This window comes from Rattus rattus, chromosome 5 (assembly GCF_011064425.1).
Source record: "Rattus rattus isolate New Zealand chromosome 5, Rrattus_CSIRO_v1, whole genome shotgun sequence".
NCBI classification, from domain to species: Eukaryota; Metazoa; Chordata; class Mammalia; order Rodentia; family Muridae; genus Rattus; species Rattus rattus.
Window position 1 is genome coordinate 82,532,677 of NC_046158.1, and position 55,129 is coordinate 82,587,805.

Here is a 55,129-nt window from a genome sequence, read left to right on the forward strand (position 1 = left end):
ATGTGACAATGAGACCAAATGGTATAACAATGTAATAAATTGAGTATTGAGCAAAAAATTCAAACCATCAGTTTAAGGAGACTCGGCCTAAATGGTAATACTGATGTTGGGTAATCATTTATTCAAACTTCTCTGGGGGGGATGCACTTTTATATGAGGCCTCTACAAATCTGAGACATGGACTATTTTGGTTGTTTAAAGCTAAGTGTGTAAAGAAACTGCCTGTAGTAGCTTCAGAGTTCCAAAGATTTCAGAAGCTAGGATTGAGTTAAGTTAATGGATTATACACCAGTAAAAGGATAAAGGAGAATCAAAGAATCCATTTTGGAGCTTTATCAGACTAAAAACCGTTTCTTGACATTCCAGAAGTAGAAGAGACACCAAAGGCAAGCAGAATTTGAAGAAGTTTTTAGAATTCTAGACTTCATCCAACAGATTCCTAATGCTTATTGAATCCCAGGAAGGATTGAGGGTGGGGGAAAACTATGCCTAGACAGGAGAACAAAAGTTAACAGCAACCAAAAGCCCTCAGAAGTGAATGCAGAATGTCTGTGACCTTCAGATGGATGGCAGTTAGCTTTACAACTTAAAGCAACCGAGGAAGCAAGAACACAGTGGAACTGCCTCTTCAGCTTGCTGAAAGAAAACACCTGGCCGCTTAATTCAAATGACTAGATGGAGTGTAAATATATATTTCCATGGTTTATAAAATACTGTTAAAAATGTCTTTTTGAACATTCTTAATAGTATATCTCACAAGTGCTAGGATTAACAGATGAGTAACATCATAACCATTTTATATGATGCTGGGGATTGAACCCAGGCTTTTGGACATGCTAGACTTGGACTTTACTGAGACACATTCTCTGTCTTTTTTTTTTTTAATCTTTGCTGTTCTTAAGTTACATAGATATGTCAGGAGGTATATGTGCCCATAAGTACAGGTACCTGCAGAGTACAGAAAAGGGTATCATAGTCCTTGGAACAGGGGTTAAAGACTGTGGGTGCTGGGAACAGAACACTAATCCTCTACAAGAACATTATGTGCTCGTAACTGCTGAACCATCTCTTCAGCCCCTTGACTTTAATTTTTCCTTTTTAAATGTTTATGTGTCTGTATATGCCATGTGTTTGAGTGGCTGTAGTGGGCAAAGATTGCCTAATCTAGAGCCATATATGTCTGTGCTGAGAATTGAACTTAAATCCTCTGCAAACAAGTACTCTTTTTTTTTTTTTTTTTTGTTTCTTTTTTTTCAGAGCTGGGGATCGAACCCAGGGCCTTGCGCTTCCTAGGCAAGCGCTCTACCACTGAGCTAAATCCCCAACCCCCAAACAAGTACTCTTAAAAAAAAAAAAAAAGATTTATTTATGGGATCCCATTACAGATGGTTGTGAGCCACCATGTGGTTGCTGGGCATTGAACTCAGGACCTATGGAAGAACAGTCATTGTTCTTAACCACTGAGCCATCTCTCCAGCCCCAAACAAGTACTCTTTACTGAACCATCTCCCCAGTCCAACTTCTTGTGTTGTATTTTTAATAAAAGATAGTTTGTGTAAATATGAGGCTTTTTAACATTTATTTAAGTGTATGTGTATGTACATGCATGCTGTGTCTGGAGATCAAAGGGTAACAGACTTGGGGACAAGCATCCTTACTGATGTAGCTATCTTACTGACCCTTGTAAACTTTGATTGGTTTAATCCAAGCGTTTGATTTGTGGCATCAATCAAGTAGAGACTTTGCATCAGGCATCCAAAGACTGTAAATATAGGCATATGTCACTATTCCTATATCAATTCCAATAGATGTGTAGAGGCTGAGCATAATCTTTCCTTTAAATAAATATCATTAGGATCTGGAGAAATATCTAAGGAGTTAAAGTGTTTGTTATGTAAGCATGAGGACATGAGTTTGGATCCCCCAAATCCATCTAATGCCAGAAATAGTGGCATGTACCTGTCTAATCTCAGCCCTGCCAAGGTGAGATGGGAGGTGGACCCAAAGAAAATTCTCAGAAGTGTAGGTTAGCTAATCTGATTAAACAGTGACAAGCAAAATGCCCTATCTCAAGATTGAAGGTAAAAGACTGGCACCAGCAGTTGCCCACTGACCTCTACACCATGATGTGTGCACCTGCATATGTACATGAACACACTAACATGTATAACTCTATAAGGTGAACAATTTTGTACTTCGAGTTTCAGTATGTGTAATATGTGTTTTCTTTTGTGCATTTTAAATGTTTTTGTAATTGTTTTTAGAACTGATTGGCAGTATATTTAGTATATTAACATTAAAAAAACTAAGCATGATGATTATACCTGTAATCTAACTACTTGGCAGGCTGGCTGGAAGAGCCTTCAAGTCCTGCTTGGGCCACAAAGCAAGTTCAAGGTCAGGCTGTACAATTTACCTTACTGTGTATCAAAATAAAGACAAAGGGTTGAGGGATGTACTTCAGTGATAGACACAAGTTCAATCTCAAGTACCACAACAATAGAAAGCCAAAAAAGGCATTCATCTCCTGAAGAACATCTTTAGAACACATGTCAATAAGCATCAAAGATCCTGGAGGTACAAAGCCTTTCTTCAGTAACATTGTTCAGTTCCTCAAGAAATTTAAGATGTCTAATGTGTTTATGTGCATGCTCTCTTTATTTTCACCTTAATAGATGACTTTCATTTTGTATTTTTAGTCTGCATTCATATCTGTATCACGTGTGAACTGTCCATCAGCTCTCCTAAAACTAGAGTTAACATCAGTTGCCTTGCCATGTGGCTGTTGGGAGTTAAACCCAGATCATCTGGAAAAGCAACCAGTGCTCTTAACCTCCTATGTTTTAAAACGTTGAAGTGTTTCCCCACTTGTTTTATTGCAGATTTTACTGCAGTGAATAATTACATATATGTCACCTCTAGTTGTATGAATATAGATTAAATTTCCAGAAGTGTGGGGCTGGAGCAATGGATCAATTGTTAAGAACGCTTGGCTGCACTTGCAGAGACCGTGAGTTTGATACCCAACATTCACATGGTGGCTCATAACCCTCTCTAACCATATTTCTAAAAGGTTTGACATCCTCTTCTGGCCTCAGGCATGTACTGCTTCAAGAGCACACTCACCTAGGAAAATGCTTCAGGCTGCAGTGGTACCATGCTTCAATACAGTGGTACAAACACATTTGAACAAAACATACACAATTTTTTAAAAAATTCCTAGAAATAGAAATGCTCTATCAAAGACTCTAGAAGATTTGTTAGAAATTTCTCTAGTCCAAATGGTCCTCCATTCAGGCTGTTAAAGTTTAAAATTATAACTCTACTGATAATCTTTGAAAGCACTCAGTTTAAGTAATTTTTTTTTAAAGATTTATTTATTTCACGTATGTGAGTACACTGTTGCTATCTTCAGACACACCAGGTCCCATTATAGATGGTTGTGAGCCATCATGTGGTTGCTGGGACCTGAACTCAGGACCTCTGGAAGAGCAGTCAGTGCTCTTAACCGCTGAGCTATCTCTCCAGCCCCCAGTTTAAGTAATTTTTAAACGGTGTGTTATTACACCTTTTAACTTTAGAGTAATAAAAAATTATTTCACGTAATGAAATTGTCAAAATAAATCTGGTAAATTAAAGGTCATTTCAGGGAAGTTTTTATTTGCATTTTCTCTTGGCAAGAAGGTTGAGCGTATTTTTGTATGTTCAGAGTCCTTTCAATTTCCTTCTCTGATAGCCAGTTTATCTTAGTTCATTTGGTTATCTTTTCTCCCACATTTGCACAAACATTGGGTAAGTCAAAGGAAACTTTCAACTGTAATACAACTTACTATTAGAGAGTCTGAGTTTTTTGGAGGTGGAGGGAGCAGAGGGTTCAAATGGTCTCTGCAATTCAAGGTGGCCTACAGCTGCCTGAATGGGCAGAGGGTGGCCGTAGACTCCTGGTATTCATGCCTGCTTCTGCTACCCAGGTTCTGCCTCTGCAGGCGTATACTGCCACGCTTTGCTTAGACGTTCAAATGCTTCTGGCAGTGTTCAGATCATCAGTGTGTCACCATATGTATTGCCTTTGCTTGACTTTCTAATTTAGTGTGGGAGTGATCAATATAGTTTAAGATAAAGGACTTAATATTCCTTTTGTTTTAGTGTACTTATTGACATAAGTTTTTCAGCTAGATGTTTTATACTTTTTTGTTAGTCAAACCTCTAAAAGTCTTACATTTATTATTTTTTTAATTATTACTATTATTTGTGTGCGCACACACCGACTACACATGTGGAGAGTTTGGGGGTTGTAGGTCAACTTTATGGAGTCAGTTCTCTCCTACCCATAAGTTGATGAAGGAATCCAGTTTGTTGTCAGGCTTGTGTGGCAGGTGCTCTATCTGCTGAGCCATCCTACCACCTTATAATCGTTTTATTATTACCTTTAAGACTTTTGTATTTTTACAATTCAGCACCAGACATGAGAAGATGTTGGAGTCCTTGTGGAGCTCAGTTTTAAAGGGCATGTCTGCTGGTTGTCTATAAAGTGTATGTGCAGGGTAGTTCTCCAGAGCCACTGTGCACTTCTGTCGGGTCTGTCCTTCCTGAGTCTTCATTCAAAAGTCATAACTGCTTTTGTTTGTTTGTTTGTTTGTTTGTTTGATACTGGCCAGAGCCTAAATATGCTTTTCCTAAAAACTTTGGACTTCCTTCTCTTTGGGGAAGCCTCTTTCCTCTTGTCATGTGGTTCTTATCAGCCGTGCCGCTGACTTCCATGCTTAACTGAAATGGCATTGACTTTTCTTCCTTTTTCCTCCTCCACAGTTGCCAAGATTTATAGCTATTTGCCTTGGGTTTTTAAATCTGGAATGAAGTTGTTCTTGACTTCCTCTTCCCCTCCCAAAAAAAAAGTTTGTAAGAGAAGCTTTGACTTATTTCTTGTGAGACCTGGGTCATTTTATGGAAATGATCAACATTAAAATCATGATGAAGTCTTTCAGTAATGACCTTTTGAAATAACTATTATATATAAAAATTATATTCTGCTTACTAACATTAAACATTTGAATTCTAGTTTTTCTATTGGTCATCAAATACTAAGTAATAGAATCTGGTTTTCCAAAAATATAACCCACCTTATTCAATGAAAATCTTACCTATACAATATTTGTCTCTCGATTTTATACTTTATATACATTTTGTGTGACAGGCCTCCTTCTATCTTGTACCTGCCTCACCTGTGACATCATCCCACAGGACAGTGGAGTGTAGGGAGGGGGACAAAGCAGTGGTTTTGTACCTATTCCTCTGTCCTCATCAGGTCTAGGTAGTAACTGAGGAATAGCTTGCTAGTACTCAATTCAACACTATGTAAATTATTTTCCTATTATTTTTATTATATCTGATGGTAATTTGATCATCAGATCAATTTTGAATTCACAAAGAAAAAAGTTTTTAGAAATTGGATTTTTTTTCCATTTTTTTTCTTTTTTGTAAGGAAATTTGTCATATTCCACTTTCAGTTTCTAATTTCTCCTTTTTATTTATGCCTATTAAAAAGATGTTTCTAGGGGTTGGGGATTTAGCTCAGTGGTAGAGCGCTTGCCTAGGAAGCACAAGGCCCTGGGTTCGGTCCCCAGCTCCGAAAAAAAAAAAAAAAAAAAAAAGATGTTTCTAGAACTAAAAACTGTTTCAGAAGAATGAATGAGAAATGGAATTTATTTTTATGATATGTAAAATCTAAATCATGGACACCTACTAAATTTAAGACTCCATTATTTGAGCCTGTAGTATGGCTTAACAGGTAAAAAAATACCTTCCACTAACCCTGACAACTGAGTTCAATCCTTGGGGTCCACATGGTGAAAGAAAATAACTGATACCTGCAAGTTATCTTCTAACTTCTGTACATTAACATGTGGCATGTCTACATGCATGCACAAATTGAAATTGAAATGAATTTTTAAAGCTACTGTCTTGGGCTGGAGAGATGGCTCAGCGGTTAAGAGCACCTGACTGCTCTTCCAGAGGTCATGAGTTCAATTCCCAGCAACCACATGGTGGCTCACAACCATCTGTAAAGAGATCCGATGCCCTCTTCTGGTGTGTCTGAAGACAGCTACAGTGTACTTAAATATAATAAATGAATAAATCTTTAAAAAAAAAAAGCTACTGTCTTAAGGATTAAAGATCTTACAATGAACTTTATACATTTTACATTTCTGATGTACTTAAGACAGTAGTTTATAGGGTAGGCATGCTGACATATGCTTCTTTTTAAATTATTTATTTTTGTTTTTGTGCATTGATGTTTTTCCTGCTTGTATGTCTGTGTGAGGGTATCAAACCACTTGGAACTGGATTACAGACAGTTGTGAGCTGCCATGTGGGTGTTGGGAGTTGAACTCTTGTCCTCTAGAAGAATAGCCACTGCTCTTAACCACTCAGCCATCTTTCCAGCCCTGTGGCCTATGCTTTTAATCCTAGTAGAGGCTGCCATATGTTGGTGAGTTCAGTCCCTGCCAGAAAACAGAACAAGACAGTTTATTTTATAAGTAATTTGACCATAATGCATACATATGGGTATTTGTATGTATGAGTATGCAGACAGCCGATACAGTTTTAACTATATTTAGTACTGTCATACTCTTTTGTGGGTGCTACAAGAAAACTCAAGGAATCTTAAAGAGGTTTGTGTATGGGTATGTGTGCAGGTCAAAAGATAACGTTCAGGAGTTCTTTCCATCCACTTTGTTGAGTCAGTGCTATGCATGTCAGGCTAGCTGGCCTACTGCCTTCACGTGGATTCTCCTGTGTCTACCTCCGCTATCTCTGTTCTAATGCTGGAATTACAAATGTGCCGCTGGTTTGTATGTGAATCCAGGTTTAAACTTGTATTGCTAGGCTTTCATGTTCAGGGCTTTTACCTGCTGAGTCATTTCCCTGGTACTCATGGTATTTTGATAATTACATTGAGCTGTGTGTGTACATGTTTGATCCTAGCACTCGGGAACTCTGTGAGTTGAAGGCCAGTCAGACCTACAAAATGAGACTGGAAATCAGAAGGAAAAAGAATTATCTTGAGTGATTTTTTTCTGATGAGTGAGCAGAATAATCCCTGGATGAGTTAATGGAGGTCATCACAGTCTTTCATTCACACTTAGTACTGAAGCTTTGTATATGGATAAATAATTGTAGACTAATTTTAAAAGGCAAACATGAGACTCTCCTTCCAGGGATCAATTCTATAGTTCATTAAAAAAGCAAAAGGAAGACAAAAGGAAAAGCTGAACCTGTTCTGTTTGTTAAAAGGAAAACTGTACCTATCTGTCATCTGTTATCTGTCTACCTACTGCTTTCCTTTTTAAAACAAGGATTTATTGTCTATCACAGGCCGTATTAAGTAAAATTTATCATCCAGGTCTGGGCCACTGCTTAGTTACCTTTTACCATTAGCCTAATCACTATAACTCTAGGTCTATAAAATCTTAAAACTTTTTAAAGTATTATTATTAATATTAGGATGGAGAGATGGCTAAGTGGTTAGAGCACTTGTTGCTCTTGCAGAGGATCAGTGGTCAGTTCCTAGCACCTATGGTGGCTCACAACCATCCATTGCCCCAGTTCTGGGGCATCCAACAATCTGCACATATATGTATGCAGACAAAATATTCGTATGTGTATATACCTGTATGCATGCATCCACAGAGGCAAGAAGAAGATGTTAGATTTTCCCCATAGCTGGAATTAAATGCATTTTTGAGCCACCTAATATGGGTGCTGGGATTTGAACTCAGGTCCTGGAAGAACAGCAAATTCAGCTCTTAAATGCTGAATCAGTCCCTGTAACCCACTTCTTACTGCCTTTTTTTTTTTTTTTTTTTTTTTTTTTTTTTTTTTTGGCAGCTTGTAGTTTTCCCAAGGCAGAGTATTTTTCTGGTGCTGGGAACTGAGCATGGGGCCTCACGTGCTGGAGAAGTGCTGTATCACAGTTAAGCCCTAGACATGGTAGCATATTGTTGTTTATTTAAAAATTCACTTGTACTGTTCATACAGCCGTATGTTCCAGGTAAATGCTAATTAACCAGTTTTATATATTCATTATGTCCAGTGTTTTGCTTTATTAGAGACGCTGGATGTGGTAGAACATGCCTTTACTCAGCACTCAGGAAGCAGAGGCCAGCCTGGCCTGCGTAAGAGTTTCAGATCAGATGAGCAGTGGTGTACACCTTTAATCCCAGTTCTCAGAGGCCAGCCTGGTCTACAGAACAGCCAGCACTCCACAGAGAAACCCTATCTCAAAAAACAAAACAAAAGCCAGTCAGAACTACACAGTGAGACCAGAGGGGAGAGGGAGGAGGGAAAGAGAGAGGGGAGTGTTTAAGCCTACTTCACTATCAAAGATGGCTGGTGAGATCTTTCAATTTGAGCTATATTATGATTTTTTTAAAAGCTACTTTGGAATTTTTTAAAAAAGTAGCTAGTAAGTATTTTGGGTACAAGGAATGGTATTAAGTGTTTAACTTTGGTCAGAAGATGACTATGTTATTTGATGAGCATTTAAAGGTGTTTATAATTTAGTTAGTCCTATAATAAAATCAGAAAACTGCATATAGGATTAAGAGAATGGGTGTTGGAATAATCCAGCTGGTTGTTTACTTAGAGTACTCAAGGAGCAGTATTGATCTTTTTTAATGGAATATTTTAAATTGTGGATATACTGTTAAGTTTTTAAATAAGTGAAAGGTTTATTTCGTAGTTGAAGTTCTTTGGTGATAGCTAAGTTTTTTTTTTTTAAGATTTATTTATTTATGTATGTATGTATGTATGTGAGTACACTGTAACTGTCTTCAGACACACCAGAAGAAGTCATCAGATCCCATTACAGACGGTTGTGAGCCACCATATCATTGCTGGGAATTGAACTAAAAAGTAAATGCTGAAGGCTGACTCTGTTCAAAGGGTCGTGATTGGATTGGTGATAGCAAACTCCTCTGTTCTGTTAGCTTAAGTAAAGCTGAACCTAAGTGCTCAGTGATGGGTGCTGCTGATGCTTGCCCTCTGAGTTAGGGCAGAATTAGGTTGAGGCCCAAGTGTTGAGTTTCACAGTCTTGAGTGAAATCAGTATACTTGGCAGTTACTTTACTTTGTTAGCCTGGGTAAAAAATCTGAGCATTTAAAAGTAGGTTTACAGTGGGGATGTTTCTTTGCACAGAAAAATACCCATGATAGTTGAAGAGAACTGTTGGAAATCAGTTTGACCAAAACCAGCCTAATACTCTTGACTATTGTAAAATTTGTCTGGAAATAAAATATTAGAAACATATAAATTTGACAAAGAAATTGTCTCAGCCTTCCCAGGATACAGTTTGGTCTACAGTTCTGTTATATTCTGTTTGTGCTGTTGTCTCTTGCACTCTAATATATGCATAGACATCAGACTTAGTATGTTATTTATTTTTCAAACAGCCTCTTGAGTGCTTTGGCAGTTTTCTACTTAAAATTATATGGATATATTTCCATTCTTCATGGGGTTTTTGTTTGTTTTGCTATTTTGTGAAGGCTATCATGTTTTCCCGGCTAGTCTCAGTTTTCAAGTGATCCTCTTGCTTCAGCCTCTCAAGTAGCCGAGACTGCAACTGCAAGTGTGTATCAGCATATCTGGGTAGTTTACTTTTTACATTTTTTTTTTTTTTTTTTTTTTTTTTTTTTTTTCTTTTTTGCTTGCTTTTTTGAGACAGCATTTTGTGTAGTTTAGGCCGGCTTCACACTTGTTCCATAGCCAAAAATGACCCTGAACTTCTGATCTTCCTGCCTCTACTTTTCCAGAGTCTGTGAGTACATGTGTGTGCCACCATACCACGTGGTTTTTTAATTCACTGCAAGGTTGGACAAATAGCTAAGTAATGCCTGCAGCTCGTTTCATGTGGTGCAGGAAGTCACCCCAAGAACTTAGTGAAGGCTAGGCAAGCACCCTCCAAACTGAGGCACATGCTGACCCATCTCCATTTTCTACTGTAAATGTACATACCTGGTTTTTGTTTTCTTTAATTTTATGTGTATGGGTGTTTTGCCTGCATGAATGTCTGTGCACAGTGTATATGACTGGTACCCGTGGAATCCAGAAGAGGACATCAGATGCCCAGGGACTGCAGTTATAGACAGTTGTGAGCTGTCAAGTGGGTATTGGGGGTTAAAACTAGGTCCTCTGCAAGAACAGATACTTTTAACCACTGAGACATCTCTTCAGCTCCTGTATTTGTTTTAAAATATGTGTGGGAGGTAGGGTTTTGAGGCAGGATGATCATTAATTGAGGCTAGCCTGGGGTATATAGTGGGAACCTATGTCCAAAAAAACAAAAAAACCTCAGTCTTGGACAACTCTAAACATCCTTGTGCCTCATTTTCTTCCTTAAACTGGATCATTTTTTTCCCTAGGTTTTTATGAATTTTTTTTAGGAATTTGTGTGTGTGTGTGTGTGTGTGTGTGTGTGTGTGTGTGTGTGTGTGTGTGTGTGTGTTTCCATGTGGCACTTGTGCCACAGAATGCATGAGGAAATTGTAGGACAGCTTTCTGGAGTCAGCTCTCTCCCTCTACCACATCCCAGGGATTGAATTTAAGTGGGCCAGTTTACCAGCCACAGACCTGACTGTTTTTCTAACCGTGAGTTAATGCACATAAACTGGTTGAGTGCCTGGTAAATGCTGCAGGTGTTACCAGGATTTTGTTAACTTTAAGTCCTAAGAAGTTGAATTGCTTCAACTTTCAAATTGTAATCAGTAAGTAATGACCTTATTGCTAGATTCCCTTGTCTTTTGTGTACTCTCCTTCAAAAGGATGTGGCATTTCCCACCATCCACTAAATCTTTTTGTTTTATATTCTCTGACCACTTTGATATTACTTTTCTCCTCGATCTCTTCTTATCTTGGGTGCTCTTTATAGATCTTCCTTTCCTCTGTCTGGGAATAGAAAATTTAGAAAGAGTCCTGGGTAGGCTTGATGGCACTAGCACTAATCCCAGCACTTAGGAAGTTTAAGCTGGCAGAACTCTTGAGTTCAAGGCCAACCTGGTCTAGCCATGGCTACAAAGAAAAGACGCTGCTCCCCCCCCAAAAAAAAAAACCCAACAAAATTTTTTTCATGCTTTTTGTCATGTCTTTATTAAGTTAATGTTGTCTTATTTGAAAATGGTCTGTTTGCTGGCATGCATTTCTACCTCAGTTACAGTTACTTCATAATCTAATACAAAGTAAATTTTACTGTGCAGCAACTCTCAGCAGTTTTCTTCTGTGTTCCATAGAAAACTGTTTATTCTGTTTCCCTCTGTATTACTGGCCCAGGCCAGTATTCCCTGATATATAAATAATAGATACTCCTGTTACTAGTACTCATGGTACCAGAAATTATACAGTTTTCTCTCTGATCTGTAAACACCACCACCACTGTTCTGATGAACCATCTTTCCCCATTACATCATCACCTGCCAGAAAAATCACAATGACATCCAGGTGTTTTGTATCTCAATTTAACGCTGCTTGGCTCTTTTGCCCTCTCTGTTAAGTCTGCACTACAATTAGCCAGTCTGTTTTTCCAATATATATTCTTACTTACATAGATATTTTCACTCTTCTACAGAAAACCTGAGTCTCCCAAGTTGGCTTCTACAAACCCAGCTTCTCATGGTGGCCTGGATTCCATCTACTCATTGAAACCTTTACTTGTTACAAACTCTGCCCTTCATTCCCTTTCCCCTGAATTTTATAGGATACAGAACATATACAAAGTAATTTAAAGTTAAGTTCATTTCTGTATTGTTCTTAATATTGGTTTTATGTTTCTAATTAGGTTATAAGATCTTTAATAGATTTTGACTATAGTATCCCCATATCCACTTGGTAAATCCCAAGAACACATGATGAACACTTTGTTAGAGAAGTGTTGGGAATCAAGTCTAGAAGCTTGCACATGAAAAACATGTTCCTCCACTTGAGCTGCAGCTCCTAGTCCTCACAGACATTTTAGTTAGGAAAGTAAAGTGTCAAATAGTACTCAGTGATTTGTACAGATTACTCAAAGGGAAGTAAATTTAGGTATAATTTTATAAAAAAGAGAGTAGTTTGCATATACTTAATTATAATTCTCAAGGGTCTAAAATATCTGGTTATAATTTTAGTTCATACAATTACAGTGAAGTGCGTAAAGTATATGAGGCATCCACCAGTATAGCCAACCTATTACATCTTATTGCTGTGTATACCACTATATTATGCACTTTTATCTATAGCCTTTATCTTTTTATTTTTTATAGTGTTAGCACTCAACCACTGAGCCATACCATACCCTCAGCACCATTTATAGTTATAATTAATAGGAAAATTATCGCTTTCTTAAGAATAAAGTTATTATAGGAAAAATTAAGAAATATAGGTTGGCAAAACTTACAAATTGTCTTTTTCCTTCAGTTGCTAAATTGTGTTCACCAGAATTAAAATATAACTATGCGTCGAGTTTAGTCCAGCAGTGCTTGAAAATGAAGATGGAGCAGGAAAGGCCTGCCACATGGTGTGCGTGCAGTCACCTACTGGATGCAATGGGTTTATTTGTAGACACTCCTCTCTTGACAGCTTTACTGTAAAACTTGAGTGAGGCACAAAGGAAAAATGGTCCCAACCATTTAAGCAACTTGAATGGTCCCAACTTAAATGACTTGAAAACTTATTTGTACATATTTATTTATTTCGAGAAGGGTTTTGAAATATATTCTCTTGCTATAGCCTTGGCTGTCCTGCAACTTATTACTTTGTCAATCAGGCTGGCATAAGTGTGAGATCTTACTGCCTCTGCCTCCTGAGTGCTGAGATTGCAGGTGTATACCATCAGGCCTGGCCCATCTGTGGTCGTTTTTTTTTGCAAATTCCTTTTTTTAAAAAAAAAAAATTATTACACACACACACACACACACACCTACCTGCATGCCAGAAAAGGGCATTAGATCCCAGGATAGTTGGTTATGAGCCACCATGTGGTTGCTGGGATTTGAACTCAACCTCCGGAAAAGCAAACAGTGCTCTTAACTACTGAGTCATCCCTCCAGCCCCTGCACATTCCTTAAAACTATTTATATTTTGTAATCTTCAGAGATAATTTTCACTGTGTTATGGTATTAAAGAAAAAAATGGGGGGTTGGGGATTTAGCTCAGTGGTAGAGCGCTTGCCTAGCAAGCACAAGGCCCTGGGTTCGGTCCCCAGCTCTGAAAAAAAGAAAAAGAAAAAAATGTTCAAAATAGGAATTCATTTGTTTTGGGGTTTCATGATTAGACTTACAATTTTATTATTTTTTTTTTTTTAGAGATAAGTATTCTCTGTTTAGTCTTAGCTGTCCTAAAACTTACTTTGTAGCCCAGCCTCACTTTGATTTAAGAGATTGCCTGCCTCTTCCTCCCTAGTGCTAGGATTAAACAATTTTTCATAATTTGAAGTTGAGATCTTCACCCCTCAAACTCACATTAGTTTGACCATTAAGCGTAAGGATTGTACTTCAGAGTGGAAAAGATTCTGAGAGCAGGTTAGAAGTATAGATTGCAATTCCTTTCTTCATCACCATAAACAACTGCCATACGAGTTCCTGTCTGCTCAGTACTGTCCAAAATCAATCACCTTAGTGTGAGTGTGAGAGAGAGAGAGAGAGTGTGTGTGTGTGTGTGTGTGTGTGTGTGTGTGTATGGGTGTGTGAGTGTGAGAATCTGAGTGTGTGTGTGTATGGGTGTGTGAGAGTGTGTGTGAGTGTGTAAGAATCTGAGAGTGTGTTTGTGGTGTGAGTGTGTGTGTGTGTGTGTGTGACAAAAGTTGCTATGTAGCCACTTGAACTTTGTGATCTAATTCTGTATGTGTGTGTGTTTTTTGTTTTACATGAATGCAAGTTCCTATAGAGGCCAGAGGTGTTGGATCACCATCTATAAGGATAATTAAGTTATTTTACAGAAGGGTGTGAAGTAAACTAAGATTAATGAATGTGACTGAGAAGTTTAATTTTTTTTTTTTTAGAGGAGGTCTCACTGTATATCTAGCTGGGCTAGAACTTGCTATGTAGACCTGCCTCTGACTTCTCCCCCTCCTCAACACACCCCTAGATGCTGGGATCACAGTAGTATGCTGCTTTGCTTGAGACTAAGAATATTCAGAAATGTGATATTGTAGGTGGGGTATTTCTCACTACAAATTTATACTTTTTTGATTATTGGTGGGATTTTTTTTGCAGCACCTGGACCTTCCAGATGGTTTATAATTTCAGTCCTTAGAACAGCCTTTTGAAGTGGATATTACCATTCCCTATAGTGTAAATGGCAAAGCTGATGCTGGCAATGATTAAATAGTTGATACTGTATGATTATATTCTTTTCATTTTATTACAATGCAGATTTTATTTCTAAAGTAAGTTGAAAATAATTGCTCAATTATTTTGAAGAATTTTTTTAAGATTTATTTATGTATGTGAATACACTGTCACTGTCTTCAGACACAACAGAAGAGGGCATCAGATCCCATTACAAATGGTTATGAGCCACCATGTGGTTGCTGGGAATTGAACTCAGGACCTTGGGAAGAGCAGTCAGTGCTCTTAACCACTGAGCCATCTCTCCAGCCCTTGAAGAATATTTTTAAGGGGCTGGGGAGATGGCTCAGCAGTTAAGTACACTGGGTGTTTTCCAGATGACTTGAATTGTGTTCTCAGCATTCATGGGGTAACTTGCAGCCATGTATAACTCTAGCTCCGGGGGATTTGACACTTTCTTCTACCCTCTAAGGGCACTGCAGGCACATGGCGCACAGACATACATAACACCAAAGTACTTGTACACATACAAATTTCCTTAAAATTTTTTAATAATGAAATCATGATGGAAATTTGGCAGTTAGTAAAGTGCTCGCTTTGCAAGCATAATAAGAATCTAAGTTTAAAAGCAAGAGAAATGGCTCAGGGTTAAGAGCATATATTGGTTCTTGTGAGTTTGATTTCCAGCACCCCCATCAGGCAGCTGATAACTGCAATTCCAGTTTTAGGGAACCAACACCTCTCTGACTTCCTTGGTCACATAGACAGACACACATATTCATGTTTAAATACATGCTTCTGAGTTTAAATCCCCAGAGGCCACATAAAAATTGAGTATGTCATATCTGGAATCTTAAGCAGAGATAGGTAATGGATCCCTGGAGCTTATTGACAGCCAGCCTAGTCTAGTCAGCAAACTTCAGGAACAGTGAGAGAGTCTGCTTCACAAACAGGACAGAGGGTCAGTGAGAGTGTTTAGTGGGTAAAAGAGTGCTGTGCTCATGGAGCCTGATGATGGAAGTGATCCCTAGGCCCACATGGTGGAAGGAGAGGACAGACTCCCACAAGTCTGACCTCCAAGTGTGGTCTTTGGCACATGTGCATGCATACACACACACACACACACACACACACACATGCACACACACACACACCCCATATTTTTTTTTTAAAAAATTATTTATTTATTTATTTATTTATTTATTTATTTATTTATTTATTACACATCATACAGCTTTCTACCTGCATGTCTGTCTGAAGACCAGGAGAGGGCACCAGATCTCATTATAGATGGTTGTGAGTCACCATATGGTTGCTGGGAATTGAACTCAGGACCTCTGAGCCATCTCTCTAGCCCCACCATACACGCTCGTCTATACTAAAGAAATAATGAGATTATATCTGTTACAGTATTTTTATTACGGTTGGCTTACTAGAGGAGTTCTCAATATTCACTTGTTGATTAATGATTGACAGTGAACTTGTGCTAAGTGCCAGAAAATTAACTTTACATTTGTCTAAAGTATCTTTTTCTGCTGTATTTGTTGTGCTAATACCAATGAAAAATAATCAGCCTAGTGGTGGTGCACACCTCTAATCCTAGCACTTAGGAGGCAGAGGCAGGTAGAGAATTCAGCCTGGTCTACAGATGGAGGACCAGGAGAGCTAGGTTACCCAGAGAAACCTTGTTTCAGGAGGGAAAAAAGAAGACAGGATTTAAAAAAAAAAAAAAAAAAACCAAAAGAACGAAAGCATTCAGGAGGCAAGATAGTTGTGTAGGGGAAACAACAAATTATTTTGAGAAAGTGGATGCTTTATCACTAGGACAGACAGACAGACAGCTCTGAGAACTGCTTAGCAGCCTTTTGTCCAGTCCATGTTTTTTTTTTCATGGTCATAAAAAATCAAATTATTCTTGACCATTGTTTCATAAAGATGAATTATGTCACACATTACTAACACATGCTCATTTATCACGATCCTATGGAAGGCCTCCTTAAGTAGCTAGCGTAGCTAGTTCATTTTATATGAGTGCACAGTAATCCATGATGCCGGGTGTCATAATTGATTGTCCTGTTTACATTGTGGCATTTACTTAAGACTATTTATGTTTGCAATAAATAGCCTTCCTCAACTACTTTATATAACCTGCTGCTTTGGTTTCTTTGGGATGAATCCCAGGCATGGAATTGTTGAGTCTCTTTTCTTTGAACTGAGGTAGGGTTTCATGTGTCCCAAGCTGGCTTTAAACTTGCTATGTAGCCAAGGATAGCCTTAAATTTCTGATCCTCCTGCCTACAGTTCCCAAATGTTGAGGTGACAAGAATGAGCTGCCATATCTGATTTCTATGGTGCTGTGTATAGACCCAGGGCTGCGTACCACTAGGCAAACACTGTACCAACTGACTGGATCTTTTTATTGTTTTCTTTTTAACTTTAATGACTTTTACCAGCGGCTTTCCTTAAAGGGTGTCTCATGCTTTATCCACTAGTGTATAACTTTTCCTTGCTTGTTTTTGATAGAATTAATATCCTTTTTTCCCCTTTTCTGTTTTTTGTTTGACTTGTTGTTTTTGAGACAGGGTCTGTCTGTGTTGTCCTGGCACTCACTCTGTAGCTCAGACTGCTCTCCAGCTCAGACAGATACTTCTCTCTCTGCCTCCTGAGTGCTAGGATTGGAGGTGTGCACCACATTCCCTGCTCATTACCCTTTCAAAGTCTTACCATTCTGGTGAGTGTAGATTGATACATAAGGTCTTAGTTTGTCTTTCTCACTTTGAAATGTGTACATATTGCCGCATGCTTTTTAACTTTACCTCTGCTGGGAGTTGTATATTCATGTCCTTGGGTAGTTTCAACAATGAGTAATTTGATTTTTCTGACCAAATGTAAGAACTGTAAGTATTTTCATCTGCATGTAGGAAGCTGGTGACTTTCAACTCCACTCTCAGATGATTTGTATCGTGGCCTTGTGTTTATGGATGTTTCAGAGGGGTTTGCATGCGCTACAAGAAAAAGACCAAGAAGCTGACCCATACTGAGACTTTGAACCTGTTAATTGCTTTTCTATTCTTCCCCAGAGGAAAGTTACCACTAGCTTGCCTTTCTTCTTTCTTTTCTTCCTCCTCCCCTTCTTTTTCTTCTTCTCTAGGATTTCTTTATTTTTATTTTATGTCTCTGGGTGTTTTACCTTTGTGTATGTCTATGCATTACCTGGATACAGAGCCTAGATCCTTTGTAACTAGGGTTGTGAGCTGCCATGTAGATCCTGGGACAAGTACTCTGCAAGAGCAGCAGTGCCTTAACTGCAGCCCATACTGGCTTTTAAGAAACAACAAACCTGAACCAAATAGGCAGGCTGAGTCCATCCTACCACAGCATGTGTTCCTGGTTGCTTGGTAGAGGACTAGCAGCAGCCTGCTTGCTGTCTGTATCTACTCCTCACGGTCAGAGAGGAGTCGGCCTCTGCCAGCACAGCTCCATGAGTCACAGAACAACCAAAGTGTAGCAACCAGAAGAATGTAAACCAACATGGACACAATAGGCTCCCAACAAAGCAGCTTCTGTAGAAGGACAATTGGAAAATACATTATTGATTGATGCAAACCTGGTGCCAGAAACCGTTTGTGAGCCAAGTACAGCACAGTAGGTCAACGGAAGTAGGTCATATAAAGACTAATTGCTTGGAAATCTAGCAGACAAACTTTGAATAAAAAAGTAAAACTAGGGCTGGAGAGGTGGCTCAGTGGTTAAGAGCACTGACTGCTCTTCCAGAGGTCCTGAGTTCAATTCCCAGTAACCACAAATGGCTCTCAACCATTTGTAATGGAATCCAGTGCCCTCTTCTGGTGTGTCTGAAGACCACTACAGTGTACTTATGTAAATTAAATAAATAAATAAATCGTAAAAAAAAAAAAAGTAAAACTAACATTCTGAGCCTATAGTCAGAAGACCTTAGACGTACAACGAAAAACAAACACTGACAGATCATACATTAAAAGGAAGATGTATTGTTGTTTTGTTTGTATTGCTTTTGTTTTTCTTTTTTTAATGGATTTTGTTTGTCTTGGTTTTTTTAAGTAAAAAAGACATAAATTTACAGGTTCACAAACACCTTTGGGTTGGATTTAACAACCACTCTGTGAGATGTACCCATACTAGGCAAAGATCCTGAGACACGGTGGGTCATGGGCCTAAGGGGGAACGTACTACAATTATTCTGACAGTACGCAATAAAACGACTCCTAATGACATACTGTTACCCACATAGAGCACAGCATCACTTAGCCTTCATCAGAGAAGCTTCCTTTTACAGTAGATGAGATTAACAGAGAGCCATAATGGGACAGTGTGCAGAAAGAGAGATTTTGGAGCATTCAGCCCTGAATAGGATGTCTTTATTGTGTTTCTACCCTCAAAGCTCAGGGATGTAAGGGAAGGGGCAGAAAGGTTGTAAGAGCCAGAGGTGTGGATGATTTTAAGGGAGCATCATTTTCCAGACACAATGGGAAATATACATAGATCTCAGACTGATAGGGTGCACAGACCTGCCCAAGCACAACCTGACAAAATCCCAGCTCAGAGGAGGAGAAGTGGGCGCAAAGTCCACTCCCACACCAAAAAGCTGCTTGCAAATGATAGGTCCCGAGAGAGGGAGTGACAATGTAGGTGTGCCAGCCACATTCCAGGGCAGACCCCACACTCAGGAGTGCTTAGTTGGCTAATATAAACCAGGCTCTATAGTTTGCCATGGCTTTTTTCTTCTGTTTTGTTTTATTTTTTTCTCTTTTTTTAAGAGAGAGGGGAAAAATATGAGGTAGGGTGGTAGAAGGATATGGGAGGAGTCTGGGGGTGGAAAAGAATATGTTAAGTAGCTGGACGTGGTGCCCACCTCTTTAATCCCAGCCCCCTGAAAACAAGTGGATCTCTGAGTTCAAGGCTGGCCAGTCTACAGAAAATGTTCCAGGAAAGCTGGTGCTTCATAGTGAGACCCTGTCTCAAAAAATATATTTTAGGAGTCTCTTAAACAACCCTGACCTACAGCTCAAAAGAGGGTTTCTCATGTTGAGTGTTGAGGTTTATGTTAGATGGTCCAAGAGACTCCAAAACAGACTGTTGTTAAAGACAACATGCACTTCAGACAGAGGCCCCTGAGTTGGATCTATTCTGAAAGCCACTTCCCCGAGGACTAGCTTTCATGGTGTCAGAAGGTACCACGTAAGCTTCCAAAGGAGGGAAGCAACCAACACTCCTACTCAGCTATGTTGCCTATGAATCACAACAAAGACCAGCATGGCACATAGCCCTAAAGTGCAGTAGTGGCATGCCAAAACCTAGTAGTCCAGCACAGTCCCTAACTACAGTCTAAGGCTGTGTCCATGTAGCCACAGAAAAGTGTAGTCCTCACTGCTTATCAAGGAAAATTCTCTTTGCAACACAGACCAACAGAGAAAACTAGAGTCAATCACACATAAAGCCCACACCCAACTGGTAAATCAACACAACTGGACCTTAGGCTCAAGGGTTGTTGTGGGAAAAGGGATGGAATGATTGTGTCTCCTAGGAATGTCAGACGCTGCACCCATAAGGTCTCACCAACATGACTGCCTAAACATTAGCTTAATTAGGAGGCTACTAATAGAAATGCTGATGTGAATGGGAGCTCAGAAGGCCTCAGCCTGACACAGAGAACTATGGACAACTAAGGAATGCTAAGGAAAGCAGACAAGTAGTCTTCCTAAGGAAGAGTCACCAGTTGGCTATCCAGTATCAAATGGTCAGCCCTTAAAATACAAGTAACATCAAATAGACTGAGCAGCTGTGTTTATTTAAGAATATCCTTGGGGTTGGGGATTTAGCTCAGTGGTAGAGTGCTTGCCTAGGAAGCGCAAGGCCCTGGGTTCGGTCCCCAGCTCCGAAAAAAAGAACCAAAAAAAAAAAAGAATATCCTTATGTATGTAACAACAGTGAAAAAGAGCCATGAATTTGAAAACAAGGAAGGTTATATGAGAGGGTTTGGAGGTGTAGGAAAGGAAGAAATGATGTAATTATAATCTAATATATATTATATATACACACACACTTATATATGTGTGTATATGTATGTATATATACTGTATAAATTTCTCAAAAATAAATTTTAAAAAATTGCTAGTTTAAAGGGTATACTTAATTCTAAGCAAAAATTTCTGGCAGTTATAATAAGGTAATAAGTGATTGCTTTGGAAACCAGTTCTCCCCTGTTAGTGAAACTTCTGGATCACATGTGTGTACCATTATACCTGACTTATTTGTTATTTTGAAGGAAAGATTTATAGGGTTGATTAAAAAAATGGTCAAAAAATTAGTCAAAAATTCAGAAATAGTATGTTGATATTGTAAAAAGAGTAACGTTAATCCTATTTCCTATGTTTCTCTTCAGATTAAAGCTAAAATTATGACAAGGTTGAAAAGGTAAGTTCTTTTACTATATTTTGAAGTTTAAGAGTTTCTTTATGGGGGTTGGGGATTTAGCTCAGTAGTAGAGCACTTGCCTAGCAAGTGCAAGGCCCTGGGTTTGGTCTTCAGCTCCGAAAAAAAGTTTCTATATTACCAATATGATATATAAATATGGTAAAATGATATAAGTTGCTGAATCCAGGTAGTAGTTATATATTATAATAATATTTCACCTTTTTCAAAGCTTAAAAATTTGTTAGCTTTCAGGAAATATAAATTAAAACTACTTAGAAATTCTAATTTATTCTAGTCAAAATGGCTAAAACCAAGAAAAAGATGTCACTAAGTCCCGCTGAGATCCAGGAAAGGGAAGTGCTTCAACACCGTTAGTTGGGTATAAAGTCGTGCAGCCCTATGGAAATTAGCATGGGGGTTTCTCAAAAACTGAGCAGTGGGAGCTGGAACTGCTGACCACATGGTTAATCTCTGCCTTTCAACCCCATCACTGCATAAAAACCAGACTTGTAATGCACACCTATAACCCTAGCCTTTGGGAGGTGAAGACGGGAGATTGGGAAGTCATTTTTAGTACATAGTTATGTTAGGTCGAGGTCCTGCCTGAGAAATAAGCCGCAGCAGTGTATGGTAGCGTGTGCTTTTAATCCCAGCACAAGGGAGGCAGGGGTACCTGGGTCTGAGTTTGAGGTTAACCTGTTTTACATAGAGAGTCCCTGGACAACCAGAGATATGTAGTGAGACCCTGTTTCAAAAACAGATAAATAGCTATATGTGGCCCAGGTATACCAGACTTGGCTGTATATTCAAAGGATTCTAACTCCTACCATAGAGGTATTTATGCATCCATGTTTATTGCTATACTGTTCATAAGAGAAGAAATGGGCCAGCCTAGATGTCTATCAACCAATGAATTAAAAAAAAAAATCAGTATATATGCAGAGTGGAATCATTACATTTGCAGGAAAGTGAATGAAATTAGATACTAGATATCCTGTGTTAAGCAAAATAAACCAGACGTGTATGGAATACACTGGCCATGAGGGCAGAGGGAGCTATTGGGAGACAGGGAATGAGTAGGAGTGGAGGTGAGGAGAAGTAAGGGACAAGGTCAATAAGAGCAAAAAATGAACATGCCTCAATGAAATTTATTTCATATGCTAATTTAAACTAAGAAAACATTACAAAAGAAAAATAATTGTATTTGTTCACTTATATATTTACTTATGGTTCTGGGGAAATGAAAGGAAATGACTATATTTGTGAAATGCATGGGCATGATTTTGATTGTCTAAACTGAAAGGATTGTTATTTGTCTTTTCAAAATCTGCACCACATGCATGCCTGGTGCCCACAGAAGTAGACATCTGACCTGCTGGAACTGGTTTAATGGATGGTCGTGAGCTGCCTTATAGATGTTGGGAATCAAACTAAAGTCCTCAGGCAGTGCTCTTAACCACAGAGTCATCTCTCCATCCCTCTTATATGCCTTTTATTAATAATAAAATTAATTCCTGAAAAGTCTGACTTTATTTTAAATGCTGTTTCATTCATGCAAATATGAAATGTATTTATCTGGACGCTGATACTATTTTCTTATATTTAAAGCTATTTCAAAGATGCCTTATGAAGGTTTTGCACATTGATTTATGGAAGTGTTATCTTTCATACGTCAGAGAAACCAAGGGTAAACTGCCAAGTTACAAGTAAGTGAAATCATGGTATTAAGAATGCATATTGAGGGCTGGAGAGATGGCTCAGTGGTTAAGAGCACTGACTGCTCTTCCAGAGGTCCCAAGTTCAAATCCCAGCAACCACATGGTGGCTCACAACCATCTGTATGAGATCTGATGCCCTCTCCTGGTGTGTCTGAAGACAGCTACAGTGCACTTATATATAATAAATAAATAAATCTTTTTTTTTTTTATAAAAGAATGCATATTGAGCTAGGTGTAGTGGTGCCCACCTATAATCCTAGCACTGAGGAAACAGAGAGACCTCTGAGATTGAGGCCAGCCTACTCTACAGATTGAGTGCCAAGACAGCCAGGGCTACACAGAGAAACCCTGGGCTGTGGCTGGTATTGGTGCATGTGGTCTCTAGACACAATCATTTCCACATGTCTCACACCAGCTCTGTCTCTGAGCTACAGATAAGAAGAAACCTAAGTATTTGAAAAGTCAGAATTCTCCAAGAAATCAGGAAAAGTGGTTTAAATAAAGCCGCAGGCACTAATCTTACACTTGAGAACTGACTCAACCAAATTTTTCTATATTAAAACACTGTGTATTTACAACATGATAGTACTTTTTTGACAGGCTTGTCAAACTTTTTCGAGAAGCTTTTTAATGATTGTCTTAGCACATGCTCATCAATTATATGATACAGTGTCCACTTAGGATGTCTAAGACAGCTACTTGGTAGTGAACTCCGCACTGTGACATACCTATCTTCAGATACTCTCTCAGTGGATGTTCTCTGACATGTTTGATAGTAGTTTTAGGTTTTGATTAGCTTCTGATTTCTTTTCAAACAGGGTCTTGCTTTGTATCAGAGTAGTATGGGGTATATACTAGATATCCTAGGCTAGCCTTGAACTTACTATATAACCCAGAATGGCCTCTAACTCAGGGTAGTGATCCTGCCTCAGCTTCTTGGGATAACAGGTATGGGCCATAAACCTAACTAATAACAAATTTTTAAAATTATTTTTCATGTTCCTTTCAGAGAAAAAATGGCTCAAGCTTATGACTTTGCACTGGATAAAATTGGAATGGAAATTATGTCCTATCAGGTAGAGTTCAATTAAATATATACACAAGGGCTGGGTATATAGTTCAGTGGTAGTGTACTTACCCAGCATGCATGAGACTCTGGGTATACTCCTAAATATGAAAAAATATCAAAAAACATATTAACATTTTGTTTTATTTCTTAGATTTGGGTGGATTACATCAATTTCTTAAAAGGCGTGTAAGTATTGTCTTAATTTTTATTATATAAACAATTGATTTAGCTATAATACAATTAATGATACTTTCTATTTAACTTCAGGGAAGCTGTAGGATCTTATGCAGAAAATCAGAGAATAACTGCTGTCCGAAGAGTTTATCAACGAGGCTGTGTTAATCCAATGATCAACATTGAGCAACTCTGGAGAGACTACAACAAGTATGAAGAGGTAAAATAAGCCAGAGTTTACTACAGACTGGCCATTTTAATTATTATCTATTGTAAACGTAGGGAATCTAGCTTCTAGTGTCAAGTGCCTGAATATTAGTGTTGCCCAGTGTCTGTTGCTGCTACTGGCTTCTGTTTTGTTGCACCATGAATTAAACACTGAGCTTTATGCATATGAGGGAAATGACCTACTATTGAACTTTATATTCCTAAACATGTTGTTTTATATTTATTCCAATAAAGAATTTATTTTTTTTAAATAGTACTACAATAAACATTAATTTGCAAGTATATCAGTGGTATGTTGGCTTCAGTCCTTTGGATCACTACCCAAGAATTGTATAGCTGGATCATATAGTGGGTCTATATGTAGCTTTTTAAAGAAATCTGTGTTGACTTTTGAATTAATTTACATCCCCACCAGGAATTGTTCCTTTTGTCCACATTGTTGCCAGCTATCATTGTTTGCTTAATGACTGATTTGACTAGATAAGACAGAATCTCATGATTTCATGTCTATAAAAATTCCTGGGCTAGGAGCTAGAAAGATACCTACCTCAGCAGTAGAGAGCACTGGATACAGAGGACCCAGGTTCAATTCCCAGCACCCCACATTGTGACTCACAACCATCTGTAACTCCGGTTTCAGAGAATCCAGCTCTTCTTCATGGCTTCCATGGGCACCAGCCATGCACTGGTGCACAGGCATAGCTCAGGCAAAACAATAATACACATTTTTTTTAAAAAGAAGAAAGTAAAACAAACAAACAAACAAACCCTTGTCCAGTAAGACGGCTCAACAGGTAAAGGCATTCTCTGCCCTGCCTGATGGCCTGAGTTCAGTACTCAGCCCCCACATTGTAAAAGGAGAGGAGCCACTGCTGGAAGTTGTTCTCGTCCCCAGCATGTGCTACAGTATGTGCACCCACCCATCCATCCACACGAAGTAAAATAAAGTGTGTCCTATTAATAGGACTGGATCGCCCACTCACGATTGACAGAGCGGATTCTAATGTAGAGGTGAAGGGACACATGTAGCATTGTGATGTGTAGAAGTCACCGGACAACTGTGTGGAGTCAGTTTTCTCTACTTTTACCTGGGTTCTAGAGATGGATCATGAGCCACCAGGCGTTTGTGACAAGAGCGTTACCTACGAAGCCGTCTTGCATGCTCAGCTGCACGTGTGGCTCGGTGTAGTGTTTGTCTGGCTGCCGCATCCAGGAGGCTGTGGGCTCGATTTGCAAAACTGTAAAGAGATATTTTAAAGAAAAGAAAAAAAACAGTTAATAACAATATTTTTTCCTTAGGGTATCAATATTCATTTAGCTAAAAAGATGATCGAAGATCGAAGTAGAGACTACATGAATGCTAGACGTGTAGCAAAGGTATGAAATTCTATGGGCTACTTAATTTAATGTTTCTGAATTATTAAAATAATTAGCAAAGCTGTCCCATCTGATATTACTCTTGATGTTTTAAATCATTTGAGTCTTAATTAATGACAGCTAATTATAGCTAATTGATATTTGTCTGGGTTTATGATTTTTGGTTTTGATTCGTTTTATTGAGGACAGGATCTTTTTATGTAACAATGTCTGTCCTGGAACTCATAAAACAAACCAGAATGGCCTCACACTCATACAGATCAATTTGCCTGGCAAAATGATATAGTTAAATTGAAATAGTTATTTAAGTTATATTAAATGGCAAACTATTTGTTGGACTTGGAAAAAATTGTGTGTGTGTGTGTGTGTGTGTGTGTGTGTGTGTGTGTGTGTGTGTGTGTGTACTGGGCATTATCTAACCTAAGGATTCCCATACATTAGGAAAAGTTTTACTACTGAGTCACATCCCCAGTCCAAAAAGTATAGTCTTGCTATGTAGTGCTGACTGCCTTGATGTGGCCCAGGCTCCCCTTGAATTCACAATGTTCTTCCTGTGCCAGCAGCTTCCCAAGTGTTAGAATTATAGGCATGAGCCATGATGCTTGGCTAAAAATATTTTTCAAAACAGATTTGCATAGAATTATTGAAGTAGTTGATACTTTCCCTTCATCTTTGCTTATCTGAAAATTGTGTTACTTTGCAGTCAATGCACTTATAAAATGCCATAGCTCTGTGGGTCAGATTTTGTGCTGTATACATACCTTTCTATTCATTGGGGAAATAGCCCAATAATACAAAAGCTACTAGTTTCTGCCACGTTGTCAATAACAACGCTACCAAATCTCACTCATGCTATCTTCTACATCACCCTTCCTGCAGAGAGGCCCTCATACACTGCCTGCAGAGATAGTCTGTGAGTATTCTGTGTACCACTCCTAGGCGTCTGGATTTGTTTTGTGATATTCTATTATGCCTTTTCTTACTCTTGTGTTTTGTTTTGTTGTTTGTGGATGTTATTTGACTTCTGTTTCTCGAGACAGGGTCTCATATAGCCCAGGTTGGCCTTAAACCCACTGTGTATTTTAGGATAACCTTGAATTCTAAAATCACAATAACAAAGTGATATTAGGGGTAAGAGAGTAAACGTTTAAACAAAGTGTTTCCAGCCGATCAAGTAGCTCCCTTTATATCTGAGTTGGTCTAAGCTCATCAAAACTTTTCAATGCTTATTTAGGAATACGAGACAGTGATGAAAGGTTTGGACCGCAATGCCCCTTCAGTGCCCCCTCAGAATACTCCTCAAGAAGCTCAGCAAGTAGACATGTGGAAGAAGTACATCCAGTGGGAGAAGAGCAACCCCCTGCGTACCGAGGACCAGACCCTCATAACAAAACGAGGTAAGGCGAGTAGCCCTGGGGCCCCAGCTGCTGTGTCTGGGGCTGTTCAGTTCTAGCCTCCGGGATTAGCCCAGCGCTGCACTGCTCCTCCCACGCACTCTTGCCTGTTGCTCTGCAGGTCAGTGGCTTCCAGCTCACTGTAGACCCCAATGACCTCCAACTCATTAACCTCCCGTATTAGCTTCCTGGGTCACAGGAATGCACTACCACGAGGCTGGGGGTTGTTTTTTGTTGTTGTTGCTTTTGTTTGTTTGTTTTCTGAATTTTTTGTTTTTCTACTTGTGTTTTTTTTTTCATTCATAATCATTTCTATAGATCCATCTTCATGATCAGTTTCCCCTTATTTTATTATCTTCAATCTGATGTTAAAATAATCCAGCAAATTATTCATTTTATATACTGTACTTTTTAGTTCTATGAATTTCCAGGAAATTTTTATAATTTTAATTTCTCTATTGAGATTCATATGTCACAATGTGTGTTTGTTTTGTTTTGCTTTTTAATTTTAATTTTTAACTGTATGCGTGTATGTATGTTTAAATATATATATATGGATGTTTTAACTAAAGGAATGTCTTTGTATCACTTATAGGCCTGGTGTTCTAAGAGACCCAAAGAGGTCATTGAATCCTCTGGAATTGGAGTTACAGATAGTTATGAGCTGCTATGTGGGTGTTGAGAATCGAACCCAGGTTGTCTGCAAAAACAAGCGCTCTTACTCTCTGAGCCTTCTCTTCAGCCTCTATATGTGTCTTTAGATCCTTGAATAGGATTATTGCAATGGCTGTAGAGTTCTCATTGGATCATTCCTTCAGATAGTGGGCCATCATGAGATTGGTTTCCTTTGACTTTTAACTGTTGGTTACTTTTTCATGTTTTGTTACCCATATAATTTTTTTCTTTAAACATTTTATGAATGTTTGAATAATAGATTATAAAGACTAGATTCTGTTGTCTTCTTTGAAGAATACTGAGGGCTTTTTTTAAAGGAAGTTGAATTATCATCTGTTTGGACTTTGTATGATATGAACTTCACCTTTGCCCATGGCCCAGTCTCCTCTGACTCCTGCTTCATTCTGCAATGCGCTTTAATATTGGGGGGGGGTTGTTTGTTTGTTTGTTTCTGTTGTTTTTGCTGCTGTTATTGCTTTTGTTGTTGTGGCTTGGGTTTTTGGGGGCTTGCCTTCAGTTTTTTTTTTTTTTTTTTTTTTTTCGGGCCTTAGCGCTTGGGGACCGAACCCACTGAGCTAAATCCCCATTATGTTTTCTTACATAATATATGTATATGAAGACACATACATATAACACATGGGTGAAGATAGAGAAGTGCCAGGAATTTAGCTCAAAGCCGTATATGTATATATCTGCTAAGCTAAAGAGATGCTTTCTGTTTTCAGTTTATAATCTCAGAAGAGCTAGTCTTTTTGGTTTTTTCTGTTGTCATTGTTTTTGTTTTGCTTTATTTTTTATTTCTTGTTTTTCAAGACAGAGTTTCTCTTTTTTAACATCCCTAGCTGTCCTGAACTCACTTTGTAGTCAAGGCTGGCCTCAAACTCACCAAAATCCATCTACCTCTGCCTCCCAAGTGCTGGGATAAAAGGTGTACACCACCACCACCCACCCAGAGGTTAGTTTTATACAAATCACTGTTACTGCTGGATTGGCACCTCACTGAATTCTTCAACTTTGCAGGTTCACCTAATTAATGGCAGTACTGTTTCTTTGCCTACATCTATTTTGGAGGCTTGGAAATTAAAGCCAGAACCACCTGCACGCCAAACAAGAATTGTATCACCGAGTCACATTTTTGGCAACCTCTGCTGATTTGTATACACTCTTCCCTTTGTTGTTCCACTTCTCACTGACCAGCTTCTGCCCCTCTGGTCTTCAGATAACAGTCACTTAGTGAAGTCACTCAGGCTTGCTTTCTTCCTGTGTTTGTCTCCTATAGGGGTGTGTGTGTGTGTGTGTGTGTGTGTGTGTGTGTGTGTGTTGGTCAGAGGACTTTGATAATGGCTGTCCTCTGCGTAGACTATGTCCTTCTTAAATGTTGGAACCAACTATCCCTCATCGTTAAAGACCATGCCTGAGTCTAATGATGCAGCTGAGGTGCTTATGATGGTAATGTGTGTTTGTCTTCCCTAGTTATGTTTGCCTATGAACAGTGCCTACTTGTGCTGGGCCATCACCCTGATATCTGGTATGAAGCTGCCCAGTATCTGGAACAGTCGAGTAAGCTGCTCGCAGAAAAGGGGGTGCGTATCCCTCCCATTCCTCTTTCCTTTTGTGACTTTGATATAGCAGTAAGAGTAACTGACAAAATGTAACATCAATTTTAGTAATAAAGTGTAATATAGTCTATGCTTAAATACATACATGCGTAACATTAAATTCAGAGGGGAACTATTTGGGAGGTAGAAGGAGAGGCTAGACAAGGTTGGGTAGAGTATAAGGAAAGTACAGCGGTAGACATGGGTGAAAATACCATAATAAAACTCATTATTTTATATGCAAAATATATTAAAAAGTTTATATATAGGAAGTATATGTTGACAATCTAAGCTTGCCAGGTGCTGGCACTCGCCTTTAATCCCAGCCCTTGGGATGCTGAGGCCTGTGGATCTCTGAGTTCAAGGGCAATCTGCTCTAGAGTCAGTACCAAGATAATCAGGGCTACACAGAGAAACCCTGTCTGGAAAAAACAAAAAAGAAAAGGAAATATTTAAACTTATGTCAGGATGAACTTTAGTAACACTCATAATTCCTTAGAATTAAAATATGGCTTTTAAAACTGTGTCAGAGTGACTGTTGTTTGAAGCACTAAATGGTAACTGACTTAAGTATGGGAGCTGGAGTGCAGCTGGGCAGTAGAGGCCCTGGCTCAAGCCCTAGAGACTCCCCTCTGCCCAGCACACGGAGAGGTCCTTAACACCAGTGCGCATGTTTTCACAGTACGTGCGTCTTAGAGTGCACGCTGCCTCATCTTTACCCTTTCAGCTACTTATACCTTACTGAGGATCCTTTTCCTCCTAGGATATGAACAATGCCAAATTATTTAGTGATGAAGCTGCTAATATATATGAACGAGCCATCAGCACTTTATTAAAGAAGAACATGCTCCTTTACTTTGCATATGCAGATTACGAAGAGGTGAGACGAGTCAGCAGACTCTGTGTGTGTATCTGTGTGTGTGTGTGTGTCTGTGTGTGTGTGTCTGTCTGTCTGTCTGTCTCTGTCAGTGTCTGTGTGTATAGCCCTCACACTCACAGCTCTTCCTAAACCTGGTGAATACTCACATCTACTGCTTACAATTTTACTCCAGGACTAAAACTTTTTTCTGGTAGCGTCTTTGTTTTTGTAGCCAGAGATGGTAACGACAAACAGTTGTTAGTCCTCGAGTTCATATGAGTTTATGTGAAGTGTTGGTGCCATTGTATGTGCTGTGAACAGGGGTGCAGTCTTCAGGTTCCTTAAAGCTCAGCTTTGCTCGTGTTTGAGTATATACTATGTTCACTTCTCTGCCACTTTAGAGTCGCATGAAGTACGAGAAGGTTCACAGTATATATAACAGACTGCTGGCAATTGAGGACATTGACCCCACCTTGGTGAGTAACCTAACTCTTTCCCACCACCATTATCTGACCTACATAGCAAACATTTAATCGTTGCATACAAGAGTCTTTGTTCTGATGTCTTATTAGATCCTGGGGCCCTCTAAATAAAACACCGCTGGGCATTGTGGCTCACACGTGTAATCTCAGTGTTTGGGAAGTGGAGACAGAGAAGCAGGAGTTCAAGGTTATCTTTGAATATATAGTTATCGGAGTCCACAGAGGGAATTCCAGGTTCTGAACCGGCAAGGCTACACAAAAAAGCTTTATCTTATAAAATACAAAAAAGGATTAGTGGTGATTATTCTATGACCTTCTGATGATAATAAAAAGAAGAAAAAAATCACTGCATTATACCCTTTAGAACAATTTTGTGTTATGTAAATTATGTCACAATAAAAATTAGCACATAGGGGTTGGGGATTTAGCTCAGTGGTAGAGCGCTTGCCTAGGAAGCACAAGGCCCTGGGTTCGATCCCCAGCTCCGAAAAAAAAGAACCAAAAAAAAAAAAAAAAATTAGCACGTGTCCCTAACACCTAGGGAAAAGTAGCTTATAACTGTACTCTGTAGTTTCTTATACTAGAAACATTGGCATACAACTCAGTGCCTTGGTACTAGATACTGTGAAGAGTATATTCCAATTTATATAATACAAATATTTTATTTTCTCATAGGTATATATCCAATATATGAAATTTGCAAGGAGAGCAGAAGGTATCAAATCTGGAAGAATGATATTTAAAAAGGCAAGAGAGGATGCGAGAACCCGTCATCACGTCTATGTGACCGCAGCGCTCATGGAGTATTACTGCAGTAAGGTGAGCACTGCTTACATGAAGATGAGGTCATTGATCCCAGCACTGTAGGCAGAGGCAGGCACATGTTAGTGTGAATTCTCTGCCAGCGATTTACATAGTAAATCTCCTTACCCTCCCCTTCTACTTTAAGTAATCAATTGCTCCATTTTGTAAAGGTCTTAAGCTTATCTGCATAAAATTATATTGAATATTATTCAACTCAATTGCTTGCTTATTTATGCCTTATTAAGCTCATATTTCTTTTTTGATTGATTGGTCATCTCCTGTAGCTGATTGAACCCAGGGCCTCCTGCATCCTAGATAAGGTCTCATATTTTCTCAGGGTGTTGGAGGGCAGTGTTCAGGGTTGGAACTTGATGAGCAAGTGCTCACCGCTGAGTGACCGACTGCAGGTCACCCCTTGGCCGTTCCTGTTTGTTCACTGGGTTTTGTTTTGTTTTGAAGCACATGTCACTAAGTTTCTCAGTCTGGTCTCACACTCTCCATCTTCCAGCTTTTAGTACCCAGGACTAGGACTACAGGCAGTGAACCACCACAAGCAACTGTGGTAAACGTCTTAGACAGGTGTCGACATTGGCTACTTGGCTGTTTTGTTTTGTTTATGGTGGTGCTGGGGTTGACTGAGGGCTTTGAGCAGTCTGGGCAAGTTCTACCTCCAAGCTATCTCACTTTAAAAGGACAGGTTCTTGTTTCATTCCTTAGGCTGGCCATGAAGTATAAGCATAACACTCATATTCCGAACTTAACCCCTCGGTTGTTTTTTATTTAGCTCACCCATTTTAATTCTTCTGTGCTTTGTCATATTTAGAGGTTGTGAGAATATTTCTTTGTTATTGTTTTTTATTTGTTTGGGTTTTATTTTGAAAAGGTGTCTTGCTATATAAGCTGAAATGACCTTGAATTTGTGACAATCCTCCCGCCTCTTAGTCTCCACTGGGATTATAGGTGTGCACCACCATGCCTATTATATTCTGTAGTCTAAAGATTCTTTTGCATACATTGTCAGGCATTTCACAGAAACCAGTACTGTCTTTACTTCTAGGACAAATCTGTTGCCTTTAAGATTTTTGAATTGGGACTAAAGAAATATGGAGATATTCCAGAGTATGTTTTGGCTTATATTGACTATCTCTCTCACCTCAATGGTAAGTTGATTCCAGAATTCCAGAATATCTGTCATGGTTTGTGTGTGTGTGTGTGTGTGTGTGTGTGTGTGTGTGTGTGTGTTTGTGTAAGAGCCACTTACTGGTCTTTGGTCTTTTGCCTGTATGTTATGTCTATGTACTAATGTTTTCGTTGCCCTTGGAGGCCAGAAGAAGGTATAGAATCTTCTAGAACTGAAGTTACAGTCAGCTGTCAGTTGCCATGCGGGTGCTGGGAATCAAACATACATGTATGTGTTTCTGTGTGTGTGTAGGATTTATTAGAATGATTTACAGGCTATGGTCTCCCTTCTCCAACAATGGCTGTCTACCAAGGGAAGTCTAAGAATCCAATAGTTCCTAAGTTCATGAGGCTGGATGTCTCAGCTGCTCCTCAGTATGTGCCAGAAGCCTGAAGAAGTAGGCTCTAATGCCAGTAAAGGAAAGGACTATCCAGTAAGACCGAGACCAGGCTGGCAAAGATCGACGGCCTCTTCCATGTTGGTCTATAGGCGGCCGCCATAAGGTGTGGTCCAGATTAAAGATGGACGGCCCTACCTCATAGCTCTGGGTTAAAAGAAAAAAATCTCTCACAGGTATACTCAGCCACTTGGGTTTTAGTTAATTCCAGATGTAGTCAAGGTAACAACCCACAGAAGCCATCACAGCAAGCATTCTACCGACCTAGGTGTTTGACTCTCCAGAGTGGTTTGAATCAGGAAAATGCTACCACAACTGGTGAAGCTGCAGTGTCTGTCAGGAAACAGAGCTGTCTGTGTTGTTCTCTGGCCACTCTGTGCAACTCATCTCTTGTCTCCTAGGGATAAATAGATATTTAAAACCTCTCCAGCTAGTAATGTAACAGTAGATGGGTTAGAAATCTGTAACCCCCAAACCCAAAACTACTTGTGAGGTTATGGGGCGAAGTTTTAAAAGAAGCGTGTTCACTGACACCTTTATTTTCCCACTCTGCTGGAGTAATAGTAATATAACCATTTTCATGCTAGATAAGTACTCATTCATGTGTGTCTCCATAAAATTATTATTAGTATTGATAGTTCAGGATATATAAATGGGGGGGGGGGCAACTGGGAGACCTGGAGAAGTGACCCAGTAGTTAAGAACATTGTTTGCTCTTGCAAGGGTACAGGTTTGATTTTCAGCAACCACATGGTAGCTCGTGTGTATTCCTAACTCCAGTTCTAGGGGATCCAGAAGGCATGTACATGTACATATACATTTATGCAGGCAGAGCAGCCATAGTCAGAAAATAAATCTAAAAAATAAAACAATCTCGTATGAAAGTTGTTTTAAGAAAACTTGCACTTACTTGTACATGAGATTGGTGTGTAAACTTAACTGTAGTTCTCCCACTGGCAGTGAGGTATACCCTTCATAAGACTGAGAAAATCAAGTTGGGCTTTTGCATGCATTTGATGTATATATGGGAATATATAATGTATATATGGGTATATATAATGTATATATGGGCAGCAGTAATTGTGTCTAATGGTGGTGAATGGGAAAGGTGCTGAATGTCACTGCGGAGCCCTGATGATGCACAGGGCATGAAGATGGCAGCCCAAACTCCAGAGCTGTTCTGAGGCTTCGGAGCATCTAGACTATTAGTCATCGGGCAAAATGAGTGTGCCCGTGTTAGCCAGCATAAACGCCAGACTTCAGAGATTCAATTCTAACAAAAGTAAACCATGTGAAATATTGTTGTGATTTTCATATTGTTTACATGTTGAAAAGACAGTTTGGATGTGCTTGGCTATCCTTAAGATTAATTTTACCCTCTCAGTATGGCAGCAGGGTTTTAAATGCCATTCTGCTGCATTCCACTGTGTGGCTGTGCTAGCCTAAGGATTCACGGGAAACAGTGAATTGGGTCTTGAAGATGAGCCGGATAGAGAGGAAGGAAAACATCCTTTTAGGCAGAGAACATGGTGGGCATTGATCAGGGAGGAGACTGTGAGATAGTACAGAGTGTTAGAGCAGAGCTGTGCTAAAGCAAAGGTAAAGGTGATATTTAATAACAGTTTTAAATATGGGGCTGGGAAGATGGCTTGGCAGGTAAGAGCCCTGGCTGCTCTTCTAAGGGACCCAGACTGGAGTCTCAGCACCCATATTGTGGCTCACAACTCCAGTGTCAGGGGACCCAACACCCTCTTCTGACCCCCACAGGGATTGAATGCAAGTAGTGCACAGACACAGATGCAGGAGAAACACTCAGACACAACCTAAAAATAAGTTAAATTAAAATTTAAAAATACATCAAGTCATTTGATGTAGTGCATCTGACTTGATGCCATCTTGTTTGGCTAAATTCATTTAATCTTTAATCTCTTATGAGTTATCTTGCATATGCACAGATAGTAAATTGAATGTCTGTGCTAATAAAATAAAAACCAGTCATGATGAAGGATTTAAACAAAATTGATTGTGCTATAATTTAGGTATCATGATTCTACTCATTTTAACTGATCAGTTCAATTATTATTGCTATATTCTTAAGTTCTTTTTAAAGATCCCTTGAATTGCCAAGAAAATTCCTGCTTTCACTTACAAATGAACTCCTAATACTTAAAATCTAAGATAGTATTTCTTATTAGTTTTTTTTTTTTTTTTTTTTGGTTCTTTTTTTTTTTGGGGACCGAACCCAGGGCCCTGTGCTTCCTAGGCAAGCGCTCTACCACTGAGCTAAATCCCCAACCCCTTCTTATTAGTTTTGAAAGGCAAAAATAAGACATCTGGTTCAGTCCTCACTGCAGTTTGCATTGTACTGTGTATAAACCAGGTCTCAGTTGAAGGTCAAAAGGCCTGGCTTCTGGTAACAATGAGCCAAGCCAGTCAGGTGGGGAGTGCTTGTTTGTTTGTTTGCTTGTCTGAAACAGGGGTCTGTGTACCTCTGGCTAGCCTGAACTCAAAATGTAGACCAGGCTGGCCTAGAACTCACAGAGATCTGTCTCTGCTTTCTGACTTGTGGGATTAAATAAAGTCTGGCAAACTCAGTGATTTTGAACCTGCAAATTTCCTTATCTGTAAAAATCATTTATGACAAAGTCATTTTTCTGCATTAGATTTTTGTGGGATTAACTGAGATAAAGCTTGGGACTTTGTTCTGCTTTGCACTTAAAAAATAATTATTGAACTGTAAAGCTTTCTTTGGTTTAACATTTAAACTTTCTAAAATACCCTAGAGGACAATAACACCCGAGTTCTGTTTGAAAGAGTCTTGACGTCTGGAAGCCTTCCTCCCGAGAAGTCCGGGTAAGCCATGTGGATGTATGACCTCGATGTGTGAGCTCTGATGTATGACCGCTGACATGTGAGGGGCGCTTGAGTGTGAGTCTGGCTAAGTCATGCGGGGTGTTTGATTGCTGATATGTAAGGGATGCTCGAGTGTGGGTTTCAGAGAAATTTCTTTTCTCATTTTACCTACTTGTAATATTTTCATACTTGCATAAGCTTACATTTTTATTTTATATATTTTATATATTTTTTCTACTTTTTCTATATTTCTAGAACTTCATATATTAGCATTCTGAAATTTATTTCACTAGTGAAATACAGAGGCTCTTTTATACTGAAATCTGGTTTTCTGTGTTACATCCCCACTGTATGGCTTTGACTGAGAGAATGACATGGTATAGTGGCACAGCCAGCATATTCACTTCCAGGTTCACCCACCTAGACAGTTGGGCATTCTCCCTAATCCTCACCAGCTCACTCATTCACAAACATGTCTTCCAGTGTGAGGGTTCTGCAGGATTCTGTTCCTGGTGCTTTATTGATACCCAGGATCTTACTTTGGGTGCCTGTGGCACTTACGTAATCTGAGAACATTAAAACAGTGGTTTGTACTGCCAGGCGGTGGTGGCACACGCCTTTAATCCCAGTCTAGAGGCAGAGGCAGGCAGATCTCTGAGTTGAAGGCCAGCCTGGTGCACAGTGAGTTCCAGGGACAGCCAAGACAGAGAAATCCTGTCTCAGAGAAAAATCAAACCAAACAAAGCAAACAAGACAGTGATGTGTGCAGTTTGACTGCAGTGAGTCAATATTATATAGTTTTATGAATTAATGTATGAATATAGTTTTATTCACACATTAAATGAAGAATATCTTCTGAAACATAATTTATTCCACTAAGCAAAACAATGAAGCCACATACACGAAACATTATAACGGTCTGTCAAGGTCCCTTTTTCACAGAGTTTATCTCCTTCTGATGCCTTTTATTTACCTCAAGTAGAAAGATAATAATCGTGTGTGTGTGTGTGTGTGTGTGTGTGTGTGTGTGTTCCCAACTCAGGAAAGAACTTTAATGTCCAAATATTTGGGTAAAGTGTTGTGTTGTGGTTGTACTTGACTTTCAAATATTTAAGAAAAAATAAAATTAAACAAATAGGGTGAAATACAATTATTAAACCTAATAGAAGACACATATTCATTATATTATCCTATTTCTCTGTTATTTGGAGATCTTTATTTTAAAACAACTTCTGTGACTGAGTACTGGTTTTATTTACTTTCCTACAGAGAAATCTGGGCTCGGTTTCTAGCTTTTGAAAGCAACATTGGTGATTTAGCTAGTATTCTCAAAGTGGAAAAAAGACGCTTTACAGCGTTCAGAGAAGAGTATGAAGGCAAAGAAACAGCTTTATTGGTAGACAGATACAAGTTTATGGATTTATACCCTTGTTCTGCAAGTGAACTCAAAGCACTGGGCTACAAGGTATGTACTCAGCAGCAAGATGACCGCAGTGTTCCCCTTCCCCTATGGTTTCAGGAGTCCATGCACTGCACAGTTTTCATTCTACGGTCAATTCTTTACTCTGTTGCTACTAAGATAAAAATATTTCATTGACTATTTATTTTGTTGTTGTTTATGGAAATCACAAGTAACAAAAAAATGGAAATTAAACATTTGAGAGCAAATAAATGCTTCCGTTGTGTACCTGGGATTGTCAGTGCCTTGTGTCTGACAGATGATGGAGAAAAGTCTTAATGCAATCCTTAATATAATTATTTTAAAATAATTCTTATCAACTGATGAATATTTTTGATAGAACTTCAACTAAACATATTTACTGTTGTATATTTTGTCAAGATATCAAAAAGGACATAGCTAGGCTTGGGGTATACGCACACCTGTAAACCTTGGATTTATAAACTGGAGGGCAGGAGGTTTGCAAAGCCAGCCTGGGCTATACAAGCAAAGCAAAACCCGTGTTCTTGTGAGGTCTGCAGCTTTCTACAGCAGCCCATAGGGGAACTGGCTTTTCTAAGCGTCATCCATGTAGATGCCTGACTCATAAGGAAACTAGTTTAGTCCCTGAACCCTAATATTCTTAAAGCCTCAGAAATAGCCCTTGTACAAAAAATCATTGCTCTTATCATTTGTCGGCCTTTCTGTTCCATTCACATGAACAGAGGTCAAGGTGGACACCCAGGTGGAACTGTATGTGCACGACTCTTGGCTTGGTCCCTTTACATCATCTGGCAGGAGGATATCCGTGGCCATCAGTCTTTTCCCCACTGCCCTCTTTTAGCCTGAGTCTCACTGTCTGTCTGAACCAGACTAGAAAACTTTTAAAAGAATTATGCATAATTAGCTTTAGACCTTTTCTTTGATGGATGTTCCAGATCTGTGCTAGCCCCATAGTCCTGTTCTGAAGGGATTCCTAATAATCCATATTATACTGTTAAAAAATGAACAGTTTTTACCTCTATCTGCTTTTTTCAGTGCAAAACTAGATATATTAAGAATTATTAGTGCTTGCCTAGCAAGTGCAAGGGCCTGGGTTCGGTCCCCAGCTCCGAAAAAAAGGAAAAAAAAAAAAAAAGAATTATTAGAGAAGACCATTTTTTTCCCTAGGATAAAAATGGTTTTTTTTTTTTTTTTTTTTTTTAAAGATTTTTTTTTTTATTTATTTTAAATATGTGAGTACCTGTAGCTGTCTTCAGACAAAAGAAGGTTTCTGATCCCATTAAGATGGTTGCTGAAAACCATGTGGTTGCTGGGAAATTGAACTCAGGACCTCTGGAAGAAGACTCTTTTTTCATCTCTCCAGCCCCGATAAAAATGGTTTTGAAGAGTTTAATGAAAATAAAGAGAGCCAACAAGATGGTTTAGTAGGTAAAGGGGCTTGCCACCAAGCCGGTTGACTTGAGTTCAATCCCTGGAACCCACATGATGGAAAGAGAGAACCAACTCCCACCAGCTTAAACTCTTGACAAGCACATGTACACTTACGTGCATGGTACACACATGTAAATATAATTTTTAAAAAGATTTGAGAAGACAAATCATTGCTAGACTTGGTGGTATACTCCTTTAATCCCAGAATTCCTCAGACACAGGCAAGTGTGTTTCTTAGTTTTTCTAAACTCAAGGCCAGCCTGCCAGAGCTAAATAAATAGTATGCCCCTATCTCGGAAAAAGGGTGGGGTTGACTATTTCTAACTAGAGCTACTTTTTAATGAGTTTTCCAGCCTGTATTTCCATTTCTACTTTGGATTTGAGGAGAACTAGAGTACACTGTGATGGGTAGTTGGTGATATAGTAAGTTGTCACCACAGCAAGCGGTTCACTGTGCATATTCAGATTTACCCACATGATAGCAATGTCATCACCTGTGTGTGAGGAGCAGATTTGAGAGACTGAATGGATAGGACCTGTTAACAGCTGACTTTGACATAACTTGGGGAGGGCCCTGCTGGTTTAAAAGGAGAGGGTGGGTGCCCAATGCTCTCTCTACTTCTTCTTAGCTATGTGATCTTCTTTTAAGCTTCAGTCCATGCTAGGAATGTTACTGATTGCCTCAAAGAGTGGATACAGTATGGCTAAAAAGGCCTGACAAATAGAACTGTTCGATAACATGTTTCTTTTCTCCTGTACATTAGAAGGAAGTTCATTGTTTTAGCAAAATGGTATTAGCCAGTGCAGGTGCTGGTAATCCCGATCTTGGCTTTCATGAAGCAAAATTTCACTTAACCCAGGCTCTTCTGAGACATTAATCCCAGTGGAAGGAAAAGTATCAACAATCAAAGCTTTATCTTAGCTGGACATGGTGACACAGGCCTTTAATTCCAGCGCTCAGGAGGCAGAGGAGGCTGGGTGCTGTAAGTTTGAGGCCAGCTGAGTTCCAGAACGGCTAGGGCTACATAATGAGACCCTGTCTCAAACAGACAAATCTAAATCCTGGCTTCTCCTTCACACCATCCACCTCTTCTTGGTGCTGTTCTCTTCCCACCAAGTCTTGTATCTGTCTTGCAACGATCCTGCCTGGAGACAGTCTAGTGATTCTTAGCTGGGGTTGAGGTAAACTTTTAAAATGCAACCTTCAAAGCAAATGGCTTCCCTTGTTGAGTGTTGACCAATCTTTATCATCATAAGATTGCCTGCTTCTCCTTCTCTATCCTCCCTGTGCTCATAACCCAATTATCCTGACTGTATCCCCGAGACTGTGGAACTGCACAATGCTCTGTAAGACCCTTTCAGGTTTAGGATTCTTCTGTTCTGCATTTTCAGGATGTCTCCCGTGCTAAGCTAGCTGCTATAATTCCAGACCCAGTTGTAGCTCCTTCCATAGTGCCTGTTCTGAAAGATGAAGTGGATAGAAAACCTGAGTACCCTAAGCCAGACACTCAGCAGATGATTCCATTTCAGCCACGACATTTAGCACGTAAGATCCAGAACCCAGACGTTTGTTTGATTTCAATCCACGGTGTGGGAGGGAGTAACCCGGCCTTTTCCACTCTAAGTTAACTGTTAGCCTTGGGGTCACAGTGGGTGATAAGTGACTTGACGGTAATCTTTGAATTAGATATACTAAGAATGTTTGAGAAACCAAGCAAACCAAGGCCTCTGAGTGCTGCAGACTGTGGCAGCGGTTTTCATGCATGCTGCAGTGTACGGAGTACCCGACCAACTGGAAGCTCACTGCGGCATCACAGCCTGTGCCACAGTCGTGAGTGGGTAGCAGCCCCTCTAGGTCCGCTTGGAACAAGACCCTCTTGATTAAATGTGCTATTGAACAAGTGACTTTAAACAGGGTTGTAAACACTGTAACTCAAAAATAGTTGAAAAAATATCTTTTAGTTCAGCCCTGGCTTGCTTTATGTGAAGTCACTTGTCTGATCCCAGTGACCTAGGACTGACACTGCACTTCCTGTCTGGCCCATTTCGTTTTGTCACTTGGTTAAAGCACTCCAACCTTATATGAGCGTTCAGAAGAAAGCAGCAGGGACATAGGAGGTTGTGTGCAGGTCACTTGACTTCAGCTTTCTCACATAGAAGCCATACCCATGTGACTCATGCCTGCTTTCTCCCTCAGCTCCAGGCTTGCACCCGGTCCCCGGGGGAGTGTTCCCGGTGCCTCCAGCCGCCGTTGTTCTAATGAAACTGCTCCCTCCTCCCATCTGCTTCCAGGTTTGTTCACTGTACACACTGGTTCTGTGGGTCACACTAATTATGTGCTTTTTTTCCTTGTATAATGGGAGGTACAAAATAGTTAGCTTGTCAGATAACTGGGATTTAATCTATTCATGTCGTGATAGGGGCCTTTTGTACAAGTGGATGAACTGATGGAAATTTTCCGAAGATGCAAGATACCAAACAGTAAGTAATAGAAGCTCCCTTTTCAGTGTGGAATCCACATTGTTTCCCAGGGAGGAAGGACTGTTCTCTTCACTGAGGTCTCTAAAGCCAACTGTCCAGTCTACAGAGGTTCAGGGTGACCCTGGAGTGGGCGAGGCCTTCTGCAGTGTGGGCGTGCTGCACCTGACAGGGGTGATGCACGCATGGTCTGACCGTCCTGGCATTTCCTGGGGCTCACAGCAGCCTGTAACTTAGCAGTGACGCGGTTCCGTGCTTGCTGACTGGCTACGTCACTCCGTGCTTGCTGACTGGCTACGGAGTGGGCAGGGCACTCGTTTACAGGGGCATCATTGTAAGCGCTGTTCTTTTTGCTCCATCCCAATAGCTGTTGAGGAAGCCGTGAGGATCATCACTGGTGGGGCCCCAGAGCTGGCTGTGGAAGGCAACGGCCCAGTGGAAAGTAGTGCTGTCCTGACTAAGGCTGTCAAAAGGCCCAACGAGGATTCAGATGAAGATGAAGAAAAGGGGGCTGTAGTTCCCCCTGTTCATGACATTTACAGAGCGCGGCAGCAGAAACGAATACGATGAGACAGCTTAAAAACCTGCCTGCGTCTGAGAGAAAGGACTCTTACCCAGGATTCCTTTTTTGCCTCTTAAGTCATATGTTTTAAAGAGACAACGCTTTGTTACAAGGTTTTGGAAACAAAGTTGTATTGTCATTGGTGCCTCTGTCATATGGTTCTTGAGAAAAACCCAGCCTGTGTGGATTTTGAATATGGAGCAGACCTATCCTCTAAGCAAGATTAGGTTTTAAATAACAGTACAAAACAACAACGCCACATCTTGTTCCTTTTCCAGGGTGACTTGTATGTGCCACTTGAAGATCTGTACGTTTTCCACAGTTTTATTTTAAAAACTGGATGGCTTTATGATTGTAAAACATTTTCACACTTTCTGAAAAACATTTGTTCTCAGTTTGCTTATGTAGTCCTGCCTTACTGTTTGTTTTTATTTATGGCAGAATGTATGGCGACTGTTTTGTAGTTATAAATTTTTAAAAGGGTCCTTTGAAAAAAATAAAAGGACCTCAGAAACATGCCTCCTCCTGCTTCTTTGTGTGCGTTGTACATGGGAACGGGGAGTCCAAACGTAAACCCGCACAGTAGAACACGACAGGTGGCTCTCTCTGTAGTTCTCTTATTCCCTTGACGCTGTTTCTCACTGAGCCTTGATTTTGACTGCGCAGAGAGTTCCTGCCTGTTCGCCCCTAATACTGAGGCCGCAGGCAAGCACAGCTCTGCCTCGCTTTTGTGTAGCTGCTCAGGACTCAACCTCAGATCCTCAGCCCTCTCATCCACTGGGCATCTCGCCTACATTTCTTCTGCTTCTTCAGATTTTACTGCGATAGCTACAGACATATTTACTCATCTAATACCATTCATATTAAATGTTAACACAACATAAGAAGTCCTATTCTGAATACAGTCAGTTATGTGCCCTTTCCTGTTATGCTTTTTTTTAAATTTATTAATTTATTTTATTTATTTTTTAAGATTTATTTATTTATTTTATATAAGTACACAGTCACTGTCTTCAGACACACCAGAAGAGGGCATCAGATCTCATTACAGATGGTTGTGAGCCACCATGTGGTTGCTGGGAATTGAACTCAGGACCTCTGGAAGAGCAGTCAGTGCTCTTAACCGCTGAGCTGGCTCTCCAGCCCTTATTAATTTATTTAATAAACTGTCATTGTCTTCAGACACACCAGAAGAGAGCACTGGCTCCCACTACAGATGGTTGTGAGCCACCATGTGGTTGCTGGGAACTGAACTCAGGACCTCTGGAAGAGCAGCCAGTGCTCATAACCGCTGAGCCATCTCTGCAGCCCACAGGAAACATTTTTAAGAAGCAGACTAGGGGCTGACGCTGAGGTTCAGTAGGGTGAGGGTTTCCCTAGGAAGCTTATCTGTAGTCCGAGCATTGGGAGGTGGAGGAAGGAGGACCAAGAGTTACAGATCGTCCTATATCTGATTCATGGTTATCCTGGGATGCAGGGAGTTAGGGTGGAGAGAGCATAGCCCTACATAAGTCTGGACTACACAGACAACCTTTCTCAAAAACCAGAACCACAGAAAAATGGAAAATAATAAGCATATTATAGTATATGCACATTATAAAATTGTGAATGCCGTTTTCCCAATCTGAAGGAGACTGAGATAGTTTTTACCTAGTTTTTTTATTCTTATGTATGCTCACCACACATGTGGGGGTCCCCACAGAAGCCAGAAGAGGCTGTTGGAGCCCTTGGAACTGGAGTCACAGGTGGTTATGGACCACTGGACATGGGTGCTGGGATGTGAAATTGGTTCCCTGTAAAAGCAGCAAGTGCTCTTAGCCACTGGGCTCTCTCTCCAGCCCCCGCCTATTTTTTTAGTGATTCATTTTTTTAAAAGATTTTTTTTATGTATATGAGTACACTGTAGCTGTCTTCAGAAGAGGGCATCAGATCCCATTACAGATGGTTGTGAGCCACAATATGGTTGCTGTGATTTGAACTCAGGACCTATGGAGTCAGTGCTCTTAACTGCTGAGCCATCTCTCCAGCCCTATTGTTTTTTCACTTGTGTGTCTATGTGTATGTGTATGCGTGAAGTGCTCGTGGACACGAGAAGAGGACGTCATATCTTCTGGGACGGGAGTTATTGGCAGTTATGAGCCCCTGGTATAGGTTTGGGAACTGAACTTCCTCTGAGAGAGCAGGAAGTGCTCTCAATTGTCACCCCCACAAGCCCTACTTCATCTTTTGGTTTGGGTTGGTTTTGTTTTGAGACAGGGTCTCACGGGGAGCTCACTGTGTAGACCTTGATCTCACAGAGATCCACCTGCCTCTCTCTCAAATGCTGGGACTAAAAGCATGTGCCAATTAACCAAGTTATAATGAGGGAAGACTTGTCCAAAAAACCCTACATTTTGCTCCTTGGTTACTACCAAGGAAATAGACCTCTTCTTGACTCACTTCCAGTAAAGCTGAAAAACTAACTGGACCTTACATGGTTGTTCACAAAGAAAGATCAAACCCAGGAAGGAGAGTAACGACACAAAAAAGTAACAAAAAGAAAAAAAGAAAGCATAGGGTACTATGATATGTTAAAGAAATTCATATACTAGCCAGGCTGAGGTGGCACACACCTTTAATTAGAGCACTCCGATGGCAGAGGCAGGAGGATCTCTGAGTTTAAGGCCAGCCTGGTCTACAGAGCAAGCTCCAGGACAGCCAGGGCTACACAGAAAAACAAACAACAAAACTCAGATTCAAACTGGCTTGAAGCACCAACTAGGCAGCACATTCACAAGAAAATCCATTGCCACAATCCTGTTGGGAAGTCAAGTGAAATCTCATGCCATGAAGCTTAAAAGTCATGTATATATGTGTATATGAGTGCCCTGCATGTGTGCATGCGTGTGTGTGAAGGGGACCTGGGACCCCAGGCTGGTAGAGAAGCATTCTACCACTGAACTACATCAGACAACCCACAAGTAAACAGTGAATCTTGAGTAAATGACCTAAGAGGACTTATCTGGCTTTCACTGTTAATCCTATGAGATGCTCAGAAAGAAAATTAGTTATTTTTCACAAAGTAACGAATGATTGGTGGATACCATGACAATGAACCAACACCTCCTTTTTCTGAGTTCCCAACAAAACTCCCACTCCTACAGCAGACAGCAGTGCTGAGCGGCCTGTGAAGTTTGTGAATGTCTGTTTACACATCAAAATTAAAAGTTGCCCAGTCCACCGGCTTAGACCAAGAGGGGAAAGTTGTTCATTCTTAAGAGTGTTTTAGGGCTTTAGAAGAGAGCTGTGAAGTGGGGACCACACCTGCTGCATCAGGGGGAAGGCTCCTTGGAGGGGAGTAAAAGTCCCAACAGACAAATCAGGCGAACACTCCTGCCTCCTGGTACTGAGGGATCTCGGCCTTAGTAAGGTCAGATGTCAGGGATCTCTGCCCTACAGGAGCCCTTCCAGACATCTCAACATACAGTAACAGATGAGCTTTTGCTCTCTGGAAGTAATGCCACCTAAACACAGCCAGCCTCTGTTACAGTGAGCCCAGGACGGACAGGATTTGGAACTAACTCTCCCCTCTCCCTTCTCTCTTCCCCCCCAGCCCCTCTCTCCTCCCTACTGGTATCAAACTTCCAATCTTCAGCCTCAGCTCCCCAAATGCTGAGATCACTGGGAATTTACACTTAACCCAGCTCCCCACCCCGATCTGGCATATATTATAGATTAGAAAACACTTTTAAACAAACAGAAGTCTAGGCAGTGGTGGTGCACACCTTTAATCCCAGCAAGGTGACAGGCAGATCTCGGTGACTTCAAGTCTGGTCTACATAGGAAACCCTGTCTCAACAAGAGAAATCAATCAAGAAGTCCTTTAACAATATTTCATAATTTCTTCTGAGTCCCCACAAGCAGACACAAGTCCTCTGTACAAACCCTGGGGATGAGCTACAGATGGCTCAGTGGTTATTGAGTACTGACTGCTCTTCAAGCTGATCCAGGTTTAATTCCCAGCAACAACAAAACACTTCCAAGGAACTCCTTTTCCAAGGAATCTAATGCCCTCTTCTGGCCTCTTCGGGCACTGCATGCATGTCATGCACAGACCTACATGCAGGCAAGACACCTGTACACATACAATAATCTTTTAAAAAAAAAAAAAAAAAAAACCTGGGGAATGTTGGCAACTTAAAAAGCACCCAAAGCGGGGTTGGGGATTTAGCTCAGTGGTAGACCACTTGCCAAGCAAGCGCAAGACCCTGGGTTCGGTCCCCAGCTCCAAAAAAAAAAAAAAAAAGAAAAGAAAAAGAAAAGAAAAAAAAAAAGCACCCAAAGCAAGGCACGTTCCAACAGTGCTGGGGCTGCTGCCTGCACTGCAGTGTTCGCTCTCTGCTTCTTCCCTCTGCAATGCCCCCTCCACAGCAAACGTGAATGTGTTTTTAACTCCTACAGACACAGCTACCAGCCATCCTCAAGCAGAACGCTACAGCAAACGACTACTCATACTGAAATGGGGCTTTGGGTCCTGATCACACAGGAAGCACTGTCGAAGCCTTTAGATAGCTTTCAAGTTCTTTCTACCCTCTTGTTCAGAAGTCTCTGTCATTACTAGTGATTTGGGGTCTTACACATGGTAGGCAAGCCCTCTACCACAGATCAACACCTCAAAGGCTATCCAGTTACCCTTATGTCCTTTTTTTTTCTTTTAAGATTTATTTATCGATTTTATGTTTGTGAGTACCCTGTTGCTCTCTTCAGACACACCAGCAGAGGGCATCGGTTCCATTACAGATGGTGGTTGTGAGACACCATGTGGTTGCTGAGAATTGAGCTCAGGACCTCTGAGGAGCAATCATTGCTCTTAACCGCTGAGCCATCTCTCCAGTCCCCCTTATGTCCTTATTGAGGGAAGAAAAATGGTAATCTGTCCTTCAGCCTAAACTCTAACATTGTTTTCTTTTGATGATTTGAGGGCTCATTTAGCCCAAACTGGCTTTAGACTCGCTATTAGCCAAGGCTGCTCTTGAACTCCTTCCTAGTCCTCTTGCCTCCACCTCCCAGGTTGTGGTATTTCAGGTGTTAGCAGACACATCTGGCTACACTTTAATGACTTTCTAGCCAGGTAGTGGTCATGCCTTCAGGCAGAGGGAGATGAATCCCTTTGAGTTTGAGGCCAGCCTGCTCTACAGAGTTCTAGACAGCTGGAACTACACAGAGACTCTTTATCAGAAACAAGGACAACAGACTTTAATGAATTTCCAAGGAGATAATGTGACATACTTATTTGAGACAGGCCTCACTATGCATCACCCCTGGAAATCTGTATGTAGACCAACCCAGCCTTGAACTCATGGAGCTGTGCATGCTCCTGCCTTCAGAGCTCTGGGTTTAAAGCATGCACCACTACATGTACTCAGCGCATGATTTTGCTTGGAATCAGAAATCAGCATTAGAGAAGTTTGTAGCACATTATTTGAAGAAATCATCCTCAAACGGTCATTCAGTATTTTATTTATTTTTCAGGCAGGGTCTTGTTGGGGTTGATCTGCTATGTATTTTGAATATGTTAAATATGTTAAATATGTTAAAATATTTGCATATGTACAATTCTTTACCCCAGGATCTGGTTGCCCCAATACGAGTGAATTTTCATGTATATCAGCTTTTGTTGTGCAAACCTTGCTCTCCAAGTTAACTGGTCAATAAAAGGCTAAAGCTTGTGCGTAGGCAGTAGAAAGAGGAAGGCAGGACTTCCTGGGAGAAAGAAAGGAACCCTGGGAAGAGGAGAAAGGCCTTTTCACCAGGAGACCGGGGAGGAAACAGATGTGACTAACTATGGGCCTAGAAGGTTTAGCTAGTCACATGGTGGAATGGGGATAGGCAGTCAGATTAACTTAGATGAGCTAATTGTGAGTCTACCTAAATAGGCCTGAGCTTTGAAATATTAAAGATCTCTGTGTGGCTATTTGGAGAACTAGCTGGCTATGGAATAACTGCCACCATATTAATTTCCACCATTAACATATAGACAATATTAACAATCATTTTTACAGGGTCTTGCTATGCAACCCAGACTGGCCTTCTGCCTCAGCCTCTGAAATGTTGAGCTCGAGTATACGCACACTCGAGGCTGGCCTCACCTGGGAGCCAGGTATTACTGGACAGTTTTCAGAGTGAATGTCCCTTTTGTCTCTGGTGCCTGGGGAATCCAGCTGGAGATGACTTCACCTTCATGGCTCTGCTTCTACCATAACGGCCTTGTCTAAAATACATTAGTATATATAATTAAAAAAAAACTACCTGTAACACATCCAAAGTACTCTCATGGGCATATGCTGTGTCAGAAATTCTGATCATTCAAGTTCCTTAACAATTCTGCTCAAGTTCTGAGGACTTTTCTTATTGATCTAGATTAGCGGGGTTGAGCTATTTTACATGAAACACAAATCTAATTTCTGAATTAGAATTCCATCAGCACATCTATGTGAATTATTTCTCCTTTTGGGTTATAATAGGCTATTTACAATTATGTTTTAAAGATTAAAGTCGGGCTGGAGAGATGGCTCAGTGGTTAAGAGCACTGACTGCTCTTCCAGAGGTCCTGAGTTCAAATCCCAGCAACCACATGGAGGCTCACAACCATCTGTGATGAGATCTGATGCCCTCTTCTGGTGTGTCTGAAGACAGCTACAGTGTATTCACATACATAAATGCTTCTTTTTTTTTAAAAAAAAAAAAAAGTAAAAAAAAATAAAGATTAAAGTCAAATAATTTGTTTAGACCTCATAGGTCACTGATGCCTTGCTTTTCAACGAGGCTCTCACTATAGACCCAGGCTACCCTTCAACTTGCCATTCCACCGTGTCAGTCTCCCAAGAGCTAAGATTACAGACATATTGTGGTGACCTTTATGAAAATTCTGGAATTTGGTTTCATTAAAAAAAAACACACAGAAATAGTGTAAGAATGTATTTTCATTTGATCCCTGGTGTGGGGATACAGGGCTGCTGCAGACTGTCCACAGCAGCTGACTGTGATTTGTCTCATGCTCTGGCAGATACATGGTTTTGCCAGCTGCAGATAGGTTCTATGACCGTGTGATGTTTGGATTCTGGGAACTTTTCAGTACATAATGCTAGGGCCTGGGGAGGTGGGGTGGGTGGTTGTTGGTTGTTATAGGAAGGATAGTTACAGTTTGTTAGTTGTCATGGACAGAGAAAAAAACGTAGATTCAGGGATCTCTCTCTTTCTCTCTCTCCCCTCTATCCTTTCTTCTTTCCTATCTAGTGTTAGAGGGAGAAATGGGAAAGGGGATGAAGGGTGGAAAAAGAAGCCACAAAGCAGCAAAGACCAGCCTCAAGTGGTGCCCACTGTGCGGTTCTTTTTTTAAAAATGGGAAATTTAATTCCAAATACTATAGAGTAAACTGGAGGGAGCAAAGGAATAGATTCTTCCCCAACCCCAAGGGGCAAGCAAATAATTTATTGTGGCTACTAACACTGGAATATCCACCACTCTGCTCCCAGAGGTGATTTTCAGTGTTTTTCTTTGTATATTTTGTTTCAAAAAAAGGTTGAAAGAATGGCTGAGTACTTGGGAAAATTGCAAATGGAAATAGAGGGTCCTAAGAAACAAAAATGGCTGGAACGGGGGAAGGGGAGTCACTCTGCTACTTTTTTCTGAGCGGGTGGCAGAGTTGGCTGTGAAACTGGAGAGGCTGAAGATGGAGGGGAAGCTTCAGAAGTGAGGAGCACTGGAGAAGAGAACAAAGGCTCGGTCCCAGTGGCTGAGCAAGACAGAGGGAACCACAGTGCTGAAGGGTGGTCAGGTCAGAGACAATCTGACCAACACCCGTTCAAAAGAAAGGGTTAATCTCAACCAACTGTGCTGCCAGAGTTATGAGAGGGGTGGCCCAGGGTTATGAGATCAACTGAATAAGGTTATAACAAGACAAGATGGTGTCCTATAGAAATGATAGATCTAAGGCACTTAAAGAGGTGATGATTTCATATGGGGTGAAAAACAAATCCTAAATAGCTGAGCTACTAAAAAAATTGTTCCCCGAGATTGGAAAGTATGTGTAACAGCTGCACTAGACACGGGTCTGCAGTTGCAATGGTTAACACAGTGGAGGGAAATAATCATGAATATCGAATAGCAAAATGGGATGGATTGAATATAGTAAAAGGTCAGGTGCTAGGTGAAGGACAGTACTCTGAGATACAAGAACAGATTCGATTTGACCACGGGACTACAGAACAGTGCTGCTTAGTGGCTTTAAGAGCTTGGGGAAAGTTGAGGAGCCCGTGTGTGTGGGGGGAGACCTCATTTGCAAAGATTATTCAAGGCTCTGGAGAAGGCGCCACTGATTTTTTTTTTTTTTAAACACAAAGATTACTCTCAGCTGTGAACAAAGCTGTATCAGACCCTGTTACAAAATGGCGCTGATAAATCAAGACCTTGACATTTGAGAACTCTAATACCAAATATAAAAAAGTTGTTAGACGTAGAATGAAGTGTGTGCCTGGCCCCTTAAAGGATCCCCAATGGCTAGTCAACTGCCTCTTTGGAAACGCTTAGACATCAGAACTGCTTAACCCCATGACCGTGAGTGTTGGTTTCCTCCTGGTCTTCTGGGAACAGGAGAGGATACAAAAAGCCACCAAAGGCTGGCAGAAGAGGAGGAGGATCCAGGAGACAGAGTAGTAGGATTGGAGAGGGAGGAGAAGTCGGATGAGAGTAGGGTCAGAGAAGACAGATGGTGCAGGAGCAAAGATTGAGTAGGGCTAGAGAGGAGACTGAGCCAGAGACGATACTGTTAGCAGAAAGAAGACCAGAAGGCACAGGCCCACGGACGAATGTACAAACATAAATGAAATTGGTTTCACATGTACCATGGCAATATAATAGGTCAAGCTAGAGGTCTCTGATGCTTTAACTTAAAAGGCTTGGTGATTTAATTGTGGAAAATATGGACATTTGAAACAAAGTTCTAAACAAGGCATCTCTAAAGGCAATGGTTGTTTTATCTAAATGTGAGAAAGGCCTAGATTTCCAGGCATGTGCAGATGATGTGGCAAGGGTTGCCTCTGGACAAATGAGTATAGGACCAAGAGAGATATACAAGGCGACTTTTGGGCATTGGGAAACGAAATGACGGGGCCTAAGTCAAGGCCTTGCAGCAAAAAGTCTAAGCTGTTTGCTTCTTATCAAAGAATAACCAGCAAGCAGAAAAACCTCAACTAAGTATTGCAAATCTAACGCATGTGGCTGCAGACAGTGCTGCTTTAGGCTTGGCCAGAGATAAACATCTTTCACTATCCCACAAAATTCAAGGTTATAAAATATCTATCTACTGGACTTTATAGTCATTGCTCTCAGGGACAGTAGGAATGGTCTTCAAAATCAGTTGGCTTCCCAAAGATTCACTGTGTATTTCAAAGGAGAAATTAAAATAATGGCTTATATAAAGAGAAATGCACTTTAACACAGGTGATAGGATTGCTCACCTGTGCTGGAGATGGCTCAGTGGTTAAGAGCACTGACTGCTCCTCCAGAGGTCCTGAGTTCAATTCCCAGCAACCACATGGTGGCTTACAACCATCTGTAATGAGATCCGTTGCCTTCTTCTGTGTGTCTGAATAGAGGACTGCTCACCTGTTAATGTTCCCTTTATCAAAGGCAAAGTGGATGTAGTAAAGGATCGGGGCATTGGAAGTACTGCCAAAATGTGTTCTGGCAAACGGTTAATGATCAGAGACCAACATTAAAGTTGCAAGTGAATGACATTGAAACAGATTTGGTAGATACAAGTGCTGATGTAACAATCATTTATTAAATGCTATTATTTTTCTGGGGGATTTTTACACCCCTTTACCCCTTTGTAGCTAATGGTTAATATCTACCTCACTTCTTGCCCATACATTCCTGAGTAAACAACACAAAGACACTATAATAAGTTGTAGGTATTATGCTGGGCACATTGAGCTATTTTAATTCTCCCACTTGTTAAAACCCACACAAATGCCAGTCACTTGCCAATCTGGTGTCTCCCAGGCTGCTTCTGCTCCATCAGCCTGTCGTCAGGATTCACTTCTCTTGGCCACAGGCTTCTGATGGTTCATCCCATGTAATGGTGACCTCTTACCTCTGACTTCTCTCCTCCTCCTGGTGGTCTCTCTCAAGACCTCTGACTCAATTCTCAGTCCCCCTTTCCTTTCCCAGTCATAAGCCTCAGCCATTTACTGACCAATCAGGGATTATTAGGGAGCATTATTTACAGTACATATTTACAGTACAATGCCCCAATATTAGGTTACAGTCTGGACAGGGGCTCAGAATTCAGCTTCTGAATAAAGAGTGCACGAAACTAACCTCAACAATCATTTCACAAAGATCTTGGCACTCAGAATGACCATTTCAAAAGGTTTATACCCAGTTTCTAGGAACTGGAAAGTTATCTCAGATAAAACAAATTGTGTGATGGGTTAATAAATATATGGGGCCAGAAGGGCAAATAAGGAAGTTAAGTGGCTGACATAGTCATAAATTTATGGGGATAAGAATCAGATTAACAGAACTCAGATTAATCACCTCAATATCAGGGACAATTCCAAAAATAATGGATCAAATAGAATGTTTCTAGGGAAGATATTGAAAAATATTATCCAGAACCACAGACTGTGAAGGTTAGCCAAAACAAGACACTACATGGATTGAGTTTCCAAATTTGCAAGGTTTTCGGGGGTGGGGGGACACTTGCTGATATACCAACATCTCTACCCTTAAAATGGTTGACTAAGCCTCTATGGGTAGAGCAATGGCCTTACTGCCATGCAAGAGAAACTGCAACAGGCAAGTGAGCTTCCTGGAAAGGCACTGTCCCAGGGGTTTTGTCTCTGGATTGCTTCTTGCTGCTGCTGCACCTCCTATGTATTCCTTATATATCTGCCATGGTGTGAATAGACGTGGGGAGACCCTCACTGCCTGTAGTCTGGTGTGATTGCTTCTAGGGAGACTACCCACTATACTGGACAATTTTTCTGCAGATCAATTTAAGATGAACTTTCATAAAATATTTCTTATGAATTAATAACTTTATGGAATTCATGATTCAAGTTTTAAGTTAGGGTAGTTGATAGGAAGTTTAAGGAGATGGTTTAAGTTGTTTTGCCAGAAAGATACAATAAACTTAGAATTAGGAGTAGAACGTGCCCTCCCATTGTAGGTCTGTGAGGGCTGCAGAGGTGAGAAAAGGAGCACAGAGAACTTTCATGAGTCACAAGCACGTGACTGTGCCAGGCAGGGAAAAACAGGCTTGGAACAAGTTCATGATCGAAGGCATCTTATTCTAGTTTGGGTCTGAGTTCCTGGATCCTATGATCTAGGAATGTGGTCACAGATTTTGATGTGTGCACCAAATAGAGGAGGATGTGAACAATTCCATTATGAATATAAGTAATTCCATTATGAAGATAAGAATAGAAAATAGATGATTAGCCAGCTTAGTGAGCAAGACTGCAAAAATAAGACCTAGGATAGAGGACCTGGTTCTTGGTAAATACAAACTGTCAGCTAAGCACAGGAAAAACTTGCTTCTATAGACTTGTCTTGCTTAAATCTTGTCAATCTATAACAAAAAGATTATTGCTTTGGGATTATGAACTTGTGGAGAGAAACAGAGATGGAAAACATATATCAAAAGATGAATATATAATTAATCGTGTTGTAATTTCCTTTTGTATAATGACTTTAATCTGCTTTTTGAAGAATATGTTTTTGTAGTGATTGTTCTTTAGACAATATATAACTTGGGACTATGAGGTGATCCTTTTTATCACAAGAGAGAATTTCCATCTCAGATGATACAAAAGGGCTAGGAAAAAAAATAAAGTTGTTGGAGCTTGCTCATTGGAGCTTTGCTCTATCAACAATTTTATGTATGTGTATGTGTGAAGTTGTTGGAACTTTGCTCTCTCCAGCCAATGCGTGTATGTATATGTATGCATATAAAATGGTTGAAGCTTGAAGTTTGCTTCATTCCCCGAGAGAGAGAGGGGGGCGGGGGGGCGGGGGATCATTCTATCATCCTTTCCACAAGCCCTAGAGAGCTTTGTTCCCTTAGAGAACTGTCTGCTGAGTGATCAACACTAACTCTACACCCTGCCTCAGTGTACCCTGGGTCATAAAGCTGGCCTCTGGCAGCCCTTAACTAAGGAATTCACAGACTTGCCAGGTCCTTGCCAGCACGAGGGAGGGAAGAAATTGACCAATTATTAATAGGAAATGTGTTAGCCTCAAAATTTCATGAAAAGACACCATGTTAACAAATAGTAAAGGTTTAAAGAAAACAATTTCTAGCACCTGGCAACAAGCCAAGGAAATTATAAGAAAATGTCCTACTTGTTCTTTGTTTAGCCAAACTCCATCGCCCTCTGGAAGTAACCCTAGGGTTACCAAAAGGAGTAAAAGCTGGCAGATGGATGTGTTTCATTTTGCAGAATTTAGAAAACTAAAGTGTGTACATCATAGCATATACATACTCAGGGTTTCAATGGGCAACTAACTGCTTTGAGTTCTAAGAAGGCTGACTCTGTAATTACACACCCACTGGAAGCCATGGCTATTATAGGGATACCTGCATGAATTAAGGCCAACAATGTCTCCAGAAAGATAAAGCAATTCTTTACATATTATAATATAAAGCAAATTATCACAAGATACCACAAAATTCTACAGGACAAGTAGTTGTAGAAAGATCTAATTGCACCTTAAAAGAAATGCTTATAAAACAAAGAGGAGGAATAAAGACCCAGGATAGATTAAATAGTGCTCTGTTAACTTTAAATTTTTTGAAAGTCAATAAGAAAGGAACAACAGCAGCCGAGAGACACTAGGTTTTATATGGAATGGTTTCAGAATGGAAGTCAGTGAAGGTTTTGCATTGGGGACACAAATTTGTTTATATTTCCACAGGAAATGAAAAACTGTGGACTGAGTAGGAGATGTCTTCTGAAAACCTTGGCCACTGATGCTAAAAAGAACAAAGAAGAGAGCCTGACCAGGCACTGCCTTCCCCGTCAGTCAGAGACACCTAGCCAAGAAATGTTCAGCATCTAACCACTGACAGGCCTATGAGCAGGACTTTAGGTACATCCTGCACGTCCAAGTTGGGGCTGCAAGCCAAAGGCTCCTAGAACTCCAGAATGCAAGATGCTAGAAGATAAGACAGTCCTGGAGTATAAAAGGCTCAAGAAGTGGTACCCAAGTTACGGGAAAGCAGCATTGCTGTTAGGTTACCTCAGTTGTGCACATGCACAACGGGGATCAACAGAAAGATACATCAGATACCTGAGAACCCTGGAAAAGATATTGGAAAGAATGGAGAAGCAACTTCAAAAAAGGAATAATTAGTAGCTAAACAAATTGAGGAAGCATATGGTTTATTTTGTGTGCCTGGCCCTTTAAGGATCCCAGCTTTGGGAATACTTACCTGTTAGAACTGCTTGACCCTATGACCCAGTGTGGGTTTCCTCTTGTACTTCTGGGAACAGGAGAAGATATAAAAGCCAGCAAAAGCTGGGAAGGAGTCCAGGAAATGGTAATAGAACTGGAGAGAGAGAGAAGGGGGTAGGGTGAGAGAGTAGGGG

At 40.3% G+C, this 55,129-nt stretch overlaps 1 protein-coding gene across 1 annotated transcript; it reads left to right on the forward strand.

The window, feature by feature from the left end:
- Window positions 1-20,671: 20,671 nt before the first annotated feature.
- On the forward strand, window positions 20,672-42,008 carry LOC116901703 (cleavage stimulation factor subunit 3). Its single transcript, XM_032903832.1, has 18 exons — window positions 20,672-20,772; window positions 22,381-22,478; window positions 23,500-23,566; window positions 23,711-23,745; window positions 23,827-23,953; window positions 25,261-25,338; window positions 26,573-26,735; window positions 28,881-28,990; window positions 29,769-29,885; window positions 30,266-30,340; window positions 31,022-31,165; window positions 32,208-32,310; window positions 35,511-35,580; window positions 36,850-37,045; window positions 39,845-39,998; window positions 40,650-40,744; window positions 40,873-40,933; window positions 41,298-42,008. Exons 2-18 carry the CDS (start codon window positions 22,399-22,401, stop codon window positions 41,498-41,500), a joined length of 1,878 nt encoding a protein of 625 aa, XP_032759723.1. The 5' UTR covers window positions 20,672-20,772; window positions 22,381-22,398; the 3' UTR covers window positions 41,501-42,008.
- Window positions 42,009-55,129: the final 13,121 nt, after the last annotated feature.

Excerpts from the sequence above, each read along its gene's own strand:
- LOC116901703 (XM_032903832.1), top strand. The coding sequence starts at position 22,399 with ATGAAGGTTTTGCACATTGATTTATGGAAGTGTTATCTTTCATACGTC. Across the intron at positions 28,991-29,768 it reads AGCTGCTCGCAGAAAAGGGG|GATATGAACAATGCCAAATT; the intron begins GTGCGTATCCCT and ends TTTTCCTCCTAG. Across the intron at positions 32,311-35,510 it reads CTATCTCTCTCACCTCAATG|AGGACAATAACACCCGAGTT; the intron begins GTAAGTTGATTC and ends AAAATACCCTAG.